The 72,089-nt window shown below is 35.1% G+C and overlaps 1 protein-coding gene across 2 annotated transcripts; it reads left to right on the forward strand.

The window, feature by feature from the left end:
* Nucleotides 1-28,812: 28,812 nt before the first annotated feature.
* Nucleotides 28,813-58,120, forward strand: Emc2 (ER membrane protein complex subunit 2). 2 transcript variants are annotated; one of them, XM_069991260.1, is made up of 11 exons: nucleotides 28,813-28,902; nucleotides 36,898-37,011; nucleotides 37,443-37,537; nucleotides 37,897-37,982; nucleotides 40,452-40,509; nucleotides 45,390-45,475; nucleotides 45,626-45,685; nucleotides 48,757-48,838; nucleotides 50,430-50,540; nucleotides 52,843-52,947; nucleotides 57,713-58,120. In XM_069991260.1, exons 1-11 carry the CDS (start codon nucleotides 28,863-28,865, stop codon nucleotides 57,797-57,799), a joined length of 924 nt encoding a protein of 307 aa, XP_069847361.1. In that variant the 5' UTR covers nucleotides 28,813-28,862; the 3' UTR covers nucleotides 57,800-58,120. The 2 variants fall into 2 exon arrangements, with proteins under 2 accessions (XP_069847361.1, XP_069847362.1); XM_069991261.1 differs by having other exon boundaries at nucleotides 37,473-37,537.
* Nucleotides 58,121-72,089: the final 13,969 nt, after the last annotated feature.

Here is a 72,089-nt window from a genome sequence, read left to right on the forward strand (position 1 = left end):
ATACACTATTTCTTAAATATAAAATCTCTGAGAAGGCTGATGGATCAAGAAAAAAGTAAAAATGAAATTTTTCATGAATTAAAAAAAACAAACAAAAGCCAGGAACTAAACAAACAAAAAACAAAAAAACAAAAAAAAAGCCAGGAACTGGGGAGCTCATACCTGTAATCCTAGCTACTCAGGAGGCTGAGAGCTGAGGATCATGGTTGGAAGCCAGCCCCAGGAAACTCCATGAGAATCTTATCTCCAATAAACTACTCAGAAAAAGCTGGAATAGTGCTGTGGCTCCAGTGGTAGAGAAAAGAAAAAGAATCTTGAGAAAAAGGTTCTCAGAGACAGTGCCCAGGCCCAGAGGTCAAATCCCAGGACCAGCACCAAAAAAGAAGCAAACAAATAGATATCTATGTTAACATGGGTAGAGGTTTCAGTCCCATTCTTACACTACTAGCAAAGGTCTATACTATTACATCTTTTTGGGGGGCAGTTGATTTGGTATTTATAGCAAACATTTAAAAATCTAATATATATTTGTTCATCTAAAATATCAACTTATGCAATTCTATTTTAAGGAGATAATCTAGTTTAGATAGGGATATTTACAATAGAACTATTTATTGAATGTTAGAGTATATTTGTTCAATTAATAAATTATACTTTAAAAATTATGCAGGTTTACATATGCTAACATGGGAGAAGTTTGTATATGTTCTATGAAAAATACAATATTTGGGATTAGTCTGTATTTTTTAAAGAAAAAGATAAATGTCTACAAAGTAAATGTGAGCTGGTCCAGAAATTAGTGTTATAACTTTCTATTTTATTTGAAATAAGTTAATGGTTTATGGGGGGAAAAATCACCTTTTTTTCACTCTTTTTTTTGTGGGGGGGTCCGGTTGTGGGGCCTGAACTCTGGTCCTGGGCGCTGTCCCTCAGCTCTTCAGCTCAAGGCTAGCACTCTACCACTGGAGCCACAATGCCACTTCCGGCTTTTTTTTTTGTGCTTATGTGGTGCTGAGGAATCGAACCCAGGGCCTCATTCATGCATGCAAGGCAAGTGCTCTACCACTGAGCGACCTTCCAAGCCCTTGTTTTGTATATCTAATATCCTAGGATTTTATTCAGTTGTTTCCTTGTTAGAAAAGGTTTAAAGTATTGAGATTTAATTTTTACTTAATTTGAAAAATTAATTTTAATAAGCATAATAAGAAAAAGATTTCTGGTATTTAAAAATATTTTAACTGTTAGGTTTTTAAAAAGAGGTAGCCGAGTAAGAACAGCAGCAGCACTCACGTGGTATCAGGTAAGGGGTAGGTTTATTCAATAGACCTGCTGGGACCAGGCAAGGTTGGCACTCCACATGGCTGGGAACGGCCTGGGAATGAGAGAGAGCTGAAGAGAGGAAAGAGAGAGGAAAAAGCTAGAAAAGAGCAGAGACAGAGGTAAGAACAGCAGCACTCACGTGGTATTCAGGTAAGGGGTAGGGACCTGCAAGAGAGGAAAGAGAGAAAAGAGCTAGAAAAGAGCAGAGAGAGCAAGAAAAGAACAGAGAGAGTGCTAGAATAGAACAGAGAGGGAGAGCCTGGACCTGCGCTAGGCCTTATCTAGGGTATGGGCGGAGAAAGGTGTGGCCACATCAAATTCAGATGTGACCTCAGCAGATGCAGATGTGACCTCTTCCAGGTGTCCCAGTTGCCTAGGTAACGCAGGTACTGGGTGGAGACTTTGCTGCGAGAAGGGTGGAGTCTGCTAGCCATCCAGGAGCGGACCTTACATTAACCATCTCTTATTTAACAATGGTGTGCTAACAATGTGCAATTACTTATGAATACTATTTTCAGATAATTCGCAGGATAGTCATTGTAGTTTTTGAACTGAAAACTATGATCAAATCATTTTTTAATTTAGTTATATGGAAAGAATGACATAGCAGTTATGTTCAGCTAATAACTTATAACACAAAAGTTCCTTCCATATAGTAGAGTTGTGCCTAAAGAGGAAATTGGTTTTCAATGAAAAAATGGGAATAAAGACTTAAGTTTGAAGAGGCATCTCAAAACCTAGATGTAGGTCTGGGAAGTTGGCTCAGTGGTAGAGTGCTTGCCTAGCATGCATGAGGCCCTGGGTTTGCTTCCTCAGCACCACATACACAGAAAAAGCCAGAAGTGGTGCTGTGGCTCAAGTGGTAGAGCAGTAGCCTTGAGCAGAAGAAGCTCAGGGACAGTGCCCTGGCCCTGAGTTCAAGCCCCAGGATTGGCAAAAAACAAACAAACAAAAAAATCCCTAGATGTAAAAATGGGAAAGAGAGCATATATATCAAACTCATAAAAATACATCTGAGACTGGGAGTTTGGTACTGCAATCCTAGCTAATCAAGAGGTGAAAGAAGATTATGAATTCAAGGCCAACCGGGCCAGCAAGACCGGTCTCAGCAAAGAAGCTCGGCATTGTAGTTTGTAATCCCATGTAAATAAGAGGCACTGGTACAAGAACAGCACTCCATGGCTAGTCCCAGTCCGAAACCAATAAACAACAACAAAAAGAAACAAAACTAAGAGAGAAGGGTTGGGGTGTGGCTCAAGTTGCTAAAACATTTGCCTAGGGGAGTTGAGGCCGTGAGTTCCCCACTTAAAGAACAAAACAAACAAAAACCAATGCATAGGCATCTCCTTCCCAAAGTGAATGTTCTGGTAACCTTTTAAGAAAAAAATTCGTAGAGAGGCACTCAGTCCATTCCCAATCCCTCTTCTTGATCATTTTGCCTCCATGAGCAATCAATACAAAATGTATTATTAAGTACATTGGAAGGATATTCATCTCTTTTGATAGCCCGTGTTGAATTTGAGCATGTCAACTGAAAAACATACGACAAGATTTTTACATCAGCAGATGCAACAATTTTGTTGTTAGTGCATGCAGCACTTTTCTGTTCTCCTGTTCACGGAGATGGTCTTTGTGCTTCAGAGCAGAGGCAGCCAGTTCCATCTCTTCCATCCAGAATCCATCAGCGTATTTATTACTTTATCAGGCATGTTGTAATGCTGTGGGGTCCAAGGAGCCACGCACAGTGAGACAAAGAGACCGCTTCTTTATGGCCAAACAAGATTTTATTTGAGCGAGAGAGCGCTGCCGCATCAGGATAGCACCTGAGAGCAGGATCTGCGTTGGCTTTTAAGCATTTTCAGCTGGGTTGGGGAGAGGGGAATACAAGCATGCGCAGTAAGGTTGTTTGTTTTCTCTAGCCAATAACTACTAAGGTTGATTTAATTTAAACTTCCTGCTAAGGGTTTTCCAGCCTAGGGATTGAATCGGAATTGGCACGATAAGGGGTTGGGGGGGGGTTGATTCAGGCTGGTTAGAGTACGTATTGCTCAGAAAAGAGCAGAAGAGGAGTTACAGAAGCTAAACAGCTTGTTAGTAAACAAGTCTTACCTGGGGCAGAGGCAGAACACTTTTGGTGGGATTACAGTTCGGTTTTAAAATTACAAAAGCACAGTTACGATTACATTCCAAAATTATCCATTTTTAATAAGCAGGGACTTTAAATTATAACATGCTAGAACATATTCTATATAATCTAAATCAAATGTTATATTTTATCCTTATTTTCCTCATCACAACAGTAGTTGTCATGAAATACTTGTTTACTTACATTGCACAGATTCTGTAGTTCAGATTTTCTATTATGATATAGTACAGCAAAGCACTGTTTAATTATTATTTAAGTCATCCCCTCAATTTCAGTCATGGATACTGTAAGGTCTGCTCCTGTATGGCTAGCAGACTCCATCCTCCTCGTAGCAAACTCTCCACCCAGTACCTGCGTTACCTAGGCAACTGGGACACCTGGAAGAGGTCACATCTGCATCCGCTGAGAGCTGAGGTCACATCTTAACCTGATGTGGCCACACCTTTCCCGCCCATACCCTAGATAAAGCCTAGCGCAGGCCCAGACTCTCTCTCTCTGTTCTATTCTTGCTGCTCTCTCTGTTCCTCTCTGCTCTCTCTCTCTGTTCTATTCCAGCTCTCTCTCTGTTCCTTTCTAGCTCTCTCTGTTCTCTCTGCTCTTTTCTAGCTGTCTCTGCTCTCCGCTCTTTTCTAGCTCTTTCCCCTCTTTCCCAGCTCTCTCTCATTCCCAGGCCTTTCCCAGCCACGTGGAGTGCCAACCTTGCCTGGTCCCAGCAGGTCTACTGAATAAACCTACCCCTTACCTGAATACCACGTGGGTGCTAGTGCAGTTCTTACTCAGCTACCTCTTTTTAAAAACCTAACAGATACCAGGAAAAATATAGCAAAAACCTTAAGAAATACGCAACTTAAAAAGCATATGGTGCCAAATTCTGGTGGCTCTTGTAATCGGAGCTACTCAGGATGCTGAGGATCACCGCTGGATGCCAACCTGGGCAGAAAAGTCCCTGTGAGACTTTTAACCACTCAAAAACCCGAAGTAGAGCTGTGGCTCAATACGGTGGAGAGCTAGTAGTCTTGTGCAAAAGAGCTCAGGGACAGTGCCTAGGCCCTGAGTTCAAACCCCACAACGACAAAAGAAAAAAAAGAAGAAAAAAAAAGAAAAGTGTATGGCTATCCAGATGAATTAAAGTCAGGGAATTTATCTGAAGGAATGTAAGTCAGTATATAATAGAGGCACATACACAGCTATGTTCATATCAGTACCATTGACAATAGTCAATCTGTGGAAACAGCCCAAACGCCTTATAACTTATGAACTGAACAAGGAAATGTGACATTCACATAAGAATACTATTCAGTCATAAAGAATGAAAATATGTCATTTGAAGAGAAATAGATGGACCCAGAAATTATTAATGAAATAAGCTAGTCTCAGAAAGATAAAAAACACATTTTCTCTCATATGTGGATATTAAACCTAAAATATAAAAACAAAAGAACATACGGGATTGTGTGTATATATGATCAAGCTAATTGAATATATGAGATATCATGAGGACATCCCTTCAAACAGTTAACATGAACTTTAACCGAAAGGAATATTAGGAAGTTGGATTTTTTTTTTCTGGGGTATAGGCACTAGTGGAACAGAACAAAGAGGAGAGGAAGGGGGCAAATATAGATAAATACTTTACATACATGGGTGAAATGGAACAAAGGAACTTGATGAGACTGATCAGAATAAGGAAAGGAGGAGGGAGAAAGGTGTAGGGCTGATTAAAATCAAGAATCAGTATACACACAAATGGACTTGTTAAAACTCCATTGTATAACTAATCTTAATAAAAAACAAAAGCATCCAAAATACGATGTATGGTATGATACATTTATAATTTTAAAACAGGAATTTGCATGAATATATACTTATATGAGCCTATGTGTATGTCATATAAGTCTACAGCACTATTAATAAACTTTTCTATATAAAACTGAGGCTGTCCAAGATATGTCAGTGGCTATTAAGTATTGAAGTATGGTTGGTACAATTAAGGAACCATTAAAAATTTATTTCAATTAATTTGCACTTAAATACTGCATAGGGCTAATTGTTACCATATGGTCTGTACAGATCAAGAAAGGAGTACACTGTTATGGTAACGGTGGTTATGACTATTTATTTTCATTTTATCTTCAAAATTCTTAAAGCTTACAAATAAATACAAGATAAGATACAATAAAGAAAATTATTTTCTTTAGAGGAGCCAGAGAAGGAAATTAAATACACATATAGGAAGTCGAAAACAGGAACTTGAATAGTACTTCTGCTATGTATTGGCTACATTAATTTAATCATTTTCCTATACTTTTGATCTGATACTGTGGCTTGAACTTGGGGCATCAGGCTGTTGTTTGTCTTTTTTGCTCAAGAACTTCTACCACTTGAACCAGGGCTCCAGCTCTGCCATTTTGCTGGTTAATTGGAGATAAGGGTCTCAGACTTTTCTGCTCAGGCTGGCTTCAAACCAGGATCTTTAACCAGGATTTCAGCTTCCTGAGTAGCTAAGATTACAAGCTTGAGCCATCAGTGCCCAGCTTACATTAATTTCTAATTAAATTTTCTAAGCCTATATAATACCTGCAACATCTTTCGTGAGATTATTATTTCATAATGCTTTTATTGAATTATTTAATATTTATGCTCAAAATCTTCATTCAGAGTAAGTCAGTTATAAAGCATGCTTTCTTTTGGAATTATAATGTGGAAAATAAAATAATAGAGAAAAAGAAGTATAATAATACTGAAATCAACTTATGGTTATGTTTATGAAATAGGAAATGAAAACCAAAAGCTTGCATAGAATGAAAGAGTAGCCACATTTCCCCAAAGTAAATGCAATTACTTGAGACAGAGTAATTAATATGAATGAAACCTTTGGCATGTATCTTAAGAGTAACCATTAACCATTTTAATAAAGAATAATAAAACAAAAAATTGTCAAATAATGATTAGATGACTTATCCCAAACGTTAATAGGAGACATGCACCTCATTTAATTAAATTTCACTAATTAAATTTTAAAAATCTACATTACTCTCCAATAATAATATGGCACTTTAATGCCTATTATATAATAACATAATAGTTGAAAAGCAGTTTTGTTTTAAAAGACTTGTAAAAAATCTACTAAAGATAATATTTTGTAAAACTCAGAAGATGGATATTCAAAATTTTTGATTCAACAAAATAGGTAATTAGTTCATGAGGTCAACAGAAATTCCTTACAGTGGTACTTATAAAGAAACACTTTATAAGCATTGATCAAAAAAATCAAATGAATTAAATTAGGCATCAAATAAATTAAATTAGGTGACAGCATTTGGAAGATGATAGATATTATCATCTTTTTTTTTTTTTTACCTTTTTTTTCTTTTTTCTTTTTTTGCCTATACTGGGGTTTGAAGTCAAAGTCTAATCCTTGCTAGGCTTGCTTATTTAGCTGGCACTCTTAACATTTGAACCACATCTCCAGTCCTGGAAGATGAGGCTTAAAGAATCTCAAAAGCTAGTGTTCTTAACTTTCTTTCAATTTTTTTTCTTTAAGGTAGCCATTTAGAATAATGTTTTTAAAGACTGTTAAATGTTTCTTAGGATATTCCTGTGCAATTCAAATAAGAAGCCTAAAGAACTGTTATACATATGCCCGAATCAACATGTTCATAATATTTTAAGAAAAAGAAAATAAAAAGAATAACTTAACTGACTCAATGATTATTTTGAAGTATTATTTACTTTGGTTTATAATATTTCATATTATAACATAAAAAGGGGATATTTTTCTTTAAAACAAAGGATGTTGCTTCAAGAAAAGGTCAAAAGCTATGTACATATGACCATAAGATGGTGCTAAGCAAAATAAACCCCAAAATAGGGATACAAGAGGTTTTATCTTTGTTGCTGTTGTTTTCAATGTACTATGATATATGTGATATTTTTGTTTCTTTTGTATATCCTTCCTCTGTTTACACTGTATTTGATTCCTGTGCCCTGCATCTTGTATATACATTTTTCTAATTGGGGAGGGAAATAGCAAAAAACTGAAATAAGGATACAGGATGACCCATTGTAACAATGAGATGTACAACACTATGTTGAACACGAACTTTACAACTTTGGGAAGGAAAAGAGAAGGGAGGGAGGAATTGGGAAGTGGGGAGGGATGGGGTGGAGGGGAAAAACAAAAGAGGGGGTAACAATGCTCAATAGGAAATGTACTCATTACCTTACTCAGGTAACCCCTCTGTACAGTATCTTTACAATAAAAAAATATATTATAAAAAATTAAAAAATGAATGTTGCTTGAAGTCACTCCATTTCCCTCATCAAAACTCAAACAAGGGGCTGGGAAGGTGGTTCAGTGGTAGAGTGCTTGCCTTGCATGCAAGCATGAAGCCCTGGGTTCAATTCCTCAGCACATAAGCAGAAAAAGCCAGAAATGGTGCTGTGGCTCAAGTGGTAGAGCGCTAGCCTTGAGCTGAAGAGCTGAGGGACAGCACCCAGGCCCAGAGTTCAGGCCCCACGACTGACAAAAAAAAAGAAAAAAAAAAAAAGAAAAAACCTCAAACAAACAACCACTTACTCCATGGGTAACCATAAAATCACACGTCCTCCAAAAAAGTTCTTGGTAACAATCTGAAATGATGATCTTTGACAGCATTATAAAATCCACAGAAATTATTTCCAATTGTTTACATATGAGCATGAGACATTGATATTATGCTAGCTTGCAGGATATAAAATATTATGCATGTTACTTATAGTTTTGTCATAAAACTATGAGCTAGTATTAAGATGAGGTGTAAATTTTGTATATGAGAAAACTCAGAGGAATTAGTAAATTTCTCTAAACCAAGTATTATAAGTGGGAACTGAATCCAGGTTTTCTGACTTCAAGGGCATAAGACCACAATGAAGCAGAATCATACTGAATGGACAGCTATTTTATGCTACAGGTATTTTTTCTTTTACAGTTTCAAAGCAAAAGAAGGAATGCCTTACAAATCTTTGCTTTTACTTTTGGTCATTTCCTGGTACCCAGCTGTTCTTGCATTAAGATGGCCACTCAATTACATGCCCTTTGTTGGGAAAAGAGCAGATTATTACCATCAACTAAAAAAATAAGCTCAAGTCTACATCTGCTGATCCTTTTAATAGTATACAATATCATGTCCATGTAAACATTATTATGTACAAAAATTTCAAAAAATTATTGTTCCAGGGATAGACAATCATTAGAAACACCCCAATAGTTCTAAAGCATAGTTTTAAACAGTTAAAAGATATTTGGTATATCACTTAAAACCGTCTGCCTTGGGCTAGGAAGGTGGCTCAGTGGTAGAGCGCTTGCCTTGCATGCATGAGGCCCTGGGTTCAATTCCTCAGCACCACATAAGCAAAAAGCCAGAAGTGGCACTGTGGCTCAAGTGGTACAGTGCTAGCCTTGAACTGAAGAGCTGAGGAACAGTGCCCAGGCCCAGAGTTCAGGCCCCACGACCTGACCCAAAAAAAACAAAAAACAAAAAAAAACTGTCTGCCTTTCCTGAGAATCTTTTATACATAAAGGAATAACCCAATTACAGAAGGAAATGAAAACTCTAACTGTAACTTATCAATAAACGAATCTGTAGTTTGCATAGCACCAATTTGGACATTAGGTTGGGACTCTGAGAAAAAGTGTAAGGTAAAGCTGTATTTATTTTGAATGATTTGTGGTTTTCTACTTCACACAAAGTCCACAGAAATGTTTCATTTCCTCTGGAACAAATAATGGGGAAGACCAGATAATGGCCCTTAAGATTTCTTCCAGAGGTTAAATCTATCTACACTTAAGATGGGACCCACAAGTTTCTGTAAGTGTCCAATATTCATCATGAAGGACAAATCTCAGTATTTGTCTTTTTTTTTTTTTTTGGTGGTACTGAGGATTGAACCTCTTGAACATGAGGCAACTACTCTACCACTGAACCATATCATAGCTCAAAGTCAAGTCATAAAGTAGGTATACTTAACCTTTCCTCCTATTACAGAAGGAATTGTACAAAATTAATCTTAAAATAATATTATTAAAATATTAACACTCATGTTGGTATCATGAAATGTTTAATTGGTCTGGCCTCTTTTTGCTCAGTAATTTGAAATCTGGGGCATCTAAGCTGTGAAAGACAACTGTCCTGTATAAATATAACACATATCTGTTTTTTGTGATAGGGTAGAAGAACCCAGAAGTAACTTAACCACATCTTAAATGATTTAACTTTCCTGAGTAATATTTGTAATAGTACTAGTAATGATTGAGAATATGGACTCAAATTCACATTTGAATCACTTTTAAATGTTGAAACTCTTTTTGAGTATTCATGTGCTTTGTAGTAAGCTAAGTTCTTTATTTACATTATGTTGATTATGATTATTTTTCATTAATAAGACTTTTTTCGGGCTGGAAAGGTGGCTCAGTGGTAGAGCGCTTGCCTTGCATGCCTGAGGCCCTGAGTTCAATTCCTCAGTACCACATAAGCAAAAAGAAAAAAGCCGGAAGTGGTGCTGTGGCTCAAGTGGTAGAGTGCTAGCCTTGAGTTGAAGAGCTGAGGGACAGCGCCCAAGCCCAGAGTTCAGGCCCCACGACCGGACCCCCCCCCCAAAAAAAAGACTTTTCTTTTGCTTTTTTAATCTAGCTTGAAGGAAAAACCTCTTAAAAATACTTCAGTTAAGAACCTAGTTTAAGTATTTTACTTCAGATTTACTTATATGACTATTATTAAATTTTTGCAGATATGTCATCTTATTGAATGTTCTATAATTCTCTATTACACTAATTCTGAATATTAATCCAAAATATTCTCAGTGATATAGTGCATTGTAATAGGTATTAGAGCAGAAGATTGCTCTAAGTTCTTATATCCAGAGTATGACAGATGATCCCAGAGGATTTTTTTGGTAAAGAAATTATGAGATCTAATTTATCTTTTAAAACCCACTGGCTTTTTATATTGATCATAGGACAAGAAGTTTTGCAGAAACCAGTAAGAAGGCAATTTCAATAATCCAAGTGAGAGACAGATGTGGTGGGAAGTTTGGCTATATTTCAAAGGCAGGACACAAAGTTTTGCTGACAGATTGTGGATGTGAAATGTGAAAGATGATAAGGTTTTGGCCTGAACACCTGAAATAGTGTAGTTGCTGTTACTGGGGAAAGAGAGACAATGGGAAAAGCCACTTTTTAATGAGGATGGAAGGATGCAGCATCAAGAATTCCATTTTAATCAGTATGAAATGCTTATTGTACATATAGTTGGGGACATAAAGTACACAGATACATGAGTCTGAAGTCAGAAAAGTTCTCTACAACTTAGAAAGCATCAGAACATATTTGCCATTTAAAGCTATGAACTTGGAGTCCATATTATTAAAAATACAGAGATGTTGACCCAGTTTTAGAGCCTTTCAACATTTTTATGTTGAAGAGATACAGGAGAAATTAATAAAAGAGTCTGAGAAGAGGCTAGTGGGACAGGAAAAGAAATGAGAGAAAGTGAGTGTATTAGGAGTGACTGTTTAAACTTCTGCTTATGGATCAAACAAAATGAGAACTGAAAATAAACTGCTAGGTTTAGAAAGGAAGGTTATTTGTGTCCCTGATAAGCTTTAAGCAGGAAATGGGAAGAAGTGTTTACAAAATTTTGAGAGAAACCCAATATGGTTTAGGCTTATAATCAGAGAAAGAAAACCCATGATGAAGCAGGAGAGGGAAGAATCGCAAGAATGATGTACTGAGTTGTTATAGGGATGGAATCTGGTGATCAAATGCAGACTTTGTGCTTAGATGGGTGTGCAAACTATTCACAAATTAGAACCAATAGAAAATAGCTTATGCTATATAAAGGTGATGTAAAGAGGGGTTTCAGTTATATAATTAAGGCAATGAATACGTTTCTTTTTGAAAAGTTACCCCTCCCTCATTTTCTCCTGTTCACTCCCTCCATCCCCCAATTCCCCTCTTCTCCAAGTCGTAAAGTTCATTTCCAACAGAGTTTAGTGAGTATCACTGTTGCATTGGTTCACCCTTTGTCCCATTATTTCTGCGATTCCTCTTCCCTTCCCCGAAAGAGATAAACTTATATACAAGACAAAAGTTACAGAAATTTAAAAAAACAGTGACAACAGGGAATAAACCAAAGAAGAAAAAGCTTATATTCTTCTATGGCTGCTAAGTTTCTTACATTTGCAGGCTATCTTTGAGGTGTTTATTTCAAAAGCAAACTAAGTCCTGTCTAAACCATTGTATACATTTAATTTTATTTGTGGTACATTAGATTGAACTCAATATTCATAAGCATCTACCTTTTTAGCCAAACCCCCAGTTACTTCCTTATTCATTGGTTGTCAGGACAGAAGTTCAAACTAGCTATGTAATGAAGGAGGATTTATTTAAAGGAAAATTTGAAGGATAAAGCTCTACTTTGAAAACTCAATGGAAGATTTTATGAGTGACACAGTAAGAGAAGGCTAACACAATCAATGGCAATTACTCCCATTCTTCCTGTTCTCTATCTCTAGGGCCACTGGGAATTTCATCTCTTCATCTAAGTGCCAGAGTCATTACTGTCTTCCTCTACAGGGATTTATACAAGCCTAAACACACCATACCAAGACCATCTTTATATAATCTTCTCAGACACTTGAATTTCTGAATCTCCTCTTCAAATGGTTAAGAGATCTGATTGGTTCTCTTGAGTCAGGTGTCAAGAACTGAATCTGTGTGTGTGTGTGTGTGTGTGTGTGTGTGTGTGTGTGTGTGTGTGTGTGTGTGTGTGTGTGTGTGTGTGTGTTATATGTGTGTGAGTTGGTGGAAACAGAGAGGATATCCTGTGATCAGATCACATGGGTACAGGGAAAAGAGAATTCATTAAAAATTAGGCAAATTGACCAACACAGTTGTGTTATGTCTTTCAATTCTCTTTATTTGTTTATTTACTTACTTTTGTTGTAAGGTGATGTACAGGGGAGTTATAGTTACATAAGTAAGGTAATGAGTACATTTCTTGTTACCCCCTCCCTCCTTTTTCTCCCACTTTCCCTTCCCCACCACCCTTCCCCCAAGTTAGAGTTCATTTCCAACTTAGTGTCTTGTGGGTATCACTGTTGCATTGGTTCACCCATTGTCCTTGTTTTTTCATTTTGTTATTCACCTTCATTTATCCAAATCAGGTATATGTATGTACAAGACACAGGGTACCACAATCAAACACAGTGACTACAGGTGATAAACCAAAGGGAAAAAGAAATAAAGAAAAAAGAATTTCATACAGTACATTAAATACAACAATATCAACAACAAACAAAACTTCTTGTTCTATATCTTAGAGTTCACTTTGATTAACATCATTTTATATGGTCATATGAACATACTTATTGTGATCCTTTGCTAGGACTGTCCTAGACATATAGTAATTGTTACAAATGAGGGGAAACAATGGAGCTTATGTTTCTTTGGGTCTTTACATTTCTTTTTGAATGGGGCAATATCATTCTTTCTGATGGAAGCATAGAATTTCATTGTGTATATACCACATATTTTTATTCATCCCACTCCTGGGTATTTACCTAAATGATGACAAACAAGGTCATACCAAACTTACCAGCACAATTATGTTCATTGTAACATTATTTGTCACAGCCAAAATATGCAAATAACCCAGATGTTCCTCAGTAGATGAATGAGTCTTTATAAGGACCCAAAAGATTTCTTTCCATTCCTATTCAGGTCCTCCGATTCCATATGGAATGAATGATATCCCAGTATGCTGAAAAATATTTCAGAATAAAAAAAAGAATATGTCTCTTATCAGTTTTGAATAACTTTTTTCACATGTATGCATTAAGATTCTAAATGGTATTGCAGGAACCTCTCATTTCTAATTTTTCTCCTAGAAAAATTACCATAATCAATATTATTCCCTGATGGGATGAGTTGTAAACTTGGAGGTTTTCCTTTTGCCACCATGAGGAAAAGATAAGAAGTGATCCAGTGTCAGAAGTTTTCTAGAAGTTAACATTCATACTATTCTCGTCTTATTAGCAAATAAATGAAGATCACATTTGTATTTCCAACTATGTCAAACCATTTTTACAACACCAGTTATTTTATATCATATAGAGATAATCAGTAAGGAATAGGTTTAGAATTATAAGTGATAAATAAACTCTAGGATACAAAGAACTAGTATGTTGGCCTCCATAAAATATCTCTTATGATCATTTTTGGATAGTGGTTTTCACTTTTTCTTAAAGCTGAAAACTAAAATAAATAAATAAATAAAATTGTGTTAAATAATACTCATAACTTGACTTTTTAAATTAAGGACACAGGGGAAATGCCAAAAAGAAGAGAGCTAAAACCCCTGTATGTTTGCAAGGTTTATCTGCAGTGTTTTATGGGTTAAAAAAGTTCAGTGTTTGGTTATGTGTGGGAAGAGATGTGAGACAGGCATGATTATAATCTCAGTGCATTCCAATTCTTCATAGAAAACTTTGTTTAGAGTAGTTAGATGCTTACTTTACAAGTTTAAGAAATATTAAGGCTCCTTGGATATCTGGCTGATAGTTAAAACAGTGTCTGAAGATTTTACAAATTTAATGTAGAGAGATTAGGACAGCATACATAAAAACATAGAAATTACTTTTGCTACTTTTGAAATATTATGTTAAAATCTACATCAGTCTTCTATTTAATTGTCACTAAGAAAATATTACAAAGTTTGCTAGATCATAGTGTACTAGAACTGAATGATGAATGGAAAAGTCCATGAGATGATGACTTCATTAAAGTGATTACTTTTAATCACTTAAAATTTATTCATGTGTCAAATATTATGTTAAGTTTTCCGAGGCATTTTTACATGTAATTTCTAAAGAACTCTCAAAGGCAGATAATATCTTCTATCAAACAATAGAGCAGGCCTGGGAAGGTGTCTCAGTGGTAGAGTGATTTCCTAGCATGCAGGAAGCCCTGGGTTCAATTCTTCAGTACCACATACACAGAAAAAGCCCAAAGCAGTGGTGTGGCTCAAGTGGTAGAGTGCTAGCCTAAAGCAAAAGCTCAGGGACAGCGCCCAGACCCTGAGTTCAAGCCCCAGGACTGGCACACACACACACACACACACACACACACACGACTTATATAAATCATATTTTAAGTATCTGTAGAGCCAGAAAGCCAAAATTAAAAGTTAGCATTTTTTGCAGTAACTGTAAGAAATGGTACACCATTGTATTTGTGTTTATTTGATTCATTATTTACATGTCTAGAACTTTATTAGGGCATCTATTCCTTGGTAACAATTCCTTAAAATAAATGGACTTCTTATAGATTTGTCTACCAGTAAAATCAAAGATATTCTTTAAAGCTCAGATATACAAGTCTCTCCACAAGTTTTTATAGTTTATTGAATAATACATACCTTTTCTTTCTCAATTAAAAGTAAACTTTATCTTTTTATAACTTTAATAAATTACTTATTTAAGTTAGTTTCATGGATCTGAATTTAAATGGCCATAGTATAAAGCTTTAAGAATTACTGTCAAAATAAGACCACTGTACTCTAGTTGAACTTTTGTTTTTCAGTTAATTGTGCTTAGTGTACAGTTTATGGAGATAATCTTGTCTGTGTTGACACTCAGTATCTACTCATTGATATTCTGCTGCCAATTATAACTATTTTCATAAGTGATAAGCCAAATTTAGCTGCTGATAGTTCAAAAATATTTAACTATTATCATTAGCACTTTAAAAAATGATATCAACATCATTTTTTATGTTCTAGAATGTATTCAAAAATTGTATACAGTATCATTAATCTATTTATAAACTAAAAGTCTAGTTTGTAGTACAAAATATGATCCTTTATTCCCTATATTTTTGTTGAATCAGGTAACATTAACAATTTCTGCATATTAAATGACCAATCTCATAAACAAATTATAAATTAATTGGCATAATGTATCAAATATATTACTTTTCATAAGTTTGATTCATGTGTTGTATATTTCAAATTCAAGTCAAATGTACTACATTCGTACTTTCAAAGAATTCTAATGAAGTAAAAAACTGATTAAAAAGCATAATTGCTCTAGAAATTCATGAAAGCTGCAATCCAAGAGATACTTCTTCTTCTTCTTTTTTTTTTTTTTTGTCGGTCATGGGGTCTGAACGTGGGGCTTGGGTGCTATCCTTCAGCTCTTCAGCTCAAGGTGAGCGCTCTACCTCTTGAGCCACAGTGCCACTTTTGATTTTCTAGTAGTTTATTGGAGATAAGAGTCTCACAGACTCTCCTGTCTGGGATGACTTTGAATCATGATCCTCATATCTCAGCCTCCTGAGTAGCTAGGATTACAGATGTGAGACACTGGCCCTCGATGAGATAATTACTTCTTATTCCTATATATATGCATTTGCATGATTTGATAATTTCCTGGGAGGTAGGACTTTAGTTGAGAATTTATACCAGAAAGTAACATGTTTTGCCTTTAGTATTACTACTGTAATATATGTGTGTGTGTGTGTGTGTGTGTGTGTGTGTGTGTGTATGTATATATATCTATATATATATGCATATATATAGATATATATATATGTAAAACTAAGACTAGATTAAGACTTCCTTTCTTTTCTTTTCCCCCTTAAGGATAGCAGAAAAATTACAACAGACAATAAAATACAAACAAGGTGAAGAAATATACTTGTGAAGATACAGCCATATTCAGATATTCTTTCTAGCTTGAAGATTTACAACAGACATGGCATGTAGGCAGGATTTGTAAGGGAGTCTCCTGTATCTACAAGAGTCTAACTTACATCATTGATTTAATCTTTTCCATCTCCTAATTTTTAATGACTCTGCTTTCCCAAAGGCTTCTGTCATTTATCCCATGGGTTACCAAAATAAGTGAAATTTAAAATAGAAGCACTGCTCTTATACTTTTTATTGTCTTTTCCATTTACTAACACCATACCTATGTCTAATCCAGCTCTAATGAAAATGCTCTTTGGATACTCACTGATTTGTCACTGAGTCAGAATTTTTGTTACTTGTGAATAATATGAAATAAAATGCTAACATATGTATTCTGCTTTACTGCAAAATTTCACCAAGAAAAATTTTGCTGAACTTATGAGACAAGAGCTATATCCAAAATAAATTTGCTAGAAATGTTTTACATCATGAGATACTTCAAATATAATTTTATTTTTCTTCTTAGATCAGAATGGCGCAACTCTTCCCCAAGCATGTTTTAAAAATAAACAAAATTACAGTAGTTCTTACTTTCTAATATGTTTACTTCTCCTGAGATCTTTTAGGAAAGAGAAAAATAACTCTTCAAGATAATAACTGCCAACTGGAAAGCTCATGTCAAGTTGGTCATTAATTTTTTTGTGTGTGAAGATACAGAAAATGAGTAACAGGTTTATTTGGAAGTGTTATTTAAGATAAATTAGACATTTTCACCTTGAAAATAGATGATTTAATATTCCTTATTGCCCTAATTTACCTATCAGACAGGATTTTATGAATTTTGTCATGTGTCAGTGTCTGTCATGGGTCTTTGGTCAAGAAATTGAATTCACTTTTTCAGGAACTTTACTTAGTGAATCCTTGTAATTCCTTAGCTGTTAAAATTTGGATGATAAGACAAAATGTTGGGAAACTGAAATGCAGTTATTTCTTTTCAAGTTCTCACTTTGCAAAACAAAAAGGTGATAATGTTATTTTTCTCTCCATCCTTCTCCTAAAAAATTGTACTAGTAGATAAAGCCACAAATTTGGTAAGCATGGTTTGAATAGTTTCTACCTTTTTCCAAATGCCTTTTATGACTCTGGAAACATGACATGCATATGTTAAAAAGAACTTGAGAAAATACGAATGATAAGAGTAGGTTGTGTGTTTGGGAAAGAAAAAGAATACTGAAGAAAACAAAAGGAGTATCTTTCTTCAACTTTGCAAGGATTTCTAAGAACCTGTTTAAAAACTCTCAGTAGGTAGGATAGTTTGGATATGAGTGCTGTACCTCACTCCCAACCTGCCTAGGGCCCAGGTACTGAATGCTTGGTTCCCTAGAGTGGTGCTAGTTGGAGGAGGTTCTGGAAATGATAGGAGGTAGGATCTACTTAGGGGAAGCAAGACTTTGGAGGCAAGTCCATGGGGGCTGAATCTTGTCCTGAAATAGGGAGATCAAGTCTGGCTGTGCCATCTTGGCTACATGGTGGATGGTAGGGTCTGGCATCTTGTTGGAAGGTGAAGCCTCTGCTTCACAGCTGATGGGCCTGTCTGAATCCCTGGAGGTGGGGGCAGGGACTTGGATGATAGGTTACTAAACCTGATATCCATGTGCCTGGGACTCCAGTATCCTGTGACCTTGCCCCCTGACCAGCTCAGGTACCATTATGTCATACCACGTGTCTCCTTGCTCCTGTCCTGTCTCCTGTCTCTTCTCCAATCACTATGGCATCCCACTTCAGCTCTCCATTGGTGCTGAATTGGTTTGTTGGTTTTGTTTTTGTTCATTCTTTCCTGTCTGGCCATCATATCTTGGTTTCCTAACAGTGTTAAGTGTATTTGCTGGCTGCTGATCTTTGAGAAAAGAGCCTGCCATGCAGTCACCGGCCTTTTAATAGACTCCAAGATTCAACCTCTCAAAATGTGGCTTCTCTGTTTTTTCATTGTGCAACAGCCCCAGCTGTCCTTTCTATTTCTTGTCCACCATGAGGTGGGGAACCTCTATTACATGCTCTCACCACTACAAGATTCTGCCACACCACATTAACAAAGGACTATGTTTGGGTTGAGAACTCTGAAATTGTGAGGCGAAAGAAATTCTTCCTGTTAAGGTGTTCTTTCAGTATTCTGGTCACAGCTACAGGGATCTAGCTACCAGTAAGTTTTTATGACTTTATGAGTAAAGTATCTTCTACAAGACCTTTCTACTACATTAGTGTTTGGGAATCAAAGGATTGACTGCCTTCTCAAAGTGTTAATAGGCAAATGCCTCTAAACTTTGAGGAAATATTTATGTCCTAGCCAAACAACAGTTCTTTGTGTTGTTGTTTTGTGCTGTTATCAAGACTTGAACTCAGAGCCTCAGCTATTGTTTGGCTTTTTTGCTCACAGCTGGTACTCTGACCCTTGAGCCATGCTTTTGCTGGTTAATTGCAGATAGAATCTCTAGGGCTTTTCTATGGGGCTGGGAATGTGGCCCAGTGGTAGAGAAGCCCTGGGTTCAATTCCTTAGCACCACATAAGCAGAAAAAGCTGGAAGTGGCTCTGTGGTTCAAGTGGTAGAGTGCTAGCCTTGAGCAAAAAAAGCTCAGGGACAGTGCCCAAGCCTTTAGTTCAAGCCCTATGACTGGCAAAAACAAAAACAAAAAAACAAAAACAAAAACCCAAAAAACAACAGCAAAAAAATGACTTTTCTACTTGGGCTGGCTTTGAACAACAACCTACAGCTCTGGGTAAGCTAAGGTTAACAGCATGAGCCATGGATGCCTGGTTAAACAATACTACTTTAGTAAGCAGCTATCATTTTTCTAGATACAGGGAAATGGTACATGTTTTCAAATAAGAGTGATAGTCTTTTTCTTTCTTCAGAAATAACTTTCTTAAGACTCTTAGTCATTTTTTCAGCAGGAGAAACACTCAGGGGAGAAAACTGGAAAGGTGGAAACTTCATCTTTCTAGTTTTGCTTTTCAAAAAAAACTGGTTCAAAGTTTTGTTTTTTTAAACAATATTCTGTTGCTACAATTATTCTGTTAAAAGACAGAATGCTTAAATAATGTTATTTGTGTGAGTCTTGGAATCATTCTACCTCTCCCCATGAGGCACTAATTTCATTATATCATTTCTTCTGGAAGCCAAGAGTATGGAACATTTTGTATTCCCCTCCCAGAACAGCATCAGTGCACCAGAGCAGATGCTAAGGAGGGACACTTGGCATTGGGAAGGATTAAGTGCAAGGTGACCATGAGGGTCTGTAGATTTATGTAGTGTTCATAATCTCACACCTGCAAACAATCACATATTATTGAGCAAAAACACTAATAAAATTTAGCCTGCTTTACATTTTTTAATAAGTTAGTAAACAATCACCAATGGCAAAATGGCAGCTTGCCCATGAATTATCAAGGGGCATCCTTAGTGAAATGTCTAGCAGTTTATGGAAATCTTGAATGTTAGAATATTACAAATGCTGCCATTTATCAGCTATATTGCTCTTGTTGGAAGGACACTTAAAATGGTTAATTATAAGGATATATTTAGCATCTAAGTGAAAAGAAGAAATGTTATCTTCTAGACAGTTATTGAGGGTAATAGTATTAATGGTAGCATTAGTATTTATGATAGCATTAATCTCTATCCCTGAAAAAGATAAAGTGATTCTTGGTCTGTATCACATAAAAGTACAAATAAATGGTTAAGCCTCCATGGAATATAAACACACAGTATGTGTATTTTATTTTTTTTTATTTTTTAAATTTTATTTGTGAACATACTGTACAGAGGGGTTACAATTACATGGGCAGGATAATGCGTACATTTCTTACCAAGCATTGCAGCCTCCTCCTTTTGTTTACCCTTCACGTCCCTTCCCAGCCTCCCCCCTCCCCCCCAATCCCAATCCTTCTCCTTCCCCCCCATTCCCCCCCCCCCCACCGAGGTTGTAAAGCTCGTTTTGGACATGACAACTTGTACTTCTCATTGTTGCAACAGGTCCACCTGTATCCTTAAACAACTGGTTTTTCCCCATCTCCTCCTCAAGTTATACTGACATCAAATATAGTGAAAGCAGGGGTTATACTGTGGGGGAGGGACATACAAAGCAACAAAGAGATAATCTTATAAATGCATTAGAAACACATGCATGAAAGAAAAAAACATTAAAATACATATCTAAGGGTTCATTTTCCTGACATCACATTATCTGACCTTTTCTGCTTGACTCATGCATATACTAGATATTGCAAATAAGGGAAACCATGGGTGTGTATTTTATTTTCAACCCAAGACAATCATTGCTGAACTACTCATAAAACTATTCAGAAAAGATACAAGAATGAGATACATTTCAACATTTATCTTAGCTTTTGATTTTGGGTCATGTCCTTATTGGCAGCCTCCATCAATAATTGAATATGTGCATATCCTAAACTTGGACATTTCTTTCCCAGTGTGGGATTTATCTAATGGGTAATATTTTCTCAGGAGCTTCTCATAGAATTAGCTGATTCATAATCATATCTAAATTTTGGTCTCCTGCCAAACCATGCTTCTTATCTACTTTTATTTCACAGGTATCAGATATATACAAAAGCTCTGTCTACCCAATTCTGCTTTCTTCACTTTTCATTTTTCATATAAAGTACTCTAATAAACCTTTTACATCCCTAACTTTACTTCAATGTTTGCTTCCAAGAGGACCAAAGTGAAACAGCTACTATTAAGAAACTATTACATGAAGGAATATGCTGTACTTTGTTAGGAAGTTATTTTACTTCTCCAGTTTCCTTATCTACACAGGAGAGTGTTTATAAGAATTACATGAAAACCATGCAGTAAAATAAACCTACATAGTTCTTATTTATACAGTTAATACTCAAAAGCATTTAACATTAATAATATTCAGGGTCATACTCATGTATATGTGATCTGACTGAAGAAAGTATGGTATACACAATAATGAGATTCCATGGTATATTCCCTTTGAGAAGTTAACAGACAACTGAACAAAATGAATATCAGGAAGTTGAAACATGTTTTGACTGGGTAAGCACTAATAAATGGATGGGCTGCTAAATGGAAATAGTAGTGGTGGGGGAACAAGTACAATACTGTATGAACATATGTGAAAATGGAACTAGAAAATTTGATGAGACTGGTGAGAGAGAATGTTGGAGAATGTTGAAAGAGGTGACTCTTATCAAGATAAACTACATATAAAAGGATATGTTAAGTTAAAACCCCTTTGTGCAACAATTTAAATAATAGAAAATTATATAATATGCATAATATAATATCATTATTGAGCCAGACATAATGGTTCATGTCTATAATCCCAAGACTAAGGCAAGAGAGTCAAGGATTAAGAGTTTAAGGTAGACTTTGAGCCTGTCTTTGAAAATCTTTATGCCAGATTATATGCATACTACTTATAAAATATTAATATCAAAAATAATCTTTATGCCAGATTATGTGCATACTACTTATAACCTGTTAAAATCAGCAACTATTAATATCAAAACTAATTCTTTAGTTACTTTAAGTCACACACTGTGCTATACAGTGAATATATATATGTTCTTGAGGTAACCTGGGATTAAAATCGGCAAGGTGTATAGATGAGAGCAGTGTATACACATACTGACAAAGAAACCACTGCTATTATCCAGAATGCACAGATGCTATGTGGGCATGGTATATGCAATTGGTAATGAATACAAACTATTTGGGAAATGAATACAAACTATTTGGGAAATTTGTTTGGAATCTTTTTTACCCAGTACCAAGGATCGAAATTTTGACCTCACATTCACTTGGCTTGCTCAGCCACTGCTCTACCACTTGAGTGTGCATTCAGCCCAGCTTTTGCTGGTTATTTTTATTTTTGTTGGTTGTGGGGCTTGAACTCTGGGCCTGGGTGCTGTCCCTCAGCTCTTCAGCTCAAGGCTAGCACTCTATCACTTGAGCTACAGCGCCATTTCTGTTTTTTTGGTGGTTTATTGAAGATAGGACAGTCTTTCCTGTCTGGGCTGGCTTTGAACCTCAATCCTCAGATTGAGATCCTCAATCCTCAGATCTCAGCTTCCTGAGTAGCTAGGATTAGAGGTGTGAGCCACCTGCGCCTGGCTTTTGCTGGTTATTTTAGAGTAGTCTCAGGACTTTCTGCCTGCTGGCTTTGAACTAAGATCCTGAGTTCTATAATCTTAATTTCACCAAATATACAACACTAGAGTGTTAATGTGTTTAAGATTAAATATTCACTCAAAAACTCAAAAGAACCAATTAAAATTCTTCAGCCACTCCCTGATGAGGTCTCCTCCTCCTTCTCCTCCTCCTCCTCCTCCCCCTCCCCCTCCTCCTCCTCTTCCTTCTTTTTTGGTGGATTGTGGGAAACTGTTCCTCAGCTCTTCAGCTCAAGGTGAGTACTCCACCACTTGAGCCACAGTGTCACTTCTGGTTTTCTGGTGGTTAACTGAAGATAAAAGTCTTCCAGACTTCCTGCCTGGGCTGGCTTGGAACTATGATCCTCAGATCTCTACCTCCTGAGTAGCTAGGATTACAGGGCATGAGCCACCAGTGCCTGGCTAGACCATTATTCTTTGAGAATAGTTATCAAGTGGTCTTAGTTTTTCTCAGGATTATATCTAGCTTACACTCAAAGTCGTTATTTCTAGAAAAATAGTAGCAACTGAAACCACTCCCTATCCTCTACATTCCTTGCCATTTTCCTGCTTGTACTAAACAATGTAAGCCCACTGTTTAAATATTGAAACATAGTGGACAGAAGGAAATTACAGTATTATAGTGTTATATAGTATTAGTAAGATGGTAGCAATTTTAACTAAGTGGTTTCTAAACCACTTACCTCATAATTTTAAGAAAAAAGAAGTAAAAATTATGTTACATTTTTTTGAAATGTTGCTTTCTCAAAAGTGAAGTTTTGATGCCTCATGGATTTTTAGGGGTGAACAGTCTTCTCAGAGAATCTGCCAGGAAACTGGCCATTTTCCCCAAATAAACTCATGGGTTGACTAAGTAAGAGGACATAGGATTAATCACACACACACACACACACACACACACACACACACACACACACACACACAGAGACTTTGTGTGCATTGTATCTATAGGTGTTTAAGGTAATTTTAGGCAAGAGCTGTTTGTATGGCCATTGGGGGGGAAAAAAGATGGACTAGTAAATGGCATGTGGCCTGATGACTAGGGTGAGAGATTACTATGAGTCTGAGAAAAACAATTTAGTCACTTGTAGCTAGACTGCTCCAAACAAACCACAAAAAAGAGGAACCATTAAAAAAAAACTTTGTTTCTCTAACAGAATAACATGGAATTAGTAACACATCTGTAACTTCATGTAACTGCATGAGTCTATAATAACATTTCTTTATTAGAACCAGGTATCATTTAGGGAATTTTTTTTCCATCTTAGAATTAAGTTATAGTACTATTGCAAAAAGAAGAGCCTATTGGTCTCCATAGACCGTCAGAGGACAGTAGTAGCATTTAGTCTTATGGATTGTTGGTACCCAAAATGAATATTTCTTTTTTCCACATTGTTATGGGTATCATTAAGTACTACAAGATTTCATTTTGACATGACCATAAATTCAAACAATGTACCTTGAATAAACACACCTTCCCTCAATCTTATCCCAACTCCCCAATCTTAAAGAGTATTCATGAAAATACATTTTTACATAAGGACTATTACATTTATACAGATGTATGTATGCATCTAAACAGCATATATAATATGGGGAAAATTAAATAAAAATTTAAATCATTATTAGTATCTGTTTAGGTATGGCTATCTATCTGAAAAAGAACCAGTTCTAATTTGTTGTTCAAGTGGGAGAAATCTTGGTAGCGTACTCTTTCTGGATATACTTTCCACTGCATTGTTATAATTGCAGCACAAAGGGGGTAATCAGCAGTTTGTAAAATCTATTGTAAGGACTGAAATGATCTCACTGGAAATATCTTCCAGAGATTCTTCTCTATTTTCTAAAATTATATAATTGGATATGAAATGAATAGTGAGCACATTTAAAACTGCACACATTCCAAGTGATAGCAAACTTTTTCTTTAAATAAAAATGTTCCTTAAATCAAAAAGGATTATGGTCATGACCCGCCAATTAGAAACAAGAACATGATTTAAGAGCTATGGTAAATTTTTATATGAGAATTGTAGTAAGACCAATTTACTTTGATGGCTAATTTTCATAGCAAATAGAGGCTATAAACTGTGCTACATAACATAACACACTCTAACTCACTATGATTAAGACAGAACAAAGCAGAAAGTAGATTATAAATAAATGATTTGATGAAAATGATGAATATTACAAAATCAGTTAAAACAGTATTATACTCTGCCCTATTAAACATATTTAGTGAAAGTCATAAAGTTTATTAAATTTAAAATGCTTCTGTAGTCTTTCATAATGTCTGAAGATATTAATGAATTAAGTGAACCATAAAACAGATATACTTTTAAAATATTGTATTGGCCAATCTGTCTTGATAAATAAAATTAGTCCTATTTCAAAGACAATGTAGGCTTATTCAAAGTTATTCATGTGTGACCTTAATTCATTCTGATTATTGTTGTAATATTAAAACATAATCCTGGGGGCTGGGAAGGTGGCTCAGTGGTAGAGCGCTTGCCTTGCATGCTCGAGGCCCTGGGTTCAATTCTTCAGCACCACATAAGAAAAAAGCCGGAAGTGGCGCTGTGGCTCAGGTGGTAGAGCGCTAGCCTTGAGCTGAAGAGCTGAGGGACAGCGCCCAGGCCCAGAGTTCAGGCCCCATGACTGGACCCCCAAAAAAAAAAAAAAAAAAAAAAAAAAAAAAACATAATCCTGAAAGAAAAAAATATCATAATATAGCTCCACATTAACAAATCATATTAATGTCTATGAATTGTGTTGAGAACATTAAATAATAGCTTCCACTGTGTCTGACACATTCTACTCATAATGTAAGCACAAATATAGTCTAATATTTATATGACTGGACATTTTCTTCATATTCAGCACCAACATTTGGCAGATTTCACTCAGAGAAACTAAATGTAACATAATGAATGAGGACTCTTTCAAATGAGAGTAGGAAGCACATCTTTGAGAACACAATAAAGATAGCATCACAGAAGGTAATATTGATGTCTATATTGCTGTAGTTACAATTTTATCTAATGATGTAGTTAGAAGTGTCATAAAACTCTAAAAAATATAGATTTTTGTCTATCATATATCATTTTTTCCGAGTGTGCCTGATGAAGACAAATTTCATTATACAAATGAAATGTTATTATCAGTGAACAATGTTATATCTCTGTCATAATCTATGAACTTTATAATTTACAACTGATGAACTTTCATCCTGATTTAACAAATCATCTCTATATGACTAATCTATCTGTTACCTTCTAGTACTAAGAACTTGAGGAAATAATTTCATTTCAGAGTCCTAAATAAGACATTGTTTATTAGGAAATCTCTCTTTTCCAGTTTAAAAATTTTCAAGATGACTTCCATTGACTTAATATCATGTAGCCTGTTTCTTCAAAGATACAAGATTTAGTTATTAAAAATACTTATTTTCTAATTGTTTGCAACCATTAAGATCTATTGTAAACTTTAAAAAGTCACTTTTGCTCTCTCAAAAAATTCAACAAAACTTTGGGAGTTAACAATTTAATGTGAATATTTAGTGCATACTGTATACAATACACTATGGTAAAGGGATAGGGAATAAAAAACTGAATTGGCATAGTCCCTATATTTAATAAATTTATAACTTGTAAGAAAGTATCAAGTACAAAAACATCTTATTCTTAACCCAGCAATAGAGTTCACATGTCTACTAGTATGAAATGTTATCCATAATACTAATTCAACCCATCTTTTATTTGATTTACTCCATTCATTCATTCATTCATTTATTCAACAAACATTTACTATCTGCCAGTTGGGGAGGAGGAGGGGGAGGCTGGCTGTTATAAAGTAAATGACAAAGTAAAACGATGAAGTCCATTCTCTCAAGATTATATAGTAGTAGAAAACAGAAAGTAAGCAACTAAGAACTATCAAATAGTGAATGTTGTGATGATGATAGGTATTAACAAGGGACAATTTTCTTATGGTCAAGAAAGAACTCTGTATGTGTAGATATATTTTAAATTGAAATATGAATGACAAAGAGTTATTCACTTAAGGCTCTGAAACTCAGAAAGGTACTATCTAGGAAAAGGGAAGAGCTAGGCAAATGTCAGATCCAAGACAGATATTTTATCTTGGCATATTTAAGTAGGTAGAGAATAGTTGGGGTCTAGTGTAAAAAACCATACATATAAGCTTAACAAAGGCCCTACAAACAATTGTATAGCTTTTGGAAGATTCTTTTTATTGGCATGAGGAGTCATTTATTGAGAACTTTAAACAAAGAAGTTACGATATTTTTTCTTTGAGGGGGCAGTTGTCGGTCCTAGGGCTTGAACTCAGTATCTGAGCACTGTCCCTAAAACCTTTTATCAAGGATAGTGCTCCAACAGTTGAGCCACAGCTTCATCTACAACTTTTCCATAGTTAAATAGAGATAAGAGTCTCATGAACCTTCCTGCTCAGGCTGGCTTCCAACTGTGATCTCAGCCTCCTGAGTAGCTAGAGTTTACAGGTATGAGCCACAAGCACCCAGTTCTGTGATTTTTTTTAAGACCTCTGCAGCTGTTGTATCTAAGACAGATTTGACATAGTGAGAATGAAACAAAGTAAGTTAGAAGATGTTCAGGAAAGAAATGATTGTGACTTAGAATAAGCATGAGAAATACAAATTATTGTATATTTAGAGGATTTCATCAGTTGTGATGGTGAAGAGCAAAGTGAGACTGGGTTAGGGGCAGAGTGAACTCACAGGTCTGCTTAGGATATAACAGAACTGATATCTCATATGACAGTGCCATGTGGGAGATTTAGCTTCAATCTCTCTTTAATCTTGATTTTTAAAAAGTCAAGGCATGTTCTTTTCAAGGCATGCTTTTTCTTTTATACAGATGTTCTTAGCATTTTACATACAAGCATCTCTGGTGCTTCAAAAATATACAAACAAATCTCCTGAGTTATTAGATGGTGTGGCAGTCTGAATTCTTTTTCTTCTATGACACCAGATTGTTTTAAACTGAAACATTAGCAGAACATGAATTTCTGAGTCGAGCTTTTTAAACTTTTTGAATGAATTTTTTTTTTAAGTCTGTTTAGTCTGGAGAGAACAAGGCTCATTCAGACTGTAACCCATGTCTATAAATTCTGTAGTCTTTTCTGTCCTCACATAACTTCTGTGGCAGATGACATAGGTTTTTTTTTTCTTTTGTTTGTTTTTAAATTTCTTTCCCTTTTTAAAACAAAAACTGTAGCTGCCAGGAGCTGGAAAAGAGATGTTGGTCAAAGGGTACAAACCTGTGTACATCTTATGTAGGGATTTGGTGAGGAACACGGAGAACATAGTTTAACACTGTAATAAATGTCTTTACCCTCCTTCCTCGATGGCAACTAGAAGTGAGGGATGAGTTAATTAGCTTGATTGTGGCAATCATTTAAAATGATCGCTTTGTATACCTTCAATATACACATTTTTTTTTGTCAATTACAGCTCAGTAACTCTAGAAACAGATTAAAAAACAAACTTGCATCGGGCTTATTAGACATTACTTTCTTTTACAATCTTTACTGCTGCTGCTTCGCTCATCCTTCATGACAGCAACTCTGGAAAGAACTTCAGCCTTTTCGCCCATCCTCCCTCTGCTATCTACCCGCTCTTTCGGATGCTTCAAATGCCGGATGCGTGGTGACGACCCTCAAAGTCCGGGCTTGCAGGGCTGACATTTCTCCTCCGCACGGGGGTCGGGAAGACTCACCAGAGAGGAATAAAAAGAGGGGCAAAGTTTAGGCCCCCGCCCTTGGGCTGGCCTTCGGGAGTTTCCAGTTCCCGGCCGCGGTTTGGTGCGGGGCCGGCGGGGGGCCTCGCGGGCCCCGCCACGGGAAGACGGCGCACCCGGGCCGCACAAGGAGAGATGAAACCTCCGCGGGCTTCCGGGCTCCTGGCGTCCCGTCCCACCAGGGAGATCGGAAACGGGGCGCAAGTCAGGTACTAAAGGCCGAACGGCCGAAGCCGCCCGGAACACAGAGGTGGAGAGAATGAACACGTTTGCAGGAAGGAAAGAAAATGAAGCGGGGCCCTAGCACTCTAGCAGCATTTGTTACAAACCCACCGTCTGGGGGAAAAGAGAAAAAAGAAAGAAAGCAAGCAGCGGCCTCACCCCACACCGGCCGCGCCGCCCTGCCGGCAGCCCGGACGCGCCGAGACGTCCTAGGACGCGCGCCGCTCCCGGTCCTGCTAGCTCCACCCACTTCCCCCCGAAGCCCCGCCCGGGAGCTGCGTGCACGTGCGTGACAGACACCGCCCTCTCAGCTCTCTCAACCAATAAGAAAGGACTTCGTAATCCGCCTCTGCCAGGTCGCAGGTCACGTGACCGCACATTCCCCCGCCTCCACGCCCCCTCCCTCCTCAACTCCTCCCTTACCCTTCCTGCCTCTAGGTTCTAGGAAGATGGCGAAGGTCTCAGAGCTTTACGATGTCACCTGGGAAGGTAATTTTTGAAGCGGGGCGGGCGCAGAGAGACCCAGAGCCATGAGAAATAGTTCGGAAGTCCCCACGTCCTTCGGGGAGCGGGGTTTCCCCGGTCTGCCCTCGCCACCCGAGGTCTCTCTCCCTGCACCGGCCAGGCTGAGGGGGAGGTGGCGGCTGACCCCTTTCCTGGCCCCGGCCACTGACTGCGGCACTCCCGGCCGCCCCTGCCTGTCGGTGGGTAGACTGACAGATCTCCCCACCCGCCCGACAGCCCGGGGCAGCTCCACGTGCGAGGCCCGAGGGCGTGGGGCAGGCGCTGTCACCCTCCCGCTCCCCGGGGTTGCTAGGCGGCGCGGAGCAGGAGTAAGGAGGTGATGGTTGGAGCTTTGGCAGCCCAGAAGCCCCGAGCCTGAGGCCTGTGGTGTCTTTGGAAGTGTTACCGTTCTCTGCCGGGAGGGTGTGTGGGTATGGGTCCAGTTCTGATTCTTCTACACGCACTTTGCGTCTTGTTCTCTGCTCAGCTGATGGTTTCTGATGGCTGTTCTTTTTAATTCCCTGCCCCACATCCCCTGAAAGTACGTTTGTAGTCGCAACACAGCTTTATGTTTAACTCTGCTAGTAATTTCTGAAGGCGAAACATACCTGGCAAACTCTGGGACCGGAGCTCACAGGTGATGATGGCCTTCTCTCCCTATCCTTGCTTGACTTGAATGGATTTATGTAGTCTTTGGACCAGTTCAATAAGAAATGTTTTTCTTTCTTCCCCACGCCCCCTCAAAAAAAACTTTAGTGGCGTGCAGTGCTTGTAATCCTTGCTACTCTCGAGGCTTGAGATCTGAGGATCGACGTTCAAGGCCATCCTGTATGCGACTCATCTCCAATTAACCACTTACAAAAAAAGCTGGAAACAGAGCTAGCTGCAGTTCAAATGGTAGAGCACTTCCCATAGGCACCAAAAAAATAAAAACAAAAACCAGTGCCTAGGCCCTGAATCCATGGCCAGGATACACACACACACACACACACACACACCCCACCACCACCACCACCACCCCCTCCCCCCCGCAGAAAACTTTGGCTATCCTTTTAGTAGTATACAGTATATTTTGTCCAATGAATGCCAAACAAAATGAGATATTTGCTGTTGGTTGTGAATAACTCAAGTATTATAAAATTGCGAATATATAGGGGGAAAGAAAAAAGTCTTATAGTTAAACAGAGTTTGAAAATATACTGGTATTGTGTCCTATAGCACACTGAACTTCTTCTACTTGTATATGGGAAAAATCCATTATATTTTAAATTATGAACATGTGCATGCCTGATGTACTTCGGTTAGAATTTAGGGCCTCCAGCTCTTTTTTGGTTTTTTTGCTCAGAGCTGGAACTCTACTATGTAGGCCACACTACTACTTCAGGCCTTCTGCAGATTAATTGTAAATAAGTATCTCTTGGATTTGTCTACCCACACTTCCTTTGAATGGAGATTTTTCAGCCTCCTGAGTAGCTAGAATTACAGGCATAAGCCACTTGCCACATACATATCAAGTTAATTGTGTACATATTCAGTATGTTCAAGTTAAGGGTACATATCAAGTTAAGACAGAGTCTCTACCCTCAAAGACTTCACAGGCCAATGGAGAAGAAAACCTAATATATAGTTTGAGAATACCTGTGTCAGAGTATATCCCATCAGTTGGACAATTGTTAGATACATAATTGTTCTTTGTAAATAAAGAAATATTGTAGGTAATTCAAAAGTGATATGTTCTGGATAGCTTTTTTTAGATTTTGTAGAATGTATGCAAATTGAAGAATTCATAGATATATCTGATTACCTATTTTTCAAATGATGTGATTTAATGAAGTAGGTTGGCCCTAATCCTGTAGGCATTATAAAGAAAAGTGGTGTAATTAGAGTTGGGGGGGAAAAACAAAACCCAAACCAAAAAACTATCTCACAAGTTTAACAGTAAACTGTTAAATATTAGGTAAGAGATTGTGTTATTAATATGATTATGTCCTCCTATGTGATACCTTCAGCTTTATCTCAAATTGTCATGCTCCGTTTTTGTCCTAGAGCTAAATACACCCTGTTTCTCAAAAGGGAAGTGGTCTTCCCTTTTGGCCTCCTTACCCTCCCCCATTAACTTGTTTATTCATCTGAATTATCCTAAAAGGTCATATATTTCAGATGTCCTTCCTTGACCACACATCCCTATGACTCCTTTCCTTATTCTATTTCCTAGAATGAAAGGTCCTTTTTTTTTCTTTATCATATCACTACTACTTGACTTATGGGAGGATCTCCGTGATTATTGAATGAGTTGTTAATGTTATAATAAACACTAACAAATGGTGAAAAAAGATTATAAATCATTTTTCTAGTGTTGGAATAGTTTCTGCAGTAGGTTAGGTAAACGTAGTGAACTCAACTAATGAGTAAAGTTTGCTCAGTTGTGTTTCTAAAACTAAGCCCTATCATAATAAAATGTTAAGAAAAGACATTCTTAACAGGTAATTTATAGACTTAGAATAACAGGATTTTAGAAATGGAAGGCTAGGGCTGGGAAGGTGGCTCAGTGGTAGAGCTCTTGCCTTGCATGCATGAGGCCCTGGGTTCAATTCCTCATCCTCAGCAGCACATAAGCAAAAAGAAAAAAGCCAGAAGTGGCGCTTTGGCTCAAGTGGTAGAGCGCTAGCCTTGAGCTGAAGAGCTGAGAGACAGCGCCCAGGCCCAGAGTTCAGGCCCCATGATGGGACAAAAAGAAAAAAAAAAACAACAGTAGAAATGGAAGGCCAACCAAGGGACTCAATGTTTAGTTTGGGAAGGGGCAGTGTCAGAGCTGTGTGATTCAATGGAATTCCATTGAATAGCATCCAATTCTTTAGAAAGGAAAATTCATCATCTATTTATAAAACACCTATTTATAAATCTAAAAAAAATAGAGTATATGACTTATTAACCAGTTGAAAGCATCTTATTATGTAGAGGATTTATTTATTCATTTGGAGGTGGGAAAGAGAATTTATACTAATAATCAAATTTGTCAAGTTTCTTGAGATATGTGTTTAGTTAAGATTGAGTAAGATTTCTAGCACAATGCCTGTCATATAATAGGCACTAAATGAGTATTTGTTGAAAAAATAATGATTGAGAAAATTTTAGTCATGTATGGTCACTATCCTTTTTCCTATTATTCACTCGTAAGCAACTACAGTGTGGTTTTCATGGCCTACCTCTCTAAAGTCAGAAAATCTGATGCCAGTTAAAATGTTTGTGTTTTGTACGTGTATTACATTGATTATTGTACATGTATTACATTGGTTATTGTAGACTACACCCTCTATGAAAAGCTCTCCTTTGTTTCTTAACAATATTCTTCCATATTCTCTTTGTGTTGGGTTTGCCCTTAGGAACTAATGGTGCTTGCTAGGCAGGCTCCTTATCTCCACACCTTTTTCTTTTAGTTGTTTTTTTAATAGAATCTTGAGGTTTTGACTGGTCTGATGTGGGAAAAACCTCTTGTTTAAAACCCCTATATAGCTAAGGTGGCAGGTCCATGCCATCATGCCCAGATTATTGGTTGTAGGTTGTAGTCAAGACTTGCTGACTTTTTCCCTGGGCTGGGTTTGAACTTCAATCCTCCCAAAGTCTGCCCCCACCCCAGTAGTTGGGATTACAGGAACAAGAGCCTGGCCATAGCTCTTTTCTTAAAATATTATCAGTAGTTGTTAAGCCTGGGATCAATAAATTCCTGATTGATGCATGCATAAGTGTTAAATAATTCATGAACACCATGAAGTTGTGTACAAGGCCGATCATATATGTGCACATGTATATTTCTGGGACAAGATGAGTAAAGATCTTACAAGTTAAAAAATATAAGAAATGATTTTGTTCTGTAGGCAGTATCATCCACATTCAAGTTTAAATATTAGCCTATTTGGTAATATACTAATTGAAAATAGTGGAGTGTGGTTGCCCTGGATATTGTTCCACTTCTTGAGTATACAACGCTGAATAAGATACACAGAATCCTAAGTTTCCTGGCACAAATGTTAAGATTTCCGTTCTAAACTGAAGATCTTATATTTTCAGTTCATATAGGTCACATCTTCTAGATTTTGTGAAATTAATAAAACTTAAAACTGAGCTCCTCTTCTTTCTCTACCTACTACTTCCAGCACTACTACTGTTACCACATCATTCTTCTTGCCTTCTTTAGAATGGTACATGCCACTATTTTATCTCCCTCCTCAATAAGATGACTCCTGATCAGCTTTTATGATTAGACCTGTTCTTGCAAATTATGCTTCAAAAAATATATCCTCTTTTCTACATTCTGAACTTCATACTAATAAATAACTTTTACAAAGTAACTCATATTCATATAATTCATATATAGCTATATACACAAATGCTTGAGTGTGTGTATAAATGGAAACCAAAGTTTTATAAAAGTATGAGTTATACATTCTGTTCTATTCATGGTGTTTAATCCACCCAGATGCTGCAAGAAATAACTAAATTGATTTCCTATTACATTACTGTGTTCTATCATGTATTGGAGAAAACATTTCTGCTGGAATTCACTGTAAGTTAACTTTTTTTTCAACTTGAGTGGGCTGTTTTCACATTGACTATTTTCACCATCCTTCCATAATTTGATTAGACAAATTTGTGGGATTATGAATAATTTAAAATTTATTGTATCATAAGTACCTCTTTTAAAAGGTATGTCAGTTATGAAAATAAATATTTCTTTCAGAATTTAGTAGAGAAAGGAGTGTGGGCCATAGGAATCAGCAAAGCAAGTAGCAGGCATGCTTTTCCATCTTTTACAGCTCAACTGTCTTTCCACAGTTAATATCTACTCCTCATGGAAGAAATAAAATACAATAATCATAGCCACTTTTTTAATGATAAGTTTTAGATCATTTCACAGGGTTTATACAGTGGTTAATAAAATGAATAAGCAAGCAATAAAGATCTTACTTTTGCCTTATTAAATGGAATGACTTTGTTTTTGAGGCTTATGCATTTTGGGGGAACTTAGGGCAAAATGAAACAAACATATTTGAGGAAGGATTGCCAAAAAATCTTTATATTTAGCTAGAGGCTGAAACTTATTTTCCTTAAAGTAAAAGTAGTTAATTTTTTTATAGCATCTTACATTTTGTGAGGTGCTGTATATATAAATTATCTAATATTAGGAATCCTAAACACAGGGGCTAAGCAGATGAGGAAAATGTGTGAAATTGGATGAAAGACAATAGTAGACTATGAGGAATTGGTGAGTGCATCCCAAAAATAATTGAAATCAGCTTAAAAATACAAAAAACCCTCTGCTGTTTTACTTTAGAACATGTGAGAAGTCTATCTTTTGCTTTAAAGAAGTATTAGAGACCTGTAAGCCTTCTGTTCTGTGTATTTTACAGCTGAAGTGTTAGTACTGCTGAATAACAGGTCCCAGATGGTCATTTTGATGGGTGACTACTGGTGGCAATGTTGGAATTTATCCTAGTCCTTTAAATATAAGTCTTTGCTCTTTCTGCTATTTAGTGTTCTGTCAGCACTTTTTTCCTTGTAAAGTACCAAATGGTATTTTTTTTCCTGCCAGTCCTGGTCCTGGGCATTGTCCCTGAGCTTCTTTTGCTCAAGGCTAGCACTCTATCACTTGAGCCACATTCTGGCTTTTTCTGTGTATGTGGTACTGAGGAATTGAACCCAGGGCTTCATGCATGCAAGGCAAGTACTCTACCACTAAGCCACATTCCCAGCCCCCAAATGGTAAATATTAATAGTTTTATGCGCTGTATGGTTTGTTTCAGCTTGGGCCATAGACAACCATAGACATCTCCAAAATGAATAAGGGTAGATAGGTTCTGATAAAGCCCATAAAACAGGAGGCTGTAGAATTTGAACCTGGGGTTGTACTTTCTTGAGCTATATTTAAATTCTGTGACCCAAATTCTGTGTGACAAACGAAACCAACATTGTAGAATCAGAACAAGACTAATGGTACTTGCTGTTGGTTCAGTAATCAAGATAGAATTAACCTAAATTATTTGCATGAAAACAGGGAAGGACTAGAGGGGAAAATATTAATAGTAACTTTTTTTTTTTGGTCTTGGGACTTGAACTCTGGGCCTGGGTGCTGTCCCTCAGCTCTTCAACTCAAGGCGAGTGCTCTACCACTTGAGCCACAGTGCCACTTCTGGTTTTCTGGTGGTTTATTGGAGATAAGAGTCTTACGGACTTTACTGCCCAGGCTGGCTTTGAACCATGATCCTCAGATCTCAGCTTCCTGGGTAGCTAGGATGACAGGTGTGAACCACCAGTGCCGGCAATAGTAACATTTTTTTGAGCACATATATCAGGCCATTACCAATTTGTATTCTCACAAAAAACAGATGATACATCATCATTTGTAGATGAGAACATTGAAGTGCAAAGTGACCCAGCTAGTACCTCATTACTAGAAAGTGATGGAACTGAGATTCGAACGTGAGCCATCTGTGTAAGTCTTATGTTGTACCCCAGACTGTGTTTTCTTTTGTTTCTTTCTTTGTATTGTAACTTCAGCTTAGCCCTGATGTTTACTTAGCCACTTTGTGCAGGTTAATTGGATATGGAATCTCACTCTATATCAAATTTTTCTCACTTGTCTGGCTTTGAACTACTGTCCTCCAGTTTCAGCCTCCTGAATAGCTAGAATTATATGAATGTGCATAATTTATTTGGCTTATGGTTTTGCAGACTGGGAAGTCCAAGATTGAATGTAGTATTTGTGAAGTTTGCCTTGCTGTGTCATAGGACAAAAGAATGTGTGCAGGAGAGTTGGAAGGGGACTGAATTCATGCTTGCATCAGGAACCTAATCCTGTGATAATTAAACCTCCCTTAGTAAATATCCTCCTCCTACTATAAAGCATTGATTCATTCATTACAACAGGGGCCTCATGACCTAATCACCTTTTAACATGGTTAAACATTTAATGGTACATTTAAACCATACCAATACCCTCTTTACAACTTCTAGAATCCCCCACTACTTCATAATATTCAGAGTTTTGTGAGTTTGTTGTTTGGCAGCATGCATTTAGCTCTACCTCACATTTTTCATGTTATTCTCTATTTTACATCAAAAGATTTCTTTATTCAATTTTTTTTTGCTGCTATTTCCTTGCTTAGCACTTTTATAATTAAGGTGGTTTGTGGTAAATACCTCATTACTGCTGAGAGCCTGATACTCTGATTGTGAAAATTTTATATTAAAAATTTTATGTGTCAGTGAATAAGCCTAATTTTATATATTTTCCTAGGAAAATAATCCCCAGCTTTTGTCGGACTCTGGAATTGGTCTGTGACTACTCCCACCTACTACCCCAAAAATTAAGACCTATAGTTAAAGAAGTAAGGGAACGTTGTAACAGAACTATGCCTTTGTGTGTGTGCGTGCACGCGCACACACACACACACACACACACACACACACACACACACACACACACACACACACACACACACACACACACACACACACACACACACACACACGGATTATAGAATAAGCTCAAGGTAGGGTGCTATCCATTACCTTTTTAGCTCATTTGGCTCTCTTACCACTTTAGCCACAGTTCCACTTCCAGTTTTTTGCAGGTTAATTGGAGATAAGAGTCTCAGATGTGTTTCCTAGGCTGCTTTTAAACTCTAATCCTTAGCTCTCAGACTCCTAAGTAGCTAGGATTATAGGCATGAGCTACAGGCTCCCACCATTATTAGTTTTAATGATAATTGTAATATCAGTTGTGATGCTATTTTAGTTTTCTAAGGGATATGTTGCTCTTGGTACTTGGTTTTCCATTTTATCAACTTTAGCTATTATATGTTTGCATATTAGTTTGAGTTTATCTTTAATAGCTGAATTTTATTTTGTCAGTGTTTTGGACATTTATCGTGTGTGTACATTTATGTACATCCATATAAATATCTTAAATATTTTTTTCAGAAATGCGAGATAAGATGAGAAAATGGAGAGAGGAAAATTCACGGAATAGTGAACAAATTGTAGAAGTTGGAGAAGAACTAATTAATGATTATGCTTCTAAACTTGGAGATGATAGTAAGTTCCTTGATTAATGTATTGCATTCAGGCATGTGTTATTTATGGCTCTTTATTATTTTTAACCTATCTTCATTATTTTTTTCTACTGGCCATTATCACTCTTACCTGTGACCTTTTGTTTCAGGAAATTTAATGGTGCTTTGAGAAAGACTTATAATTAGTAGTAATAAAGATGTCAAACAGTTTTGCTTTAAAGCTCACATGGCTGGTAAATGTCTAGCCAAAGTATATTTTATAAATATTTTTATTTTATACAGAACCTTCTAGACTAGTTAAGTGTATTAAATAAGTAGGGATTTTTATTTTATATGACATTAAGTATTTTATTGTACTGAATACATCTCCTTAATTCCAGAAATAATAAAGCAGTGTTTAATAATGTTCTCTAAAATATCAAAAACAGGACAGATTCATTAATTTCTGTTTAGGATATTTTTGTATTCTGTTTTTCTCTTTAGTTTGGATCATATATGAGCAGGTAATGATTGCAGCCCTGGACTATGGTCGTGATGATTTGGCTTTGGTAGGTATTTAAGCTGATTATATTGTCTTATATTTAGTTTCCTTTGTAAATTATATGTAAGCAGTTAAGAGTTATATGTGGTAATGAGTTTTGCATGCTGCTACTAACTGTAAGTGGAGGGTTGGGTTTGTAGGTCAGAGACATAGTGCTTGCCTAGCACAAGGCTCTGAGTTGAAATCTTAGCACCCCAAAGAACAAAGCAAAAAAACATACACACAAAACAAAAAGGGTGACTAACCAGATAACTTTGAGATGCAGTTAAAGCAAGAGTGTTTTTCATAATCTATTTAGGATACATAATATAATTATTGCTCTTTAAGTTTTTTCTTTTTCTTTTTTTAAACCAATTATACTTTCAGTTTTGTCTTCAGGAGTTAAGAAGACAGTTTCCTGGTAGTCACAGAGTCAAGCGATTAACAGGCATGAGATTTGAAGCTATGGAAAGGTAACCAAATCTTGTGAACAATGTGATTCCATTTCAAGCTGTCAGATATGGAACCTATATTTAAGTTATCTTAAACCCATGGCATATCATTAATTGCTAAATACCTTACTGCTGAGCTATAGACTAATTAAAGAATGTTTTTCAGTACAAATCAGGAGTCAATATAAGATATAAGTCCATTTGCCACCTCTGACCTAGTCAAATTTGATCATGTTTTAAAGTAAAAACTGGCTTTAGATCCAGGCTCTAGAATTTCTTTTTCGTTTGTTTGTTTTTTGAGACAGAGTCTTAGTATTATAGCACAGGCTATAGCCTGCATTAGCTTCCTAAGTGATAAGATTATAAGAAGGTACCACTGTACACAGCTTCCTAGGTTTTGACTTGACAAATTATTTAACTTTTTTTTTTAACAGCTTTTTAGCTTTATTTCTCTAAGGGCATTGCCAATTCCCTAGGATTTACAGATATATATATATATATATATATATATATATATATATATATATATATATATATATACATATATATGTTATATAATATATAAGTATATAAATACAAATATATATATATATATATATATATATATATATACATATACACATAATATATATTTTTTTGGGTTGTGGAGCTTGAACTCTAGGCCTGGGTGCTATCCCTGCGCTCTTCAGTTCAAGGTGAGCCTCTACCTCTTGAGCCACAGTGCCACTTCTGGTTTTCTGGTGGTTTATTGAAGAGTCTCATGGACTTTTCTGCCCAGAATAGCTTTGAACTGTTATCTTCAGATCTCAGCCTCCTGAGTATAGGATTACAGGTGTGAGCCACCAGACACCCGGATATTTACCCATGTTTAAAGCATATAGAAGGTATCTTTATTTTTTATTTTTTATTTTTTTGGTCCGTTGTGGGGCTTGAACTCTGGGCCTGGGTGCTGTCCCTAAGTTCTTCAGCTCAAGGTGAGCGCTCTACCCCACGAGCCACAGCCCACTTCCAGTTTTCTAGTGGTTTATTGGAGATAAGAGTCTCACAGACTTTCCTTGCCCGGCTGGCTTTGAACCATTATCTTGGATCTCAGCCTCCTCGGTAGCTAGGATTACAGGTGTGAGCCACCGGCGTCCAGCACAGTATCTTTATTTTTTATCGCAGGACTTTTCAACCTTTTTAAAAACACCATCTTAAAAAAAAAAACAAAAAACGCACCACTACCTTGTAAGTATCATTTTACCTAGAAATAGAAGAGAGAAAAAAATTACTTATTTTAGTTGAAACATAGGTAGGAACCTAATTATCCCAGCCCTTCCTGTTTCTTCAATGATAACTTCGGAAGAACAGCTATAGGAAACTACAGAAAAATTAATAGTTAATCACAGCTGAATGTAAGTTCTGATGGAGTTTTATGCTGTGGTTAGAACTAGAGACATAGGCAGTACCAAGTGATGTAGACTTCATATGCTCTGTTAAGGAATTTTAACTGAAATTATGGAGAAACCATTACAGTTTTTAGGGAAATGAGTACTATTTGGATTGCTTAATAAAAACAATGTAGTAGTCTCAGAAAGAAGATCATTTTTGAGACTGTTGTAATAGTGTTGTCAACTATGGCACAAGTATAGAGACATTAGGATGAGTGAGAGAAATTGAAAGAGGCAGAAAATGGGCGACCAGTTATATTTTAGTGATAAAGGGAAAATATCAAAGTCAATTTTTTTCTGTCTTGAATACTTGGTTGCAATCAACCAAATCAAAAAAATTTAAAAAAATATATAAATGTGAACGATGATGAGGAAAATAGTTTTAGGTAGAAAAAAACTTGATTTTGAAGTACTATTAGAAATCTGGCTGCAAAAATTGAGGCTGTTGAATGCATATTCTGAGGGAGGTATTCATGGAAACAAGAAAAGTTTACCCCCAGATTTATGCTTGTATTGGTAAGGTGAAAGGTCACTTATAACAAGTAGTGAGAACGTGATCTAACACAAGTTTTGTGTCGAATATTAAGTGTATTTTTTGTCATTTCTAATAATACATTCTTCAGCTTTTCTAGTAATCAGAAACATAGATATCTGTCAGGCTATTTGTTTATATTATGACTTATTTATTACTGTTTCCGCATCCTGTCCAAATTTCCCCTTAGGGCAATGAACATGTATAGGTGTTTATAGTTCCAGTCTAATAATGCTAATGTTTCTGCTATATCTGGTTCTGAAGCCCCAACATGGTTGCTAATTTTTATCTTTGTATTTAGACCAAATTGAATCAATATGTTTTGAAGTAGGTTTTTTATAACGTATTTTATATGTGATGTTTTTTCTTTAAAATATTAGATTTTTACTGTTAAATGAAGGTGTGAAGACATATATAGTAATTATGAATGCACTTAAATTCTTGCCAGTATAATTTTCTTTGAATTTATTATTTATTGGTACATTTTTAAGGTAATAATTCTTAAAGTTTCTATTTTCTTTTAAATAGATATGATGATGCTATACAGCTATATGATCGAATTTTACAAGAAGATCCAACTAACACTGTAAGTTTGCAAATGGACCTGAAGATGATCTAATGTTTAACTTAAAAGCTACAATTAATTCACAGAGCAAAATCATATAAAACTACATATGGACCAAGTTTCATTAAATAAATTTGATATTTTTCACCGAGATTTGACTTCTAGAAGATGTCTTATTAGAAAATAAATTTGTTGAAATTTGAGGGAGAATCAGATGTATTCTTATGTATAAGCCTAGCAAAGTTCTGTTTATAATATTTTATAGATAAATACTAACTTGTTTACGTAGTTATTTTTTAGTTGTTTTAATAAAAAATGAAGTAATTAAATCCTTTAGTGCTTAGGTAAACATTTTTGAACAGGTGATTAATTCAGTTTTTCCGGATACATTATTTTTTTATCAAACACTATCTAATTGTCTCTCAGTCCTTTTTTTCTTGAAGTGGTAACTCAATACTCTCATGAGCCACCAAAATGTTTCTATCTCACCACTATATAAGTTCCATTCCTATATCCTTTGTAAACAATGTTCTAGCTCTTGATGGAGAAACAAGGCCATATAAGATTCAGGATTAATGAACCTATTGGAAGATTTGACTTTACTGTTAAACCTTGAAGTTACTGTGCAGAAGACATCACTTTTTCTTTTTTTCAAAGCAACTTTAAGGGCTTCTCAATACTAAGAAAGTAGTGCCTCATTCTTACCCATAGTGGTGAGTCACATTTTTGTCATTATTTGATTATCTGCATTGTTTAAAAGTGATTACATGATTGTATTTGTATTGTTCCTCTTTTCCTACATCTGCAAGATAGAAATTAGGTTATTCATTCATGCTTTAAGAGACTAGCCTTCAAACTAGCATGCATTATTATTTGAAAAACAGTTGTTTTCAGTATTCTTGATTCTAGGAGGAGAAAGTGAAGATGTTTATATCTTGGCTTGGCTTTTATAAAGGCAGTGTAATGTAATAATTTTATTGTGGTCTTTGAAATACATTTGTGTTTCTGGGGTTTGAACTGAGATTCTGATGCTCATTAGACAGACACACTACATTTCAGCTTCCTTTTTCCTCTGGTTTGGTTTGGTTGCTTTAGAGTTGTTGTTTTTTAAATTGTGTGTGTGTGTGTGTGTGTGTGAGAGAGAGAGAGAGAGAGAGAGAGAGAGAGAGACAGACAGACAGAGACAGAGACAGAGACAGAGACAGACAGAGACAAAGAGATAGAGAGACAGAGAGAGAGAGACAGAGACAGAGAGAGACAGAGACAGAGAGAATGTGTGTGTGTATGTCTTGGTTTTTGAACTCAGGATTTGGATGCTGTCCCTGAACTATTTTGTTCAAGGCTAGTGTTCACTTGAGCTCAGCTCCTCTTTCACCTTTTTTTGGCTAATTGGAGAAAAGAGTCTCTTGGACTTTTCTGCCTGGTCTGGCTTAAAACCTCAATTCTCTCTGTTGTCCTAAATTCTGATTCTTGATGACTTGCTGCATAGGACTTGAAGAATGAGTGTGGCTTAAGAAAAAACAAAGATAGTGAGTTGGGGAAAAACATTAAATTTCAAATGGTAAGTCTTACCATTTTTAAAGTATAGGAAGAGTACATTGTTTAGAACATAAGTTTTCAGTTTCTTCTTTGGAGAAGATAGTGAAGTGGGATACTACTCTCCCATTTTGTTTTGTGTAAGTTTTGTTTGTTTAAGACTTCATGAAATGGGCATTCAGGACGTGCATACTTTTGCTAAAAATGATAATACAAAATATGTTAAAAATTAATACAGTTCTTGTACTTATTTTTTGTGTTTTTTCAGAGATTTTTGTTTTTATGTACACACAAGTATGTATTTTGACGATTGTTTCATGAAAAGTTTCCCCTTTTACAGGGAGAATAGTTGGAAATTCAAGAGTAGTATGCATTACTTAACAATGTGGTTTTGACACATTGTTATTTCATCACCTCCTTCCTTTTGAATTAACTGCAGAGCATTGAAATAGTCTTTAAGTTCTCCCTGGGTAAACATTTAGATTGATGCATTGTAGTTACTTTTACCTTTATTTTCCATTATTAAAATTTATGCATTACAGCTACTTTTACGTTTATTTTCCATTATTTATAAGAGAATTGGTTTTGTTTTTGTTTTTGTATTTTTGTTTTTTTTTTCCAGGGCTGAGGACCCAATCCAGGGCCTTGCGCACACCGGGCAAGCACCCTTCCACTGGGTTAATCCCCCAGCCCCTTTTTTTTTCTTTTTGGTCTTGGGACCTCAACTCTAGTGCTGGGTGCTGTTCTTGAGTTCTTTAGCTCAATGCTAGCACTCTACCACTTGTGCCACAGCTCCATTTCTGGTTTTCTGGTGTTTAATTGGAGATAAGAGTCTCATGGACTTTCCTGCCCAGGCAGACTTTGAACCACAATCCTCAGATCTCAGCCTCCTGAGTAGCTAGCATTACAGGCGTGAACCACTGCTGCCCGGCTTGAAAGTAATTTTTAAAAGATACATCCTTGCAACATTCTAGAGTTGTGCATTACAGAAGCAAAGTACCCACAGTCTTGTGCCACCAGCTTGTGCAGGTGACTACTGACCTAAAAATATTAGTGTGGGTTCCACTATAGAGGAATGATTTTATGGTTAAATAACTGAGAAAACTAAACATAATTAGATACTTTCAGTATATCCTTTATGAAACTCAGACTGTTGATACACCATATATTATATTACATATAACAATTTTTATTATAACTTCATATTTGTTAGTTGCTGTTCATATTTATTTTTTGATTTGTGGCATTTGAATCCATAGTTTGTCTTGGTTGTTGTAAAAACTAGAAGGATTGGAACAAGATAATAATATAGCCAGACTATACCAGTGTATGGTTAGAACTATGTGGCAACAATAAATATTAAACATAGATCAAAGGTTTTTTTTTTTCTTTAAAGGTAGATACCATTTATATAATCCCATTATATATTCTAGTGGTGTTGCTTTACAGTGACACTTGGAGGTGGTAGGAATATTAAGGTTTTAATAGATTAAGAAGACTGATAACTAACAGTTGATTCCATCTGTGTTTTCAAAGTATGACTCTTGCTTTACCCAACCAACTGTGGAAGAAACAGTGTCATGAAAAATGAAAAGAACAAATTAAACTGTGTTTCAAGCTGGGGGTATGACTCAATTCATCAAACATTTGCCTAGCAAGCTTAAGGCTTTTGAGTTCCATCCCAATGCCACCCCTCAAAAAATGTGTTTCAAATTAAATTGTGTTTGAAATGATGCTGGATTGATGGAATCAAACATTTTTGTCTCCTCAAAGAAATGTTTCTTGATTATTTATTCTTTGATATAAAAAAAACAATTTTGTGTGTCAGTCTTGTGTCTTAACCTTAGGGACTGAGGTACTGACCCTGAGCTGCTTTTTTCCCCCCTTTTTTCCTTTTTTCTTCTTCTACTTGAGCCACTACTCCACTTCCAGCTTTTCGGTGGTTAAGTGGAGATAACTGTTTCACGAACTTTCCTGCCCAGTCTAGTTTTGAACCATGATCCTTAGTTTATAACCTTGTGAATAGCTAGAATTACAGGTATGAGCCACCAACATCTGGCATATTTTGAATTTTTTTTAACAACTAAGACAAGATTTCCATTTTAAGTCTAATAGTCTTCCTAATTGTTTTAGTATTTGTATTAACTTTCTGAGCTATTACTTTTGCTTAAATTCTAAATTCTTGAAGCCTATATTACATAAAGAAAACATTCCCAAAATATTTGAGTGTATACTGTGCAACAGGTTTTGTATTGGTCCTTTGGCATAAGCTAAAAAAAAAAATATATATATGTATACATATATAGGTATATAACTAAGACATATAAAACATTTTATTATCAAAATATTTTTATCCTCTCATTTGAATTAAACAAATTAAAGTGATCAAATTTGTACAGTTTTTCTGTACCTCCAACCTGAGTCTAGAACTTAACTGGTTTGATTAAACAATGTTTCTTTTTCCTGTGCTTCTTTTTCTACTATACAATATTCCACACATAACACCATAACTTCCTGTTTTACTTTTTTTTAAGCTATCTTTCTTCTTCATACCTTTTCAGTATGAGTATCATATCTGCGACCTTTTTTCATTTTTCTTCCTTTCACTTCTTCCACTGGGACACAGCATGTGTTATATATCCTTGTTATTATGATACTTTTAAATCTCCATTGCTGCCCATTCTACATTATGTCTTTTACTTAAGCTCCCCTGGAGAATTATTTTCTTTTTTCCATCACAGAGTCTGCCAAAGAATAGATAGCTGACACATATTTGATAAGTGCATAAATTCATGGTTGATTTCTGTATTTATTATGTGTAAGACTTGAAAATGCCCGTTTTAAGTATTTTGCTATAAAAATAATTTACTTTAGTATCTATTATTTTGTAAGATTGTAGATTTTTCTCTTAAATTCTGAAAAAGTTGTCAGAACTCTCATTTCTAATGTGAATATCTAGTGATATTCAAGTGCCCATGGTGAGATTTCTTTTTCCCTAATCTTTACTATCATTCTACTTCTCAAGATATAGATCTTATGAATGAGACAGAGTAAAGGACTTTGGGTTGGATAAAGATTAGGATTTCCTGCTGGCTTTTAATTATCAGAATCTGGATGGTTATTTATTTGGATGAAATGATGCGTACATTTTATGCATCAAAAATAAGGCATATGTGATTGTTAGAGGAATGTTTGAATTCCCTAGTGAGATGTCATGGGGTATGTTTATAAACTCTCACTAAGCAGTAGTTCTACAATAGAATTTCACTGGCATTGAGATAATAATTTGCACAGTCAATTCACCTTCTTTACAAAAACTCAGCAAATCATGAGGGCCTAATCCTTTATTAATGTCAAACCCACAGGCTGCAAGAAAGCGGAAGATTGCTATTCGAAAAGCCCAGGGGAAAAATGTGGAGGCCATTCGGGAACTGAATGAGTATCTGGAACAGTGAGTGTTTTTACAAGAGGATTGTGTTTTGTTATTCTGATAAATCTTTTTTAATTAAAATGGAATTTGCATTTGATTTTCCTGTTTGCCTCCATGCTGTTCATTTACAGAATATCTACACACTTACTCCTTCCTACTTTCCTCTACTAGATTTGTTGGAGACCAAGAAGCCTGGCATGAACTTGCAGAACTTTATATCAATGAACATGAGTAAGTTGTTAAGCACACATACGCTTTTATTGAATGAGTTTTCATTACTATAAGTTCACAAGACAGTGATTTCTAAAGGAATAGTGAGAGGTGTGAATCACTTGTATGTGTGTTTTAAATGAGAGATAAAATAAATGAATAATTGAATGAAAAACAAAACCAATAATTTACAGATCATAATATGTGAATAATTATGAAGTAGATCATTTATGTTCTTCTGGTTAATTTGGAAAATAAGTTTTCCTTTCAAATGTAGATAGCAAGAGCTTCATTTGCTCAGCTGTTATTGTTTGTTGAACTAAAATTAGTGAATTTTTAGAGTCCAAATACAAAGAGTCTTATATTCCCTGCTGTTCAAAGATTCTGTCAATTGTATGCGTTTTATTAAAGCCTTAATACTAAGAGAAACAACTCTCCCAAAGTAGAAGCATTGCGTTGCCTGGGTTAAAAACTAAGAATAATCAAGAATGTTGAATGCTATAGGAACTTGTTTATTGGATATTTAATGTTTTTGTTAGCTTGTTATTGATGTGGTGACAGGAGGAAATCCCAGCATGAGAGGATTAGTGCCAAGTCTTAGCGCAGGTTTTCTAATATCACGGCATTAAGGCTAACCTCTATTTAGAAGCATAGATTCTTTTTCTTCCCTTAATTCTAAATCTGAAGGATATCACACTAGTTCTTCCCTTCTTTCTGAGAGAATAGAATCAGATTCTCACACACATTTCGTATTATGCATGAATACTTAATAATTCTCATACTACATACAACTGATATAGGAAATAAAATAGAATGAAAGACATATGTCTGTTGCCTTGGCCCAGATTTATATATATAATTTCAAATAAAAGACTGAAGTAAAACAAGAGCTACTATATTCCAGGAACCATTCTTCATTTTTCTACTACATAAAACTTGGTTTATACTTAGGAAACTGTTTACCTAATTCTATTTAGAATGCACACACATGCTTACATATATGTTTATGTGTACATATAGGTGAATGTTCTCATTCTTTCATGTATGAGATAGTATATAATACTTACATTTAAATGTTATGAAACACTAAAAAGTATATTGATGATTTTAGTTTTTTTCTAAAACAACAGTCATTTGAAGTTTGTTTTTGACTAAAAGCATTTAAAAACATTTCATGCTGAGTGTGGTGGTTCAGGCCTATAATATTAGCGCTCAGAAGGTTGAGGCAAGAGAGCTAAGAGTTTAAGACTAGCCTGGTTACAATAGATAGACCTTGACTCAGGAAAACAAAAAGTAGATAACTGAGTAAATAAAAATATTTCAGATCATCAGACATGTCTGTTTTCTATTTAAAAAATACCCATTGCAGAAAATTTGGAAAACTCAGAAAGGTATACAGTCCAAGACAAATTTTACTTATAATCCCAGCAACCAAGTTAATGCATAGTTTTCAACCCATTTAAATCATGTGAACACTTATTCTTTGCCTTACTATGAACTTTTGGTACCAGCTTAGTTAAAGGGACATGTAAAAGAAACTCTCTTGATTGAGACATTGTAAATAGAAACAACTTTTTGCCTTTCCTTTTAGAAAGTTAGGTGTTAGATATGTAGGGGTTAGATTTATAGTTATAATACTTTCATTCTAGGTATTCAATCATCCTCTCAGTCACTCACTAAATTCTCTCATGTTTCAATAATCACTGCTAAGTTTTCCATATAAAAATGTGTAAAAGAGCTGCAGATCTAGGATGAGAATCTATATGTAAGATCCTTTATAGATCTAAAACATGCTATAATTATGGGTAGTCTGAAAGGTGAAATTGGTTCTTCAAGACCTTTGGGTTTAATGCTTATGCCTCATTTTTTTTTTCTATCATCACTTAAAATTCCATTAAAATGATAACTGGTTTTCATTGGGAGTAGTATGCATCCAAGTAGTGTCTGTAGTGTTTATATAGCTCTCTGGAGTTGCAAAGCCTGGGATTCTATTTATACTTCTGTGCCTCATTGTTCTCAGGTATAGATTAGTGAAGATGATTTTCTATTTTTTAGTATTTTGTAGGATAAAATAAGTATATATATAATACATTTGGTATAGCATGTAACACTTAATAAAAGCTAGCTATTATAGTTAATAATCATGTATGGAACTGAATAAAATATTTCTTAAAGTAAATATACTCGGTGTTAATGTAGGAGTGTATATCCTAAATATATGGATGGTAAATACTACAATTAACTATAGGTTATAGGTTGCCTTTATCTGTTTTGTAGTGTCATCACCTCAGAATATATCTGAACACCTATATTCTTTTTTTTTTATTTTTATTTTTGTGAACACACTGTACAGAGGGGTTAAAATTACATGGGCAGATGAACACCTATATTCTTTAGGATTTCCTATAGTGAGGATATTCACAAAGCTTTTAACATATAAATAAAGTATATTTAGGTGAAATGCAGTCATATGGCCTAAAGCTGTTTCTTCAGGGCATTTTTTGCAGTTCGTCCCATAGGTTTTCAGCAAGATTTTTGTTTTACTACCTCATAGTTTAATAGTAGTAAAGGCCATATCAAAACTAACTTGATTCATCGGTTTAGAAGTAAACTTAAGTAATGAGAGGTCTTTGTAGTAGAGTAGAATATGTTATATGTTTAAATCTATACATATATACTATATATGGATGTTTATACACATATAAAATTAGACAGTACTTAGTAAAATATTTATTTCCTTTTATATATTAAATACTTACGGATTTACAGCCGTTTCTTTATATATTGATCCAAAGTCTTAAAGCCCATGTTACTACTAATATTTAGATGTCATAATAATGACCCAGTCTATTCTATAATTCATAGACTGATTTAGATTTTAAGTGTATATTTATTTCATTAAAAATTGTAATGCCATTGGTATTTTTGAGTTCAAGAGAATTACTAATGAAACTACTTGAATTGTTTTAGGAATACATATCTAACATTGCTAAAATTATTTTTATACCTGCCTAAGATAAAACTAGTTATATTAGTTAAGGTAAAATACTTAAGACTGGTTGCTTAAGTTTTCTCCTGTTGATATTTTTTAGCTATGCAAAAGCAGCCTTTTGTTTAGAAGAGCTTATGATGACTAATCCACACAACCACTTATACTGTCAGCAGTATGCTGAAGTAAGTATTTTCAGAAACAGCAACTGTATGTGATTTTGTTTGTTTTGCTATTGGATATTGCATGGTATTAATATTTTCTTAATTTTAGGCAATTATATACATGTTTATAATATCCATTGAATATTGAATTATAAGAATAAAATTTTTGGCCAAAATTTTTATGTTTTTATTGGTCACTCTTGTTTCTTCTTTGGAGAAGTCTGTCTTTTAAGTCTTTAGCCCACTTATTTATGGGATTGTTGTTTCTTTGAGGATTTGGTTTTGGGGGTTTAATTTTTTGAACACTAAATATATTTTAGATATGAGGCCCTTGAGTGATATATATCTAGTAAAGATCTTCTCTCAGTCTGTGGGCTTCCTATTTATCCTGCTAGCTATGTCCTTTGCCATGCAGAAACTCTTTTGTTTAATACAATCCCATTTCTCCAGACTTTCTTTCTATTGTGTATCTGGATCTTTACTTAGCAAGTTTCAACCTGTCTCAGGAAGCCCTAGTGCTTCCCCTATCCCTTCTTGTAACATTTTCAGAGTATCTAGTCTTACATAGAAGTTTTTGAGCCATTTGGAATGGAAATAGGAGAGTTTTTTTTTGTTAATTGTACTATTTGTAGTTACTTTTTTCTTTATTTTTCCTCTGGTTTATTCCCTGTTTTTGATTTCTGTACCCCTTGTTTTGTGTGTAAGTTTACCTGATTTGGGAAAGGGAAGGGGAATCACAGAAGTAGTGGGACAAAGGGTGAACCAATGCAACAGTGATACTCACTAGACACTATGTTGGAAGTGAACTTTACAACTTGTTAGGGAAGGGAGTTAAGGGAAAAAAGTGGGAGAAAATGAGGGAGGAGGTAACACTTCAAAAAGAAATGTACTCATTTGCCTTAGGTAACTAACCCATCTGTACATCACCTTTACAGTAAATTTTTTAAAAAATAACAAAATGTGTAACATTGCAATTTAACTTTTCATTTAAATTCTATTTAAAAGTGGTGTTTCTGGACTTTTGTGCAGTATTTGAATACTATATTCTTTCCTAATAATTTTACAATTGTCATTCTTTAATTGCTTCTGAAGCATTTATAATGATTATGGTTCTAAAAATCTGTATCCTAGTATATTCATATTAAGACAAGTAATTTTAGGATATAGAAATATTTACTTACTTTGTTCACTATTAGGAATAGCAGTACAATTTAATGATGTAAGGTTAGAAGGATTTAATTATTATAGAATGTAAAAGGATAATTCAGTATCTTAAGTTTAGGCTTATCATATTGGTGATAAAAAATAGGATGTTTTGAGGCACATTCAAGGCAGTTGTAATAGAGATTGTATTGAGCTTTTTTATTGTGGCAATGTTTTTGTTTTAGAAACTACTCAGTTTTTAATGTTTATAGAACAAAATAGTTTATTGGGAGAAGTTATGCTTTAAATTTTAGATTAACTTGAAAAATCCTAAAGTGAATTCTTTTACCATCTTGCATTTGTTTGCAGAGTATCTGTTTCGATTACTTAATGTCTATGGTACGATGAAACATGCTATATTTCAAAGTAGTAAAATAAACAGGTTTCAGTGCTCTGCAACTTTTAACAGGTCAAATATACCCAGGGTGGACTTGAAAATCTTGAACTTTCAAGAAAGTATTTTGCACAGGCATTGAAATTGAACAACAGAAATATGAGAGCATTGTTTGGGCTTTACATGGTAAGTTGAAGTGTATGTTTAATGTTACTTTTGCAGAACTTGTCACTTAAAATCCATATTAACACCCCCACCAATCATTCTTTGCTTGTTGTTATATTTTATTGATTAGCATTTTTTCCTCTAGTTAATTATGAACAATAAATTATAAGACAGAATTATAGTTGAATATTAATATATTCTAGCTGCTTACTACTTCATTGTAAAATACCTTTTATTAGTGTATCAGGATCATGAAATTCAATAGCATTGAATATAGTACTTTTCAATTGTTTTCATAATGTATTACCTAATACTCTTGTATTTCTTACCTAATTATATTAAACAATGCCAATAAAAGACACTAGACATAAAATCTCAAGTATATCAAATTAAAATGTTTTTTATAGTGTAGAAATACAGGGAATTGTGGAAGGATGTAGTTACAGTTTTGCCAAATGAAATTTCAGAAGAGTCAATTTAGCAAGCACTACTGGAAGTAGAAGAATTAATTGGGCTTTAAAATAGAACCTTTGCAGTAAAAAAAGAATTTTTAATAACTTATAGTTTTTGAAATTTTGTTTATTCTAGTCCTTTTATGGACTTCATGATTTTTTTTCTTGTTTGAGTATAATAAAAAGAATTAATTTGAAAAGAAAAGGGATTGAGAAAAATATAAATAATTTTAGAAAGGAAATATAGTTAGACAATGTTTCAAAGGAATTTCAAGGAAATTTTCCTGGATTCTAACAGAACTAATTGCAGTGACTTGGATGGATAGTGTAGTTAGCAGCATCTCTTTGCTAAATAGATCAATAACATTACCAGTAATAGGATATACAAAGCACCTTTTGTGACAGGCATTGTTTTTCATTGTACTTCCTAATTTTTTCTATTCTACTTGGCCATTTTTTTAACTGTATTTTTTTGTCTTGTCTTTTTTGGTACTGAGGATTGAAACCAGGACATTGCATTTGCTAGGCGCGCTCTTTGCCACTGAGCTACATCCCAGCCCTCTACTCTCTTTTGTTGTACCAGTCTTGATGGTACTGAGGATTGAATTTAGGGCCTCACCCATGTGAAGCAAGCAGTTTTCCACTTAAACCATGTTGCAAATCCTCTTGCTCTTTTAGTTTGCTTTTCACAAAATGTGTGAGATTTTGCCTAGGCTGAACCTTGATGGGATTACAAGTATGCATAACAATACTCAGGTCACTTATTTTTAAATCACTAAATCCTCACATCAGCTATTTCAGTGGTAGTCACTCATACCATTTCACAAATTGTAAAACTGAGAGAATTAATTAATTTACACAATGTTGGACCTAGCTCCTGAGAGATTGAACTGGAATTTCAATCCATGCATTTGATCCCAAATCTGTTTGTTACCACTAGATTTACTGAAATTCATATCAAAAAGGTAATATGAAATGTTTTGATGTATAAAAATTCAGTACTGGCTTATAGATACTTCAGTGACAGGGGAAACATATTAAAGAATAAAACCCAAGTCATAGATGGAAACACAGGCTAAACCTTTTTTAATCACATGGACAGATTGTTTTTAAGCATAAGATATGTCCAGGAATAAGACACAATTTATACTTTACTCTCTGCAGAAATATAACCCTATATTTTAAATTTATCTGTGATTTTTAGTTTTATAGTTTGTTTCATGGATGTCAGTCATATTAATAAGAATCCCTCACAGGCATTTTTAAAAAGGAGATGGTGGATCAAATGGTAATCATTAATGAGTTCTGTAGAACACAATTTGAAAGATTTGATATAATGAAAAGAGAAAAGGATTAGAGATAATTATCTCTTATTTCAGACTCAAGTCTGATTACGTCTGTTGGACTTTTTTTTTGTAGTGTATAAAGATGGGCTAAATTATTTTTGAAGTTCTGTCTGTTAAATTCAGGAATTCTGATTTTAGACAGAATATATGATTCAGAAAAAGGAAGTAGCTAATAATATCCTAATAATAAAAATGTTCTTTTGGCTTATGAAGTGTTTTTGTACTTCTTTAACTGTTTGGGAATCTTACCTTTAGTACCTGTGGTAAATGCATAATTAAATAACATTACATATTAAAATGCCTTTTGTTTTTCTTATTACTTTGCAGTATGCCATATTTTAAAACATAATTTTAAGCACTGATTTCATTCAGGTTTATTTTTACTTTAAAAATTGTTGTACAGTATTTTCAAATTTTGTGTTTTATCTCCTCATTGCAATTGTGACCCTTACATGTTTTTTTATTATCTTGACTGGAAAAAAAAGGAACTTTTTTTCTGACTCTTTTTTTTTTTTCTGTTTTTAGTCTGCAAGTCATATTGCTTCAAATCCAAAAGCAAGTGCAAAAATGAAAAAGGACAACATGAAATATGCTAGTTGGGCTGCTAGTCAGATAAACAGAGCATATCAGGTTTGTATTGCAAATTTTCTTTTTTTGCTACTACATTTATTACAATTTTGTTATTACTATTTTAGTAATTATGTTGCTACATGACCTGTCTCTATAGTCTTTGTGACAGTTAAAAGTGATTCAGATTTTTCTGACTCTAGTCCTCTATTGTATCCTGTAAAAGTATTGAATAGTATTACACTAAGTTTGAAATGTTTCTTTAAAGACACAGCTGAGTTTAAATAGTGTATTTTCTCTTTAGTTGTTGAATTTTTGTTTTGTTTTGCAGTACTGAGGATTAAATTTAGGATCACCCAAACTTAAGGGGAAAGCATTCAATCATTTGAGTATTGCATCTAGTTTAAATGTTGTATTTTCTGAAAATTAAATGTAGCCAATGATACAAAGTATCATTAAGTTAATTTCTCTGGTATTTTTGTTTTTTCTTTTTTAATATATGTGTGTGTAGGCTAATTGTTATTATAAAGGTGATGTACAGAGGGGTTACAGTTACATAAGTCAGATAGTGAGTTCATTTTTTTAATCAATGTTACCCCTTTCCTTGCTCTGACTCAGTCCCCCCCGCACCCCACAAGTTGTATAATACACTTTCAACACAGTATCTAGTGAGTAACCCTACTGCATTTGTTCACCCTTTGTCCCACCCTTCCTATGCCCCCCCCCCACCTTATCTTCTTGAAGTTTTTCCTTTAGTCCAGTAGATCATCTTGTTTTATATTTGGTTAGTTTTCCCAAAGACACAGTACATTTATTTAGCATTTGGATTCAGTGCTGTTACTTAAGAAAAGATACTTTTAGAATCTCAATTGTAAGTATTTTTTTTTTCTGTGTAAGTTTTTTCTTTTCAGGATTCCAATTATAAGTGTATTGGATTTCCTTTTCCTGCCTTCTACTTGCTCCACAACTTTTTCTTTTTTTTCTCTTTCTTTTTGTCTTTTATACTTTCTTTCTCAGTGGTTCTTAATGAATTTTATTAGTGTTTTTTTTCTTGTTTTCCGCACTAAATGCAGTGGCATGACTGGACTGTTTGTAGAGTGGCAAGAGTTAGCATTAGGGTAGGGATACTTTTCTAGTTTGACTTTTCTTTTTGTTTTTGTTACAGGAAACTCAATCATGACCTGCCTATATAGTCTTTGTCACAGTTAAATGTGACTCAGATTTGTCTGACTCTAGTCCTCTGTTCTACCCTATAAAGGTCTTGAATTACAAAGTATTGCACTAAGTTTTAAATGTTAAGTATTGTGGTAACAGATGCATTTTTCTTTCTCTTTTATTCCCTCCTTCCTATCTTGTCTGAACGGTCTCTTCCTCTTGCTCTAGTGTTTCTGTCCTATTCAGTTTTGTTTCATTTTCTAGCATTATTTCCTCATGTTGTGAGAGTTTTATGTTTTTGAAAGATGAGTTTTACTGGATATTTGGAGAGGATTTGAGGCTTTATTAAAATCTAAGTGGAACCTGTGACCTGGAGGTCGTGTAGGGCCTGAGAAATCATGTTGTTAGACTAGTTTTAATCTCAAATTTGCGTGCAGTTTTTACATTTGTCTCTGAATTGGGGCCTGTGAAGGCTTGTTTTGCAGGCCACCTGTAGATTAATCAATTTTTGTTTGAGGGATTAATATTTGTTCATAATTTTGATATTGTGTTCTTACATAACAGTAGTTTTTTTTTTTTCCTGTTACTTCCTACTTCCTATACTCACCACATTGCTGTTTATCTTTTTTAGGTAGTACTACTATTGGGGCCATAACCATATTGAATGGTTTTGAAAATTTCCCTGTAAACTAGGCAATTTTTTTTTAAAGTTATCATTTGTAGGCTTGCTTTCTGGTTTTTTTTGGTGTTATCTCTTTGTTTTCCCACTCCTAATTAGAGAAAATTAGGAAGATTTTAAAAAACAATTAAGTTCCCCTTTAATCACACCACAGTCACCTTTGTGTATTTATATTAGATTATTTTTTATTATTTTTATTATATTATTAATATTAGATAGTATATGTTAGTTCTATTAGCACATTCTATGGCAAAATATTTATAGATATTAGATAGACTGTGCTTAAGTTGCAATTTGGGGTAGCCTAGATTCCACACAGAATAGGCTCAAAGTTGTATGTTTTAAAGCCACAACTACAGCAAGCAAATATTGATTTGATTTTTATTACCCCAATTTTTTTTTTGCCTAAATTAGAACTTTATTGAAATGAGAGCACATATATTATGTGTTCTTTGGTATCTGGCTTTTTTAATTTAAATAATGTTTTGGGAATTTATCCACCTACTTTTCCATTCCCTTCTATTGTTTTGTTACCCATATTATTTTCCACAACTTGAGTAATTATAAATTTAAGCTCAATGTAACCCAGTTATTGCAAATTTGATATAAGTTGTTTTTGTAATTTTTCTTATAGATCCAAAAGAGAAATATAAAAACTTTATTTAAGCAAATATAACTGTTAGGAAAAAACAATGAATTTTGAATGATGTAGAAACATATAATGTCCAGAGATTTAATTAAAAAGTTCACAACTCAAACTAAGTGTAGGCATATAATCCAGTTTAAAGTGTATAGTAAATACTCAGAGATGTTTTCCTTGATAATGATAAATGAGAAAAGGTGAGTTTTAAAGACCCACTCTCCTTTCTTAGTTTCCACTTACTAATGAATCAGAACTTGGTTTAGCATATTTAAGCAGACAAGTTTGAATATTGCTCTTGAAAATCTTTAATGAGAATCTACTAATTTTTCAGATAAATTCTTCTTAAGTACATGATAAATTCTTCCATCCTTATAATCCATATGTCATTTATGGTTACAGAGATGATTCTGTTATTCTTGTGGGAAATATACAATTCAAGATTTGAAGAAAAATTATTCCAACTTAGTTAAATTGCCATATATTCAAGAACTGACAACATAATTGCATGTCAGATAAAATGTCAAGTGATAGATTATTTTTTATAGCTTTCTTTTTATTTGTTCTGACACAAGTAAGTCAGCTTGGTTTATTCTAAATTACTGTTGTTTTAGTAGTGCCGACACTATCTGAGGTGATTTTTAAAAATTAGCTAATTTTGAAAATTTTCTCTATTTTGATTATTTTAAGTATAAAGCAAGAAAAATGGTATATTCTAAAAGACATATTAGGTCTTGAGTTTCTCAAAAGTTTTAACAGCTTTCATAAATGTTAATGTGTGATGTGTTAGTCTAAACCTTCCTCCTAGCCATCAAAGATTTTTTTTTCATTTTTTTTACAAAATTAGCCCTTAAAATATCTGATTAGAACCATTCCTGTTTACATTGTTAGGCAGTGGTAAATGAAAGCCTTTCTGTTCTTAGTAAATCCTTGTGAAGGTGAATTTATCAATTGGATAAGCATGCCCTATGCCCTTTATTTGCCAAGTGAAATTAGAAAAAAAAAGTTTTAAATATAATACTGTGACCACATTTTGTAATTGTGGCTATAGTTTCAGCACTTCTGTTCCCTTCAGTAGAGATGCCTTACAACAAGCAATATGAACTTGATTTCTGTAAGCTTTTTGTTTTTCCCGGCATTTCCCTTTTACTTACTCTTATCAAATAAAGAAGAAACAAATGTCTTAGGAAGTAGTGGAATTATGTTAAGCAGTAGCCAGAAGGTCAGAGGCAGGTTACCAGTTCCTGAAGCCTTTGGGTTCTATGATGTTACCTGTGCTTGATCACTTAATCTGTCTGAACAGGTCATGAGGAGCTTGCCAAATTAAGTTAATTACAAAAGAGAAGAAACACCTCATAAATCAAGGACTGAATACTGCTTAAAACAACATTGCTATTTGAAGAAACATTCAGTCACTTGAAAATGTTAACTGGAAAATACTAGGCATTGTTCATAGCACAGTACTTTACCATGAGAAAATAGGTAGATATAATAAACTTTGTTCCACACTCAAAACACTTATTTGGTGAATCTGTTATGTTAAATCGGATTGATAAATAATAAATGGCCAGTTCAGTTAGAAAATTCATTTTGAAGTCAGCATGGGGTATTCAACAGTGAATACAAATTATGTGTGCTGTATTGAAATTAATGTACCATGAATTTGCTTTTAAGTATACATACTAATTTCTGCATTGTTTTTATTTATAAAATCCAATCTTGTTTTAGTTTTATAAAGTAAATTTTATTGCTCATGAAAACATTAATGTTTATTTTTTAAATATAGAGGTGTATCGTTTTAATATGTAGCATAAAGTCTTACCTGACAACTTTTTGTCCCTCAAAGATAACATCTAGTCAATTAGTAAATCTGGGAAGTTAATAACTCACTGTACCTAATTTTTGAGGTTTCTTGAAACTTGAAAGTGTTTAATAAAAAGTACTTTCCTTCATACTGGGCCTTTTTGAAATTGTAAAAATCTGTTCAGAATGGAGAAAAATACAAATGGACCATAAATCTACATAAGTATGATTATATTTCATTAAAATTATACTTTATAAATATTTTCGGGTCTGAATATAGGGTAATTTTTAAATCAAGTCTGTGATGTTGCCAGTTCTCAGTACTTAAACTGACCAAGTATGCAGTGAAATATTTACACTTTACCTGAAGATAAAAATCTTAATGAAATATCTGTTGAAGAACCTATTTCATTTAATGCTAGTGGTAAAATAGTCTTAAGTTTCATTAGCAATATGAAGGAAAGATTGTGATATTTTTTGAACCAACCTCTGAAATAAAGCCTAATTGAGCTCTGGGTTTTTTTTCTTTGTTTTTTGGTATGTGTAATTAGTTTGCAGGTCGAAGTAAGAAGGAAACCAAATACTCTCTTAAGGCAGTTGAAGACATGTTGGAAACATTGCAGATCACCCAGTCTTAAAGTTTCAGAAACTCTTTGACGTTGGATTCTACAACTGCACAATTGAACTGATTGGCCTGTGACTTATTTACTAAATGCCCATTGCTATTTATATTCTAATTTTCTGTGAAGAAAGTGGTTGTAAAGAATGTGTTTATATAAACCTAAAAATGCCTTTTACTACTAAGCAGGAAGATGGAGAAAATCCATTGAAAAAAGATTTAAGACCTACTGATTGTACATCAATCTCTTCATATCACATATATATTATAACTGCTTTTAAATCACAATATGATGTAGAAATAATCTTGTTAAATAAACTGTAATGATTTATTAACCTTGCATATACAGATGCTAGCTTCTTTTTTGCTTATACTCAGAGTCTGCATTTTGCTTTCGAATTAAATTTCTAGTTAACTTCCCACTGATAATAAAAAAACACATTAATCCTAACTTGTCTAAGAAAATTATTCTGACTTTGTTAGTAGTGTCAGGTTGGATTTTGTTCTACAATTTAGTGAGCTGTTTCAATTATTTATCTGCCCTGTTATTCTGATCAGTTTTGCCTTGAAGTATTATGTCACTTGCTAAAGTTAACAGTATCTGTAAATTTTTTCTTTTCACATTGGGATTTTTACCTATAAAATGCCTTAATATTAATGTATATCAAACCTTTGTGAAACTTATATTTAGTGAGCCTTTAACTGTGAATTACATCAAAGGCAGTTAGGGATTACAGAGAATAGAGATTCTTTAGTGACCAAAAATATGTTTCTTTTGTAAAAACCTAAACTACTTTTAGAAAGAATTACCTCAATTCTCATATTACTTCCTGAGATGGAATTACAATTTCTTATTCTTTGTACAATAAACAACTCTTGTCCTTCCATCACCAATATTTTGTATCTTTCAGTAGGACAGGAAAGACTTTGGAACTTAAATATTTTATTTAGACACAAAAGTTTTTACATAGCAATTGTTCATTGAGGACAAATATTTATTGTTTGCAGCTTGTAAAGGTAGATGATAGAACAGGTATAGTTTAACCTTATTTTCACTAACAATTTACAAAGGCTTCTGCAGGCTTTTCATTTTGTATTTGGGATTTTGGGGAAAAAAATTATAACCCAGATTTTCAGGAAGAAAACTAACCAATATCAGTTTCCTTTAACCTTTTAGGTAATTTATATGCTTAGAAAATTATTGTGCATATTTAGTCTTTCATGTTACCATCTTATTTTCATTTTTTCTATCATGAATAATGACCAGATGATTAGTATCCTTTATTAAGTAATTTCCCATAAGAAGATAATTCTTCCCATATGAAGATTATATCTTTCTCTTACCATGAAGATCAAATCTTGGTACATATGAACTTAGTAACTACATTTTCAACATGATCAACCATTTCAAATGTATGTTTGCTATCCCCTGCCTTTTCTCTGTCTGATCTCCTCTCCTTCAGTTTGCACATTGGCATCAGTTGTACTTGTATAAGTAATCAACAGCCTCCTGTAATTGTCAACCTTAGTTTCACTTGACAGGTTTATATAAGAAATAACTTTAAGCCGGGCATTGGTGGCTCACGCCGGTAATCCTAGCTACTCAGGAGGCTGAGATCTAAGGATCGCAGTTCAAAGCCAGCCCAGGAAGAAAAGTCTGTGAGACTCTTATCTCCAATAAACCACCAGAAAACCAGAAGTGGCACCATGGCTCAAGTGGTAGAGTGCTTGCCTTGAGCTGAAGAGCGCAGGGACAGCGCCTAAGCCCAGAGTTTAAGCCCCATGACTGACCAAAAAAAAAAAAAAAAACAAAACTTTAGTGTATATGTGTGTGTATGTGTGTGCCATGTGCATGCTTGTCTGGGAGGCTTGAACTCAGGACCTGGGTGCTATTCCTGGGTGCTAATGCTTTATCACTTGAGCGAGCCACTTCTGACTTTTTTATGGTTAATTGGAGATAAGAGTCTCACACTTTTCTTCCCAGGTTGGCTTTGAACCATGATCCTCAGCCTCCTGAGTAGCAAAGGTTAAAAGCATGAGCTACTGGCACTTAGAAATAGTTTTTTTTGTTTTTGTTTTTGTTTTTTTTTAAGTGCAAGCTGGGCACCAGTGGCTCACACCTGTAATCCTAGCTACTCAGGAGGCTGAGATCTGAGGATCGTGGTTCAAACCAGCCCGGGCAGCAAAGTCCATGATACTCTCATCTCCAATTAACCACTAGAAAACTGGAAGTGGTGCTGTGGCTCAAGTGGTAAAGCGCTTGCCTTGAGCTGGATTGAGGGACAGCTCCCAGGCCCAGAATTCAAGCCTCACAACCAACAACAACAACAAAAACCTTTTATTTACCAAGTACATCATCAGTGTCAAAATTTATAAACTTTGCCTTATAATGACCTGACAGTTTGCCTATATTGTGTCTATTACATATTTCTTATTAATGGTATTCTTTTCTATTCAGATGATGGCAAAGATTTTTTTCTCAAAGAGATTAGGACGTAATACCAACTCTAGAGAAAGTATCTGAATTGAGCAATAGAACTAGCATTCATTGTTATGCTCAGTGAACATTTTTGCAGGAAAGGAAATTAACAGCCTGTTCTGTCCAGTGTGGCAGCTACTATTCATATGTGTCTCCTGAACATGAAATGCTTCTAGACTCTTAGTACAACTGAGAAAGTGAAGTTTTAACTGTAAAAGATAAAGTAGCTACAGATGCCTTGTGGCTATCATGTTGAACAACAGATCTAAACTATGGAATATGACTTAGAGGAATGAGCAGAAACTTGCTGGGAGAGGCTTTTCCTTTAAATGGAACAGAGCTTTGTGAGGTGACTTTTTTTCTTTTTCTTCCTTTTTTTTTGTCTCTTTATCCTGGTCATAGTGCCTATGAGATACATAGGGGTATAGTGGCTATTTTACAACCATAAAGTGACAAATGTGAAAATGTAAGTTATATTTCAAAGATAGAACTAAAGAATTAGGGAGAAAAAAAATAAAATAACACTGCTATAAAAAAAGAATTAGGGAGAATCTGGTCCCCTGATGGCATTGTGGATCACCTGAAGCCACATGAGCATTTGACAACTTTTTCACTTACTTCTACATGAGAAAAATATACTCTTGGCCATTTAGGACACTATATTTGTAGTTCCTGTTTCTTTAGCTATGTATGTTTCCAAATAACATGGCTACAATTAAGGTAGCCATGCAAAATTCCTGGGCACTTCAGAATATCATTACTTAAAGCAAACAGTTACATATAACAAAAGAAGCAATATTGTAGCTCAGCAACTAGCATTCTAAAAGGCCAACAAGTTGTAATTACATACCTCTCTTCAATTGTAAAAGCAATAGTGATTTGGAGCAGAGGAGTTAAAAAAAATGGAATAGAAAGCCAGTATTTCAGTAAGCTAAAATTAAGTAATTCAACTTTGTAGCTTTTTAGAAAAATCTTTTCTCCTAAAATCAACACCCACTTACTTTCAAAGCAACTTTGTGTTTCTTCATTTCATAAAACTAGGATTTGAGAAAGGACTTTGGAGATGATTTAATTGAACTCCATTTTGGTAAAGGAGGCTGAGGCTTAGAGAAATTAAAATTCTGTGACAGCAGGTACCAGCACATCACAATTTCACAAATTATTGCTCTTTCTGGTATCTGAAGCATGTGCCATGTGTTATGTTTTCCCAGTTTAGGGAGACCAAGTGAAACTCAAATATTAAAAGTCAAAAATTATTTATTAGCAGAAGAGAGTAGAATTTAGATTTTTCTGACTTATACAACAATTGTTACTTTTTACTTCATTGACAGTAATTGTACAGGAAGAATTTCAATAAAACAATTTTAATTGAATAATAAAATTTTATTGTAACTCAAACTGAATTTAAGCTTAACTGTTTAGTGAATATGAGAACCATTTCAAAATATCTAGTACTATTTTCATCCTCTTTTACTTTGAACTTCACATGTTCCCTATCTCCCTGCTCTCCCATCAGGTAAACTCTTGTTATCTGCTGAATTGCATTATCCCAGAATATATATTCATAACTTTCACAAGCTTGTTCCCCTAACTTCTGTGTAGAACAAAGTCAGTCCCCTTTGTCATATACTTTTAAATTTTATTTTTGCTACTTTAATTTTTTTGAGAGGGACATGCTTTTTTTTTTTTTAACTCAATATGTCAGTTTATCAGTGCAGGAATCTTGACCAACATCACCCTTTCCAAAGTTCCCCATCTCATCCTGTCCCATACCCTCAGATGACGTTTCACTTTCATGTAAGTACATGGAATATTACCATTTTCCCCCATTGTTCTCTCCTTTTTCTTCTGTCCTCTTTCCCCTAATCCTCTCTCCCTGTACTCCCATTGACAACACATATTCCAATTTCTTGGTGGTTTTTGTTAAACTGTAATTTTTAAAATAACATTTTAATTTGGAATACTTTAAACTTTAAAAGAAGTTTTGAGCCTAGAAGATAGCTTTTCCCTATTATAATACCTTATATAACCACAGTACATTATCATAATGGAGTTGTTATTAAATAGTAACAGTAATTCAGATATGGACCTCACTTAGATTTAACTATTTTATGTGCTTTGTTTTCTGTTTATGAAGTGTTCTTGTGTGTCGATTTATCATACAAGAACTTTGCCACAATAACTCCCTTCTTTTCACTCCATAATAGTTAATGCCTTAGTCTAAACCTGTTTGACACCTATTGATCTGTTCTCCGTAAATGTTGCTTTGTCTAAATGGAATATTAAAGTTTGTAATCTTTTGAGAGTGTTATTACTCGTCATATTGCTGTTTACAATCTCAATATTGTTCTAATCGACAGTTTGCTCCTGTTTGTGGCAAAGTAATATTTCCATTTTACAATTGTATGATAATATGTTTTTAATCATTAGGGAAGGACACACACACACACACACACAGTGAGTCAGGTATAAATATAAGATTTTCATCTCTCTAGAATGTGGTTGTTGGGTTGGATAATAAATGTATGATTGACCTGACACTAATTTTTAAAAAATTTGTATTGTGAAAATACTTTACAGAGGGGTTACAATTACATGGGCAAGGTAATGAGTGCATTTCTTATCAAGCATTGTTGCTTCCTCCTTTGTTTCTCCTTCCCATCCCTTCCCATCTCCTCCCCCCCCCATGGGTCCACCTGTATCCCTATTTAAACAATTGTTTTTGACCTTCCCTTCCATAAATTATACCAACTTCAAATACAATGAAAACAGGGGTTATACCGTGGAGGAGGGACATACAAAGCAAAAAAGAAATAATCTTATAAATACATTAGAAACAATCTCAAGGAAAAAAAAACATTTGAATACTTATCTTGGGGTTAATTTCACCTGACATCAACTTATCTGACCTTTTCTGCTTGTCTCAGATATATACTAGTTATTGCAAATAAGGGAAACCATGGGACCTATGTTTCTTTGGGCTTGGCTTACTTCACTTAATATAATTTTTCCAAGTCTTTCCATTTCCTAACAAATGGGGCAATGTCATTCTTTCTGATGGAGGCATAGAATTCCATTGTGTATATATACCACATTTTCTTGATCCATTCATCTACTGAGGGCATCTGGGTTGGTTCCATATCTTAGCTATGTGTAAATAATGCTGCAATAAACATAGTTGTGTTGGTAGCTTTAGTATGGTCTTATTTGTGATCATTTGGGTAAATGCCCAAAAGTGGGATTGCTGGGTCATAGGGGAGCTCTATGTGGAGTCTTTTGAGGAACCTCCACACTACTTTCCAAAGTGGTTGAACAAGTTTTCATTCCCACCAACAATGCAGTAGGGTTCCCTTCTGACCTGACACTAATTTTTGACCAAGGTACATAAGCAAATGAAGAAATTGTTTTTGGATAATATCTATCTTCAGAAGTCTAAGTAATGAAACATTTCAACAGTGAATGGATTAGGCAGAAATTCTGAGTTTTTATCCAATTAACTTGATAGCTATAGTTTGAAGAATTTCCTTTACTTCAAATTCAGTTCCTTTTTAAGCTACTTAAATATTACATGAAACATTGGGTAAGAATTATGTGTAAAGGTATCACATCATTCGAAAACCCTAAGCAACAAGGTGTGCTGTCAACATCACCTATTTAAAGTAAAATGAAAGGTCTCCAGAGTGGTAGCAAATAGCTAGGAGTTTCAAGAACTGGACTAAATGAAAACTGATTTGGGATCTAATTTCACCGTACTAGTCCATCTGTCATAATCAGTAGATGAGAGGGGATCCAAAAAATAAAGCACCATTGGTTGGTAATTTCTCAATGACAATAAACTTCTGGAATGAATATCACTGTAGTTCTTGTGAGGGGAATCAAAGTGGTGTGGTTTCAAAATTAAACAATGGAAGAAATAATGTATATAATACTATCTTACTAAAAAAGAACTCCATATAGCATTAACCATATACATGATTTACGAAAAGCAATAGCAGTTGGGAAATAAACAAAGGTATAACTAGGAGTCTGTCTGCTGGTTACCTGGAGGTTTATTTACTTGATGATGATGATGATGATGATGATGATGATAGTATGATTTTTTTTTGTGTGTGTGTCTAAGCTTTTGTGCTCAAGGTTTGCACTTTACTACTTTAGCCATGGCTCCCTTTCTGGCTTTCTTTTTAAAATTTCTTTCCTTCCTTCCTTCCTTCTTGAAAGAAACTAAAAAGAAAGAAGAAAGAAAGAAAGAATGAATGAATTTTTAAATATATGAAAATTAAAGGTGTTAAGAACAGTTGGATATGGTATTATTTATATTTTTTTGAGCTAGGTACTGCTAAACATTGTATAGTTTCTAATTTTTTTTCCACAAGAAAATATTCAATATTCTACAAAGACAAGGTATTTTGTGGTATAGATTGAAATCAAGAGTTTTCAATTTATAATTATTTTTCTATTAGTCTCAAATCAGGTAAAATAATTTTCATGTGATAATTTAAAATTATTGATTAGAAATAACATAAAGCTTGCTGTTCAAGTGTATATTTTCAAGACCAGGTTGTAGAAGTACGCCATCTAGAGTTTTAAAATTTTAAATTGTTAAAAAAACCCAGCAAGATGAAAGGTTAAACTACAAAAGAAAACAGTTTATTGAAAGCAAATATTGGAATATTTGTAGAACTTTGTTGAATGTACAGGATTCATTTTTACGTGTAGCTTTAGATTTCTACATATGGATGAGCTAGACAGTTTTTATTAATAGTTTTAGATTAAGCAATTTACCTAATGTGTACACTTGGGACAGGTAACCAGTCATGTTCAGGAGGTATAATTTTTGAAGTCTGACTCAATAACATTTAAGCTAATCATGTCAATTCATTAAAATATTTATAGAACAATTATAAACAAACACACTCTCAAACACAGTGCCAAAAACTCTGGTGTGTTCAGTGGAATTTTAAGGATTTGCATAGTGATTAAGTAACCTTTGGTGTTAGAGGTTTGCATTCTAGAACCAGATTTGCATATGTACCAGGAGAAAATGCTTTCCAAATGCTTTTAAAATATAAATGAAAAGAATCTTCTATTTGGTCTGTAATGCTTGTCAGGTAGTCAAGACTCATGCATTTATCTTAGACCAACAAACAAATACTCGAGAACTTTTTAAATTTGTCCATAGATCTATATATCTTTCAGCCTCCCTAGGCCTCTTCAGTAGTCAGTGTTTAAAAAAAAAAAACTCTAACTAGACAATCTTTAAAATATTGATATGCCCTAGTGATTATGATATAGAAAACACATTTTTTTGGATTTGAAATAAAATAGTGTTTACAGAGGTTAAATGCCTCAACCTTAATCTGCTTTTCATCATCATTTTCTGTTCTTGCTATGTCTGTTAATATATAACACTTGGAAGTTTTACTTCAGATGTTGTGATTTTTATATGATTTGAAGAGATATGATGTTCTCTTTAGGGTGGTCAGCAAGCAAGAGAACAGTTTGCGTAATGAATATTCTTTCATTTAGTAGTGTCCTGTATCAGAATTTCTACAAACTAGAGAAAAATTTTCTGGGAAGTAGGTATCTTGTCTTCATTTCCTTTCCCCAGCATCTAATATATATTGATCCCATGATGAATGGTTATCAATATTTGTTGATTTCATATTTTGTCTGTGTCAACTGATGTCTACAAGGAGTGTCAGAACTGCTCAAGTTTAACACTCAAACTAGGTTAGGAGACTATGGATTTGGATAGCAAAGTTTGAAAGTTGTTTTGTAGAGTTGTCTTTGAGTTGAATTGAGTATGGCAAACTTTATTTAAGGCTCAGTAGGATCTCCTTGATGAGAGCTACAATAATGCAGAAGTTTACAATAAAAGATTTATGAAATTTCCAAAATCAAACTCACAAGGGAAAAAAGACAAAAATTACCCATGGAATCACTGCAAATGTCAGTTTTTAAAAAAATCCAAACTCGTTTTTTTAGTTATAAAGAATGCATACATTGTATTTATAATATAGTTTTAAATGTAGGCTTCAAATATGCTACCCAGAATATCATCTGGTTGCTATGGATAGTTCTGTTGTTTGTCAATGCAGGGTTTCCTTCTTGGCAACATTAGATGTTTATGATGGCATCTGTGTTTGCTGGTTGTTGCATTTGCAGTGGAACTTGTGTTTCAGCCAGTTAAATGGGGTGGGAGGGGAAGAAAGCAAATTAAACTTGACTTCTTGGAAATGAAGCAGCAGCTTCTTGTTACTTTCATCCATATATTCCATCAACACCAATTGTGGCTACAGTTGTGTTCCCTAGGAACTCGACATATAAATGACTACATTTGCAGTATAATAGGCTTTTAGAATAATATTAAAATCCCAAAGATAGATACTAAATATGATGCTTTGTCAGTTGACATGACATTTTTAAAAATGGAATTTTTATGTAAGAGATTAATCTAGAGATTGATGTTTATTTTTTTTGTTTGTGTCAAAGAAATATCATCATCATCATTATAGCATTATGAAGCTATCATTTATAAAAAACAAGTGAAGATCTAAATTTGGAAACTTCCGCCTTCAACTTTTATGATTAAAACAAAATAGAAATAACTAAGCTCACTAAAAGTAAATTTTAGTATGTGTTTTAGCCAGACTTGTAAACTCACCTAAATCTATCAAACTAGTGGTGGTGAACCTTTTTTTCTGCTAAAAGTCATTTGGATATTTAGAACATCATAATCTATACAAAATTATCAACTTAAATGTTAGCTTGCCAAAGATATGGAACCAACCCTTAGTAGACGAATGGATCAAGAAAATGTCACACACACACACACACACACACACACACACACACACACACACACACACACACACAAAACAATGGAATTCTATGCTTCCATTGGAAAGAATAACATCCCCCATTGGTAAGGCAATGGAAGGACTTGGAAAAAATTGTATTAAGTGAAGTAAGCCAGACCCAAAGAAACAGACTCCATGGTTTCCCTAATTTGTAATAATTAGTATATGTCTAGGATAGTCCTAGCAGAGGATCACAATAGCTCAATAGCATGTACATATGACCATATAAATGATGCTAACCGAAATGAACTCCAAGATAGGGAAACAAGAGGGGTTTTGTTTTGTTTCTGTTTGTTTTTTAAATGTACTGTGTGAAGTTAATTCTTTTTCTTTCAATCCTCCCCTCCCTGCCCATGCTTTGGCTCCCCTGTTGTCACTGTTTTTGATTCTGGTATCCTGTGTCTTGTATACCTTTTTCTTATTTGGGGAAGGGAAGGGCAATAACAAAATGGAGAGACAAAGGACAAAGGGTGAACCAATGCAACAGTGAGAATCACAAGACACTATGCTGGAAATGAACTTTACAACTTGGTGGGGGTGGGAAGTAGGAGAATATAAGGGAGGGCGTAACACTGAGTACAAGAAATGGGTACAAAGAGTACAATGTACTCATTACCTTACATCACTTTTACAATAAAATAAAATAATTTTAAAAAATGTTAGCCTTCTAGCCACACATCAGTGTTCACACCTGTAATCCTAGCTACTCAGGAGGCTAAGATCTAAGGATCATGGTTCAAATCCAGCCTGGACAGTGGGATTCTTATCTAACCATCAAAAAAGCTGGAAGTGGAGCTGTGGGTTAAGTGGTAGAGCACTAGCTTTGAGCACAAAAGCTTAGGGATAGCGCCCAGGCCCTGAGTTCAAGCCCCAGGACTTACATGCTTTCACATGCATGTGCACTTACACATATACACACAGCAAAATATTTATTCAAACATTTGATTAGCTTACCTGTAATGTGATGGCTGAAACTGCTTCTCTTTGGTGAGATGTGATGTTAGCTCATTTTGATGATGTTGCTACTTGAATCTGGTCACAATGATGTATTTTCAAACACAAATGCATATTTCAATGTACTTTGCTAAAAGTGGGAAATTCACCCTTGTTTATATAACATGCATAGAACTCAAGCTGTAGGAAGTTGCCATTCTTATTTTTTAGTTCATCATCATTTTTGTAGACGAATGATTTCATGTCCTAGGTTGTCAGGTACATCATCTGGCTCTACATAGGATGGTGTTGTAAAGATGTTCAAGGTCCATTTGTTTTCTTTTCCTGTTCTTGAATCTTGCATTAAATGCCTCAATTAGTTTTACACATTCACTAGGAAATTCAACTGGAAATGTCTTAGAAGGCATTTGTCACTGCAGAGTGAGGAAATACACCACATTGTTCCTTTTGGAGTTGCACATTCCAGCTTTAATTTAACATCTAGTGATTTCACATTTTGAGAACAGGGAGCTCAGAAACTAGCTGGAATCTTGTAGTTTGATGTTCAGCTCAAACAGATACTTTGTAATACCTACCATGAAAGCTAAGCACACAGCCACTTGCTGTAATTGAGATTCATGACAGATTTTCCTTTCATTTCTATAAACTACTTGACTTCATTTCTGTTGGTTAAACCTTATGTACATGTCATCCCAACTCAGCTACCATCCTTCAGTGATAAATAAGATCAATGTACACAGAGTCAAGATTATTTAACTGTTAAACCCTCTCTTTTTGACAGAAGTTATATCTGCACTGCTGTTGGTATCATATTGTTGAGCCATAATGACTGCACAGAGTCCTTCTGGGTATATGATGCAGGGGCATATAATTAATCACTTGGATTAAAACCGAGACAAATTTTCTTTTTTGTTTTTAGCTTTCTAATTTTATTTATTTTAAAATTTTTATTGTAAAGGTGATGTACAGAGAGGTTACAATTATGTAAGTGAGGTAATGAGTACATTTCTTTTTTCTTTTTGTTTCTTTTTCTATTTTTGTCAGTGGAAGGGCTTGAATTCTGGGCCTGGGTGCTGTCCCTGAGCATTTCAGCTCAATGCAAGCGCTCCACAATTTGAGCCACAGTGCCACTTAGAGTTTTCTGGTGGTTTATTGGCAATAAGAATCTCATAGACCTTCCTGCCAGGGCTGGCTTTGAACTGTGATCCTCAGATCTCAGTCTCCTGAATAGCTAGGATTACAGTTGTGAGCCACCAGCTCCTGGTTTACATTTCTTTTTGAGCAGTGTTACCTCTGCCCTCATTTTCTCCCCCTCCTCCTCTTCCCATCTCCTTCCCCTACAAGTTGTAAAGTTCATTTCCAACATAGTGTCTTGTGAGTATCACTGTTGCATTGGTTCATCCTTTGTCTTACAGTTTCTGTGATTCAGCTTCTTTCCCCAAATCGTATAAACACACACACACACACACACACACACACACACACACACACACACACACACACACATGTTAGGGTTAGGGTTATATATCACAAAGGGTATAGAAATCAAAGACAGGGACAACAGGGAATAAATCAAAAAGGGAGAAAAAGAAAGAAAAAAACTGCAAACAGTACAAGAAACCTTTTGATTACATTTCGTGGAGTTCATGTCAGATGCAAATAGCTATTGAGCTAGTGTGATCACCTGCTAAGAATACCCTAGAGATATTTGAATTTTCTTATTAAGTATTTTTTATTGTAAAGATACTGTAGAGGGGTAACAGTGACATGAGTAAGGTAATGAGCACATTTCCTATCAAGCATCGCTGGCCCCTTCATATTTGAGTTATTACAAATAAGGGAAACCATGCAGCCTATACTTCTTTGGGTCTGGGTCACTTCGCTTAATATAATTTTCTCCAGGTCTCTCCATTTCCTTATGAATGGGGAGACACAATCACTTCTCATTGTGTGCCAACGATGGTTGTCACTCCATTTCTACTAAGGCCATTTGCCTTTCCAAATGTTAGCTCAAATTCTTTTCATTGATAAAACAAGTCTCACAAACAAGTTTCCACCTCTTATGCCAGGTGAAGCACCCAGCTACAGCAGCTCCTTGTCAAATTTGGTTATCCCACAAACAAAAATGTCTACTTGGATACACTTGTTATATCTCTTATCTCATCATAAGTCAGAGAGAAAAACTGGAAAAATCATACAGAATTATTGAATGCTTTCTCAATGGCTTGTGCTAAATGATTTGATCTGAGATGGTTCTTTGAGACAAGCTAGCACTCTGAAACAATTTTCCTTTGGTGTTAACAAGTCCACAGCAGTCACCACATACTCTTTTACAAACTCTTCTTCTACCTGAGGCCTCAGATTCTTAGATTAGCATATTTACTACATAAAACATCGGAATTACTTTTTTTTTTGGGGGGGGGTCCTGTCATGGGGCCTGAACTCTGGGCCTGGGAGCTGTCCCTCAGCTCTGCAGCTCAAGGCAAGCGCTCTACCATTCGAGCCACAGCACCACTTCCGGCTTTTTTTTAAATTATGTGGTGCTGAGGAATCGAACCCAGGGCCTCAGGCATGCAAGGCAAGCGCTCTACCACTGAGCCACCTTCCCAGCCCCATCCGAATTACCTTTTGTTGCACAATGAGGCCTAGTGAAAGTGGCTGTTAGGATTCCAAACGCCACCCAAGAGCATTGATTTTTACCTATATGCAGTTTACCTCTCAATTCATTGAGTGTAACATGTTTTTTGTGATGATGCTCCAGACTGGCTTTAAAAATTATCAGTACATAATTTGTGGAGGGGAAGGGGAAAAACAAGTCGTTTAAATAAGGATATAGGTGGACCTGTTGCAACAATGAGAAGTACAAGTTGTCATGTCGAAAATGAACTTTACAACTTTGGTGGGGGGAGGGGAGGAGGATTGGGTGGGGGTGGTGGGGGAGGATGTGAAGGGATGGGAAGGGGAAACAAAGGAGGAGGCTACAATGCTTGATAAGAAATGTACTCATTATCTTGCCCATGTAATTGTAACCCCTCTGTACAGTATTTTCACAATAAAAATGAAAAAAAAATTATCGGTACAAATTAAGCACCACAGGTTTGCCTTTGACTTCAACAATAACAAAATCATTTGTCTATTTCTCTTAGAAAGATCAACAATCTGCATCAACTTTCTTTTCTTTTTTTTAATAAGTTTTTTATTGTGAAAATACTGTACAGAAGGATTACAATCACATGAGCAAGGTAATGGGTACATTTCTTATCAAACATTGTTGCCTCCTCCTTTGTTTTCCCCCTACCATCCCTTCCCTCCCATCTTGCCCACCACCTCTGCCTAAATTGTAAAGTTCATTTTTTGACATAGCATCTTGTACAGTTCATTGTTGCAATGGGTCAAACTGTATCCCTATTTAAACAATTTGTTTTTTTCCTTCCCCTCCCCAAATTATACCAACATCAAATATAGTGAAACAGGGGTTATACCATGGGGGAGGAACATACAAAGCAACAAAAAAAATCACATGGTACCTTATAAATACATTAGAAACAATAGCAAGAAAGAAAAAACCACATGTGTCCTTATCTTGGGGTTCATTTCATTTAACACAATCTTATCTGACCTTTTTTGCTTGTCTTAGATATATACTAGTTATTGCAAATAAGAGAAACCATGGGACCTATGTTTCTTTCTTTTTGGGGAGGGAGGGTCCGGTCGTGGGGCCTGAACCCTGGGCCTGGGCACTGTCCCGCAGCTCGTCAGCTCAAGGCTAGTGCTCTACCACTTGAGCCACAGCGCCACTTCTGGCTTTTTTCTTTTTGCTTATGTTGTGCTGAGAAATTGAACCCAGGGCCTCAGGCATGCAAGGCCACTGCTTTGCCACTGAGCCACCTTCCCAGCCCTGGGACCTATGTTTCTTTGCACCTGTCTTACTGCACTTAATATAATTTTTCCAAGTCTTCTTTCCATTTCCTAACAAATGGGGCAATGTCATTCTTTCTGATGGAGGCATAGAATTC

This window comes from Dipodomys merriami, unplaced genomic scaffold (assembly GCF_024711535.1).
Source record: "Dipodomys merriami isolate MVZ:Mamm:240054 unplaced genomic scaffold, mDipMer1.0.p SCAF_4, whole genome shotgun sequence".
NCBI classification, from domain to species: domain Eukaryota; kingdom Metazoa; phylum Chordata; class Mammalia; order Rodentia; family Heteromyidae; genus Dipodomys; species Dipodomys merriami.

What these genes read in the sequence shown, in the direction of transcription:
- Emc2 (XM_069991260.1), top strand. Translation starts at nt 28,863, where the DNA reads ATGGCGAAGGTCTCAGAGCTTTACGATGTCACCTGGGAAG. An exon ending in AAGAAGATCCAACTAACACT is followed by an intron (nt 40,510 to 45,389) that starts GTAAGTTTGCAA and finishes TCAAACCCACAG; the next exon opens with GCTGCAAGAAAGCGGAAGAT. An exon ending in CTTTATATCAATGAACATGA is followed by an intron (nt 45,686 to 48,756) that starts GTAAGTTGTTAA and finishes GATATTTTTTAG; the next exon opens with CTATGCAAAAGCAGCCTTTT.